Here is a 72,089-nt window from a genome sequence, read left to right as displayed (position 1 = left end):
ATCGTTATTATTGTTATTACCCTTCAGTTTCTTAGACCTAAAAAGAAGAAAGTCATTTTGGCCTTTTGAGGAAATGGGGAAATTTATGTGAAGTGCAAAGCACCCCATGCTCAGAAATTCCAGGGGGGACGCAGGGGCTTTAACACCCCCGAAGTTTGTATCTTCGATGTTCAAACCCCCACTCCTCAATGTGTTTTTTTTTTTGGAGTGGGGGGCCATTGGCCATTCTGGCACCAGGTCCCCTTGGGGCAGACTAACACCCCTGGTCTGACCTACAGTACTAGCATCTTAAAATCTACTTGACAATCTCCGCTCTTCTCTAAAAAAAATATAGTCGTTGTTGGGTGGAAACTCTGTACTGTCCGTATGTCCCAAAAAATTATCAGGAAATGGAAAAAGAACCTGTGTTCCAATTCCAATGTTATTTAGTTGTGAGCTCTTGTTAAGACTTTTTTTTTTAAGGTGAATATTTATTATAAAACACACAGACAGATTTTCAACCTGGCCTTTGTATTTCCGGTATGCCATTATAGCCAAAATGGCAAAAAAAAGAGCACATTTACAACTAACACAAGCGTGTAGATCTGCTAATTGTGTTATGTCTGCGTGACATTGTCATTCTGCACGTACGACGACAAACTATAAAACGTAAAGTATAAAAAAAAATCAAAGAACATAAAAAGTTGAAATGTGGAGGTACAAGGTTTCAGCCCGACAGTGACGATATTTGTCTGGACCTGTTTGTTGTTGTTTCTCCAGTTGTGCGTCATCCTGGAACCCATGCAGGAGCTCATGTCACGTCACAAGACCTACAACCTCAGCCCGCGGGACTGCCTCAAAACATGCCTGTTCCAAAAGTGGCAGAGGATGGTCGCCCCACCAGGTAAACAATAACACTTCTCTACTGTAAATGTCCCAACTAACTAGACTAATCAAATGAAGAGTTTTACAAGAAAATGCTATAAACATTAGGCTTTTCCTGAGTTTTATCATTCAGTGTGTCTACTATTTAATGTAACAATTATAATTGTTTTGTGAAATTGGCAATGCACAAGCTTAGGAAGGGCGACTTGCCCGAAACCATCGTGTGGCAATAAAATTGTCAATTTGGAGTGCTGTCCTTGACTTCTTTGTCATTAATTTTATGCCATCAATATTCAAGAATACAATTTTTGGTTCAAATTATGGATATGGATGTAATTAAGCTCTTCTAATGTTTTTATTGCCCCACTTCCATTTCCCTAATAACTGTCTTAATGCGTCTCAATACGTCAAAAGTGTTTCACCTGTCAGGTATATGAAATGATCCACAAGTGCCTCTGGTATCTCAACACCTAACCCCTATCAGACCTCTCTCACCCCTATGATTGATCTTTTAAGGGATGTTTCTTGTGGGGATACCAGTTTTTAAATTGGCTCTTCGGCAGTCTTAAGCCATAGAATTTATGAAACAAAAAAGAGAGGGAGAGAGAGAGAGAGAGAGAGAGAGATACAAGGCAGGATTTTGGACACTTCAGAGGGGGCTGCAAATTACAGCAATGTTCGGTGAGGTGTGACGAGACGTCTTTAAGAAGCAACAGCAGTCAGAAAGCCTTTGACTTGGACCAGGGTTACTTTAATTAAGAGCGGCTGGTGTAATCAAACCCGCCGATCCAACTCTCTCTAGCCCCGGCCAGCGGCCCCAGGGGCATCAGGCATGTTCAAAAAAGAAAAGAGAAAGGGAAAAAAAGAGGAAGCATTTCCTTTCACAGTGGACATACAGTACTGTCAAAGAGACTTGGTCTATGTACTGTAGAAAGGCTCTACTCTCAGATGGCTAATTGCGCACATGGAGAAATAGGGTTCTTCAGAGTGTAGTTACCCCCGCCAGGCCGGAACGGCCAAGGCAAGGTATTATGTTTTCACGCCAGTGAGTCTGTCCATCCGTCCATCTGTCTGTCCGTGAGCCGCTAATCTCAAGCACCACTGGACCGATCGGCGTGAAACTTAGATTTTTCAGATTCCATTCTGATTGGCTACAATTGACTTTCAAAGTTTGCAGGAGGGGCCCGTTTTGCACAATTTGCCACCAATTATGAACACAGCATCCCATCTGCTCCAAATCTGAATCACACAATTAAGGGCCTCTAAACAACACAGAGTAAAAGTGATTGCACTTAACTGGATGCACCCCATGACTGACACAGCCCTGGGTAGGCAACCCGGCCTGGCAGGGATTTGTACGTAGAGGAGCGCATAGTTTGATATTTAATGTCTTAAGTTGGGGGGTAGTTTGATTTAACATGCACCTGTATGCACTGTTTAGCTTAACAGTGGATTCTGTTTAAAAATGAATTTTGTGGTGAGTTTTGTGGGGTTAGAATTCATCAAGGCATCTTGTTTCCTTTCAGTCAGACCTGAAAACAAGTTTGAAATCCTTTTGTTTTTGTTTGTCGAGTATCTTTACTGTACAGGTAATCCTGTGTTTTCATATGGAGCTAAATTGAACTTTTTTAAGCTCAGCTGTAGATCTGCTTTTTTCCTTATTGATGGCATTTTTTTAAGCCTTTTCCTTCAATTCTTCTCCCAACCTGGAAACTGGTCTGGGTGTTTTCAGGAAGGAAGCATGCATGCATTTATGCTCCGATAAGTCCTTTTGGGTGGAAGTGGAAGTGATTTTAGTGCGTCACTGGTAGAGCATCGAAGGAAACACGCCGGGATAACAAAAGTGATTGTCTTTGACCAGTGTTTCCCAAACATTGGGTCGTGATCCATTTTGGGCCGTGGACCCATTTATGTGTGTCGCGAGTGAATATACCGTTTTCTAACCTTTCCTACAAAAGATTCTTTTTTTGTTTTTGTAAAGATCTTCAGAAGTAAAAAAATTAAAATAAAATAGTGAAAATAGCAGATCTACAAGCCTACAGTGCATCATGATGCAATGCATTGTGAGCTTGTGGCTATAATCACAATTTTTTTAATAATTGATAATGTATCCCAAATTTCAGTTTTGGGCCTCAAGGCGATAAAGTTTGACTATAGGTAGATTTTTTTTGCGTATCTTTTTTAAATACGCATGTCTGTCAGAGTCAGCAATCACAAGATATCGACAAGATTTCCCTCTCACTGTTTTGACTCTGATTTTCTATTTTCAGTGGTGTTTTCTGTGTGTGTCATGAGTCGTACATTGCTAGTTTGCTGTAATTGAATATGAAAAGCATCTCCCTGGGTGTGATTAGTTAAGAACCTCGTAAAATGCATTTCATTTTCAGACATCTGTTTGAAGATCACAGCCATGTTCTTTTCTTTTTCTTTTTCTTTTTTTTTGTCTCCTCAGAGATTATAAGGCATATCATTTTCGATGCAACACTGGTTGGAATTTGCAAGATCGTGTAGTCATAAATTATGTATTACAGAAATTATATTTTGTAGATGTAAGGAATGCTAAGATCTCTACTTAACCTGCCTCATTACTTCATAACTCTATTAATGAAGGAGCTTTCACTTAGTTGCAGTTATGATTTAATTGCATGTTTAGAAATTATGTATAGCTTATAATTGGAAATAAATAATCTTTTATCTAAGCGCAAGTTTTCCAGTCGTTTTTAAGCATATATGTATTCATCAGTGGCTTTGAATTAAGTGTATACTGTTATTCCGCCCCATCTGTGTTGTCATCACTGGCCTCATACTGTCTTATTGATTATTATTAAGAAACCAGTGAACTCCCTCAGTGAGATAAACATTTTGACTCCGGTTTCAGCTGGACATCCACAGAACTTCAAAACGGAAATATTTCCCACAAATCACAAAAAAGGTATCTTTTTCGTCTTATCCTGTCCTGCTTCTTGAGGTAGCCCTGTAGGATCCTGCAGCAGCCTCCTATGGCTCAGCAAAATGACATGAACAACCAGTGGTGGAAAAAGTACTGAATTTTTTTACTTAAGTAAAAGTACCAATACTGCAATGTAGAAACACTCTGTTACCAGTAAAAGACGGAGTAAAAGTACAAAAGTAATGGCATCAAAATTACAAAAGTAAAAATACTAATTATGTAGAATGTCCCATTTCACATAATTATGTATAAAATGTATTAAAATATTTTGAAAATAGCCGATCTACAAGCTCACAACGAGTTGTGGCGCGTTGTGAGCTTGTAGATCGGCTATTTTCAAATAGCCAAAGTTTAAATAGGGCTGAATAGGTTAATAATAATAATAATTCAAATCTTCAAAGTAACTAGTAAAGTAAAGTTTTCAAATGACTGTAGTGGAGTAAAAGTACAATATTTGCCTCTGAGATGCTGTACTTGAGTAAATGTACTTAGTTACTTTCCACCACTGTGAACAACTACATTTGAGCATGCTTAACCAACGTGCTCAAGCAAAGACCAAATAATTAGATGCATTACACATTGCATGCATTTTGAGTTTATATCATGTGCTACACATGGGCATTTGAAAGACACAAAAATAAAAACAAACCGAAAGAAAGGAGATGAAAAGGTATGCAATGCAATAACACAGTCACGCTCGTCAAATAAAGCGCTACAGTAAAAACAACAAAGAGATACAAGAGTGGATACAATATCAATGCATATTCAGTGGGACACACATGGATGTGCTTTCTGCCTCAGCAGACTAGTTTTAATCTGGCAAAGGCTATTGAGGCGCGCCGGCGCACTCTGTAGCGGCACCAAAATCATTAACAAATTCACATTACGCTGAGCAGCAGGGTCCATTGTTGAGCATTTATGCAAATGAAACAAGGGTTCCTTCTTACTAGTGCATGTCTTGGGAGATGTTAACGCTTATGTGATTTCCACCTCTGAAGAAAAAACAAAACATGGATCATTTTAGACGCGATGCACTTTGCATGTGCAGCACAACGTGTGTGTGTGTGTGTGTGTGTGTGTGTGTGTGTGTGTGTGTGTGTGTGTGTGCGTGTGCGTGCACCCTTGCATGTGTGTGTGACCTTTCATTTTCTACACACACAAGTGTGCATGTGCATGGCTTTTGTCCGTACCACGCGTAACCGCACGTCCATACTGTATTGCCACCCCCCCACCCCCGCCGCTGCCATCCATCCCTGTGTGTACAGTACTGTACAGTATGCTTTATGTTGTCGGTGTGGCTTCTTTTTCCCTTTGCTGGTCGCGCCAAAGCTGAGCCTGCCCGACAGACGACCACCAAGAGGAGGAAACGGAAGAACTCGGCCAGCAGCGCTAACAGCAGCGGAGGGACAGCGGCCAGCAAGAAACGCAGCCCTGCGACCAACTTCAGCCTCTCCAGCCAGGTACCTGTAAGCATCAGCCCCTCTCTCTCTGGTTTGACTCTTATTGTTATTTCATTTATTGACTTTAAGAAACTGTTGTTGTTGTTTTTAACTGCTTTCAACCTAGCATTCCCATTTTGGGGCAATATAGGCAAAAACTAATTAATTAAAAATGTTCCAAAATATTGAAAACCGCAGATCTACAAGCTCACAAGGTGTCGCGATGCAAGGCGATGTGAGCGTTGTAGATCTGCTCTTTTCGCTTATGACGTCTAAAATAGGGCTTAAGTGGTAAGGCATACTTTTGTACATGGCAATCAACAGAAGATGGGGTAGGGGGGTTTGGTATATGAAGGCATGCGGATCATGAGCTAGATTCGAACCTGTGGTGTCATTATTAGGTTGTGGTTCCTGTGTATGTCCAATCAATCAATCATCCACACACAAGCACATTTTAGCACTCAATGGAAATGTCAAGAGTCAAGGAAAAAACATAGAATGCTTTCAGAGCTATACGTTTTAGGTTTAGTTTGTAAAAAAAGAAATCCACAATGAGAAAAAACATTTTGGGATAAAAGACAGGTGAGCTAAAGAACCCCCTCCCCATCGCCCCCACCATCACACAAACAAAAGAAAAAGCGGAAAAAATAGCAGAAATAAGATGCCAAACCTGGACCGTTAAAATTCCGGAGTGTGACTTTAACTCAAATGACACCAAAACACAACCTGGGTTTCAGTCCGCGGTTCAAAACGATGAAACAGGAGTTAGCGGACTAACACCCTTGATGGCAGTGTTTGAGTGAGGAGAGAGAGTTACTCATTCACTGCTTGAGCAAAGCAATTAACCTCCCAGCTGTGTCAGCGGAGGTTCTCACTGGACACTGGTAGAAGAGCATGGTGCATTTAAAGCCCAGCATCCGTATTCTCGTGACAAGTTGTGAGCTTGTAGATCACCAGTTTTTTTCTGCGAATATATTTAATGTTGAGTGAAAACAGAAAAGACACTAGAGCCCTGAGGGACTCCGGTCAACCAAGTATAGGGTTTAAAGGGATAGTTCACCCCCAAAATTACTTTTTTTCTATCGATAAGTCACCCCATGGAGACGGTTCCAGTAGGTTCCAGTAGGAGACACAAAGAGTCTCCTTTGTGTCTCCTACCGGAACCGCTGCCTACCGGTCCGCTGGTCATCAAATTATTGGCTTAGGAATGCGACAAAAACAAATATCCATGAATTCAAGTGGGGTGACTAATCGATAGAAACATTTTTTTTGGGGGGGTGAACTATTCCTTTTAGCGGTTATACTATATACTCTGTGTGCGTGTGTGTGCACTTGTATTACTATGCTTGTGAGCTTGTGAAGTATAATAGAATTTGAGAAATAGAGACCAGTTTCCCGGTCCTCACAAGAGAAATGGTTGTTTTTATAGTTAAACGATATTTGGGGAGTTAGGCTTACAATTGGGAAAAGATTCAGGTTTGGGTTAAGATTAGACATTTAGAGGTTAGGTTTTAGTTAGGGTTAGGGTTGGAGTTATGCAACACCGCCGCGCAACTAAGTGTAACTCAGGGGTTAGAGTAAAACATGGCCAAACAAAATGGTGACATTTATAAAATTGCCATCGATGCCATTTTGTATAGTAATACAAACAAGGGTGTGTGTGTGTGTGTGTGTGTGTGTGTGTGTGTGTGTGTGTGTGTGTGTGTGTGTGTGTGCGTGTGCGTGTGTGTGTGTGTGCGCGTGTGTATGTGTGTGTGTGTGTGTGCGTACGCGTTGCAGAAACAGACCACGCATTCTCTGCAAACCTTCACCAGATTAAAGAGTAAAGGTTGGAAAATAAAAGCAAATCTTGACAAGAACCTAATTAGAAACCTAACAAGACGCACAAAGATCAAGAATTGATTGAAAACAATTAACCAAAGACCAAATCTAAAAAATCCTCACTCTAGGCTGGTGCCGCGCCCCAACGTATACATATCTAATGTCAGCGCTCTGGGGTCTTCGGGCCCCTTGACCCAGAAGGAGGTTAAACAGCCACTTAACCAGCTGAGCATCGCACGGCGGCGCTCAGCACACTCCCTTGAGTTTACGACGACTGTACTGTCTATGGGTAATCTATTGTCTGCAGAGGGTGTAGTTCTCTATTTTAGTGTGTGTTTTATTGACTGTACTATTGGGCGCTGGGAAGGCACTCTAACATGTTTAATACTGGTGCACTTTCAAAGTGTGGATGTTTGTCTGTAGTACGTCTCTCTGCTGGATAAAGCTGATTAGTGATGAAACCGAAGAACATAAAGCCTCATTTTTGCTGGATTGTGCGCCGAATATGCCACCGACACTTGCAGGCTTGTAGATCGGCTACTTTCGGTGTGCCACAGAGCACGCAAAAAAGTATACAGTAAATTAGGCATAAAGCCTGAGTTACACTTGGTTGCACATCGTGTCTCCTGCCAAAAATAGCAGATCTACAAGCCCATGGCGTGACGGCGCGTTGTGAGCTTGTACGTCGGCTATTTTCAGTGCGAGACGCTGACGCTGATACAAATCAGGCGTAAGCATGTTAATGCCATATCATAGACACAGTAGGCCAGGCGCCGATAGCCTACAGCTCAAGAGAGGCTGGTACTGTAATCAGAACCATAGTAAAGAGCCATACACATGCGCATAGCACTGCTGCTGCACATCCCCTCATAGCGAATTTATACGTTGTCGTAAAATGACTTGGTTTTCATCCGAGAAACATGACGCCCGCATTCCTGTCCCACGGTTAGTTCTGTCTTCCTCTTTCTACAGTAGATCTATTTTTTTCTGTCTCTCTTTCTCTCTTTTTCAAACGTGTGCCAAATATCTCTCTCTCTCTCTCTCTCTCTCTCTCTCTCTCACACACACACACAAACAGTTGTTTTCTCTCTGGAAGACGTTGGCTCCATGCCATCTCTCATTACCACCGATACTATATGTAGACAGCACCCCGCCCCACACACACACACACACACTCCTTTCCAATTGTGTGTGTTTTTTTTTGTTGCCCTATGCCCCCAAGACCCCCACCTACCCTAAAGCCTAATTTTATACTTCATTATACGACCAATGGCGCTCGCCAAAAATTATGGTGTTTTTTTGTTTGTTTGTTTGTTTGTTGTGTTTGCATTTTATTTATTTTTTTCAAGCGACGCAGTCGTACGGCGAGGTGTAAAATTGGGCTTTAACCCCTACCACCCCATCCCTGCCTGCTGTTTGCACAGCTCTTTGAGACAGGCAGCGTGCCTGGTTACATGCTGGGTACATATGTTACGCTGCCTGCTGTCTTTGTCTGAGAAGTTGTTCGTTTGTGGCTCGGCACCAAGCCTACGTGAGTCCAATGACAATAAGAAGTGGACTCTCGGCAAGGGGTGGGGAGGGCTGGGGGTGTGGGGGGGGGGGGCACGTTACAGGGAGAAGGGGGGAGGCTGTGGGGAGGAGGGAGCGAGGAGGGGATTAATGCCTCATAGAGTGTTCAACAGTGAACTCTAGTGGTGACTGACTGAATTTCTTTTTAATATGTATACTAATGGACTATTTTGGCCAGTTTTTTACGAAAAAGCATTCGTCAAATCCACACTGTTTTTTTTAAGCAGATTTTAAAAGTATAACATGGATGGCAACACGTATACGTATCTGCATCCATTAAATCAAAATGTGTAATTCCTATTGTTGGAGAAACTGTACGTGTGTGTCTTTGAGTTTAAGTCAGATTTTACTTAGTTACACACCGATGTTGTACACCAAAAATAGCCGATTTACAAGCTCACAACGCATCGCAGTACGCTGCATTGTGAGCTTGTACATTGTCTATTTTCAGAACGTACTGTAACGCAATGTACAACCAATTATACAGTAAATCAGGCATTATGTGAACATCATCTCTTTAGTTTAGTTTAGTCTATTGTCTCTGTCGGGTGGAAACCTCATATATCCAAAACTGTTACTTTTCAGGATTCAAATTCAAAAATATCAAAAGTAGCAGATCTACAAGCTTGTGGATCTGCTACTTCTGTGTGATGCTGTAGTATGATTAAAAAAAACACAAAAAGTTAAAATATGGAAATAAGAGGTTTCTGCCCGACAGCAACTACATGCTGTGTCAGGTCTCCTTTTTTCCCCCAGTACCCCCCATTTCTTTATTTAATCTGGATTAGGTCCCACTGTGTCCTCGTTAGAATCCCACAGGAGAAACACCCTCCAGAGCATCTCACGGCTAATCTCTGTAAGCTAACGATGCCGCTTCACCCCAGCGAAAACACACAGCATTCATCATCAAGTTCAGTGCTATTCCAGGCCTTACCAGTTTAGCTAACAAGATGAGTAGACGAGTAGACGCCATTAATTAGATCACAATTAGAGCCTCCCTGGTCTCAGGCTAGCCACCAGCTGTTGCCATTGGAGGGGACTTTCTTTTATTTATTTTTTTATTTTTTTGCTGCCTCAGTGTTGGCCAGAGGTAGGTTGACAGGCACCCTCACAGGAACAGATGGTGAATGCAAGGCATGTTGGCAATCAACGTGTTTTTAGCTAATGACTTAATTAGCTATGCAAATTGACAAATCAGTGTGGATATTGTCATTTAGTGGGAAAGCTCACCTAAATTAATTAGGCTGATTAAGGCATACTGGGGTGTACTGGTGGTCGCTGGAGGGGTCTGAGAGCGATTTGGATAAACCGTAGCCTCCCCTTGGTCCTGATCGTCAGTGTGTGTGTGTGTGTGCATATGTACTCTTTTTGCCTGCATGTGTGTGTATAACTTTTATAATTTTGTTTGTTTTCTATGACTCTGGCAAGGGCGGGCATTGTGCAGAGTTTGCGTGTACTTCAGTGTGTGAGTGTGTGTGTTCGTGATTGTGTGTGTGCGTGCGTGCGTGCGTGTGTGCGTGTGTGTGTATGTGAATTCCTGTGTTTTCTGGGTGCGTGTGTTGCTGCCCGTGTGGGCTGAGGAGGAGATGGATGAGCAGCGAGTGAGAGAGCTCCCAAGCCACCCAGCATTGACACACATGGTCGGTGAAGCGTGTGCTCCATTTAACCAAACAGCTCCTATCCCAGGTTACAGTGGAGCGTTACAGGGCCGCTAGGCAGAGTGATGCTGCAGGCGAGTCATGGGAAGATGACATTTACAGATTGATAAAACATGAACCCGACGTGTTATTGACAGCACGACATGCCTGCGTTTCACAGCTTATCGATCATCGTGTGAATTCACAAAAGTGACACTCCCCCCCCGTTCCCCATCAGAATCCTAATCACTTTGCACAGCGAGGACAGCCAATGAACAGGAGTTTGTCTTGGTGACAGTGGTTTTAATATTGATTATACTAATGATAACTAATGTAGCTATACATTTCCATATCGTCACAGTCGGGCAGAGAGCTTGCTTCTCCATATTTCATATTTTTAAGTTCTTTTTTTCTTACCTACATGAAAGCCCTATTTTAGCCCTTTGTCATTTGACGGTTTCGCACTAAAGTAGCAAAAATATCTACCAAAATCTTTTGAAATAAAAAATGTTTTATTTCTGTCTATAATGACATGCCCATGTGTCTAAATGATAACTTCATTGGATCGATTGGAATACAGGTTATTTCTTCCATGCCTGAAAAATAACAGTTTTGGACATACAAGGGACATCAGGGTCTCATATACTGTAGATCTACAGTAGCACGATACATACAACAGACATTAGACTCTTATTGTTTCACTCTACAAATATACATCGAAGCATAATGTTTACACGCTTAAAAAGGAGGATCCGGAGTCACGTAACAAAGAGCCAATACTAGATACGAGTCTGTGGTTTCCTTCAGTGAGATATGTCCTACATGATGGCTATTGATTGGAGTGGACAGGGAGGTTGGGTCAGGCCGGGGGAAAGCCAGAGGTTTCATTTGCACTGAGCGCTTTGAGAGGGGGTCAGCTGGTACAGATAGGTGCATTTCAAACCCCCAGGCGTTTGAAAGACATACAGCAAGGGATTGAGTTAAGCCTCTGACATTAGCTGCTGTAGCTTTGTAGTCACTTATAGATAAATAATAATCATTTTTTGGGTTGTTTGGGTTAATATGGATCTCGGTTGTAGGATGTTTTAGGATTGGAGTGAGAGGATGAAAGATAGAAATGTGAGAAAAGCGTTTAGCCCCAGGCACCGTGGAGATGTATGTTTCAGTCATATACATGAATGCATGAAAACTGTTTGAAGGTCTTTTATCTCAGGAATAATTCCTGTGTGTGTGTAAGGGGGGAAGGGGGGTAGTATTTGCTATTAAGATGCAGGTCTCTGACAGTAGGAGTAGTACTCGAGAGTAGATTGTGTAGTTGACGTTGTCAGGTAGAGCAGTGTAGTGTAGTCATTCAAATTTAAGCAATTTGATTTTACTCTTTTGTCTAAGTAAGGGCAGTTTTGGCCCAATTTCGAAATGTACATATTTACAAGATAAATCATACAAATTCCTGAGATTACTAACAGAGATAGTGAATATCTAAGGGTAAATGTAATAATGAAATAGATAAATATATAAAAGCCTTCTGCATCGAAAACAAAATGGGATAAATGGTTTTAAGAAGCAATTGAAATTGTAACATTTATTTGGTCAATGTCGCTCATTTAATTGTGTACAGCAATGAGATAAAGATAAAGTAAAATACATTTAACAGTTATTAAATATTTCAAAGATTTGTGTTTTTCTGTACATCTCTTAAAAGGATGTATCAATTTCAGCACATTCCTTTGTCCACTTTGGTTTGACACACCATTTTATACATTTTTAACACAATTTATATAAATAACTATATGAATAAACAGTGTTTATCACCCAATAGTTTGATGCAAAGCAACACAACAATTTACAATTTACAATTTAGGCCTTTAGGCATTTAGGCATTTAGGCATTTAGCAGATGCAGACGCTATGGCTCTTAATCCAGAGTGATTTACAGTAAGCAAGGACAACACAAGATAATACATCAAATGCATAGGAATAGTAATCTAATAATAAAGTAATACTTAAGTAAACCAATAATCTAATAATAACTAATACATACGTAAACCAAGAACCTATCATCAGCCTGTACATTGAAACTATACACACTATAGGATGCCAGGTCAACAATGACCTGGCATCTGTCTACATAACATGTCTACATGCTATCTAAGTTACGTTTTAGCCTTTGCATAAGCCTGCAAGGTCGTCGAGGCTAGGGCAAAGTGCTACGGGCTGAGGTGGAGTCTGAAGAGGTGAGTCTTCAGATTACACACAATTATGTGTCTTCCCAAACTAGACACGGTGACTGGGTTGATCCTTTTTTAAAGAGTGCACCAACAACCTAGACTGTTATTATCCTCGTGTTTCCTGACAGTGAATTGGCTATTGCTTTTTTTTTTTTGTTGTGTAGGACGTGATGGTGGTGGGTGAGCCAACGCTGATGGGCGGGGAGTTTGGCGACGAGGACGAGCGCCTGATCACACGATTGGAGAACACTCAGTATGACGCCACCAATGGCCTCGACGACGACGACGACTTCACCAGCTCCCCGGCGCTGGGAAACAACAGCCCCTGGGGCACCAAGCCTCCCCCGCCCCCCAACCAGGACACCAAGCCCGAGAGCACAGCACCACAGTCCTCACAGTAAACGACCACCACAAAAAAAAAACACTAAAGAAGAAAACAATAAGTTACACTTCACCACATGGACTTGAGCTTTTTTTGTTGCCCACCCCTAGGGTGGCACCGATTGATAATGTTGGACAGGATGAATGGAAACCCCATCTGCAAACTCCGCCTCATCATCGGCCAATTATGTCCCGGGCGTTTCCTCCTCTTCTTCTCCACCTTCTTCTTGCTGTACCATCTTGGGGAATAACCGGGAACTGATGGCATTGCACAGCAATATCCATAAGTCAAAGACTACTTTTTGCTTTTCAGAGACATGCATACAGCTTGTATGCAACAGTTATGTAAAAAAAAAAACAATTATGTAAAAAATAAAAAAATAAGAATGGCGTGGCCGTTTCCTTGAAAACGCAGAAGACGTGAGGTCATAGCTGTCTTCAGTGGACAGTCAAAGTGAACTTTGCCTCTAGTGGTTAACACGGCTGTGATTGGTTGACCTGCAAGGTCACAAGTCATCACTCTGTGACAGCTGGAAGTACAAAAACAGGTCTTTTGAGAACAGCAGACTCAACCCAAAGAAGGTGAGATGTTCCTAAACGGCCAACAGAGCCACCTAACCACGATGAAGGCGACCAAAACCTTGTCCGAGGCATTTGCATTTTTATTGGAAATTCAAGTTGGCTGTTTGGTTGGTTTCTGCTGTTGCTGTTTATTTCCATTTCCAATTAAAAGGAAATGAACCCCACCACCGCTGTGGACTCCTTTCAAACAAGGGAAAGCCGTGTCCGGGGATTGTTTTAGTTTTTTTTGTTAGTTTTTTTTGGTTTTGGTTTTCCAAATGACTGCAGTCGTCACAGATTGTGATTTCATGCAAACCTCTTCAATTGTGTTTGTAGTCTGTTGGTATTTTGCTTCTCTCAGAATCCCTTGCAGTCACATTGTAATTCTGCCAATCAGTATGTGAACTTTGCTGTCATGCATAGATGCATTGATTAATATTGATTTATTCCCGCTCCTCGACAATTTGACTTCTCTCCCTTTAACGACCTACTCCCAAACTGATACCGAAGCTTTTTCCTGCATGATTTTATAAGATACTTTTTAATTTGAGATATGTACTTTTGAAAACACATCAAGTCCAATCTTTGGTTGATCGGTTTGGGAACACTGTTACAAGGTTTGTAGTTCTGTACATAGAGGTGGGACCTATTTTAGCCACTGTAAATGAGCCACTGAAACCATTTGGGGTATGGCAGCTGTTGTTCTTTACTTTGTTTTTGTTTTTTGTTTTGTTTTTAATCAGGAGTTTCATATTTCTGTAGGGTGGTTTGGATGCTGGTTTCCTACAGCAAAAACAAAAGAAAAAGAAAAAAAAAAGTACTACTGTGTCTGGGTTTACCTGATCCTCTCCAGTTCAATAACTACAGCAGATGCCAAAGTCTATCGACTATTATTAGTACTGTACCCTGATGCACTTATTTCAAGATTATTCTCTGATCATAAGAGGATGTTTAACAAATAGCGAAATGAATTATAGCCTATTAATCAATCAAAAATAATTGTCTATTTTCTAAAAAAATCATGGCTAAAAGTCCAGCTCCCCTACAGTTCTACAGAAACAGTTTGAAATCCCTGGTTGTGTGTTAGCGATTGTTCTTTAACCCTTAATTGAATTGATCCCTGATCTTTGGTTGGACTTTGTTGGAAAATGGGCGAGAAGACAAAGGCGGATGTCTTTATACATTTGGATCCTCTGGGTATTTATTTGTGCATTTGTAAGGAGGCTAACACATTTCTAAATATGTTTGAGCCTGGTATTAGACACCATTTGTACATTATATAGCAGAGGTGTTTAGTGTCATATCTGATGTCTGGTATGTATGCTTTACCATTATGTGTGCCAATAAACCGTGCTTACAAATCACCCAGGTTTGTCTTCTGGCTGCATGTGCTGCAGTGTGCTATGCAGCCAGCTGCTTCTTATTGTATGTGGCTTGTGTTTGCACATACTGTTGCAATTTCATGTATCACTGAAGTTATCCAAAGCAAATATGGGAAATGATTAATGGAATATTCATCAGGGATCTAGAGAACAATTTGATAGGGGTGGTCACTGAATCTGCCTAGTAACAAAGACACAGTTCACAGACACAGTCACAGATTCGTTCTCCCTGTAACAAAGGGTGCTGGTTTGAGTCCTACAATGTCTCATGTGTCTTTCAAGCTGAGATTTAACTCCTATACCTGCTCAATCATTGGTATTCATTTTGAATAAGATAGTAATAAGGAGTCCTTCACATAGATCCAGTAGGGATTTTAGGAACCCCCACTCTCCATTTTATTCTGTTTCATTCTAAGATACAAAAGATGACTCCCTCTTGTTAACATTTTTTTACATTTCAGGTAGTGAGCGCTTTTGCCAGTCCATTGAAAGTGGACATATAAAGCTTGATCTTTTTGATGGAACCATGTCGCCACCTAGTAGGCCAGATGCAGTAACTGCAAAAGCTTTTTAATGGTGAAATGTCTTTCATTTAAATGTCTGTCACGTATGAAAACAGCCATTGAAATGCTTTTCTGTATCATTTCTGTGCCCGATAACTATCACGTATCCACGTTTGGTGTGACTGCAATCTATGACAGCTATATCCTTGCATTATAACACTATCTATACAGTTTCAATGTACAACATTTACATTGAATACATTGTTGACCTAATGTGAAGGACAGTTGGTGTAACGACAAATTTAGGAAAGTAGCTATGGCTGCTGTGATCTGGTGTGAGCCTGGAGGTACAGCATTGTCTGCAAGGATATATATAAATTCACAAAACCTTATGTACAGTAGCCTATGTATGTCTGTGTGTCCCAGGCATAACTTGGGCGCCATCCGACCAAACGGTCTCAAACTCGCCGTGTGTGTCCCATATGACCTGTGTTTGTTTATGGTTATGACTAAGTCAGAGTGAGGTGGCTGTGGTCCGCCGGCCGGCCCTCCCATTACCAAATTTGAATATATAGATATATAGATATATAGATATAGATGTTTTTATTGCCATTTTTGGGCGCCCCTATAAGTGGGGTTGGGACACCTCATTAGTACACCCTTCGCTGTACTGTGATTGGCTCATAATTAGTACACCCCTAGCATTAGTACACCCCTAGCTGTACTGTGATTGGCTGACTCTATTGGCTGACTCTATTCAGCACTGTGATTGGCTAGCGAGACACATGATGAAATGAATAACCTATAAATAGGACTATGCACTTAAAAAAAAACTACTTTTTTTTAAAGTGAGCTTCCATCACTGTGATGACCACTGATGACCACACCGCCCACTTCACACTGGGCGTGATTTTTTAATGCAAAACACTATTATACTCCACAAGACCGCACAACACAAGAAAAATAAATGCAATACAATATTCAAAAGCACAGAAACAAGACAGCTTAGACAACATAACAATTGAATAAAATAGGGTACAATCTATTTACACAATGTAGAGATCTTCAGCCCATCAGTTCACAGCCCTATGCCTCTGTGTCTTTATCAGGATATTAACCCATTAAGGCCTGAAGCCTACTTTAAAAATGTCCAAACGTATGTTTCTATGTCAGTGGTTCTAAACCTTTTCATGTCAAGGGCCCCCAAAATTATATGTATTTGGCCACGGACACCCATCGCAAAATATTTTGTTCCAGGTACCCCCAAAGGCAAAGATTTGAGTTAAAACATTTTGCTTTAAAATAATATACGATACGATACATCACCTCAGCAGGGACCACACCAAATATTGCAATTAGAGGGACAGGGCTGATCTCATTATCACACAAACATAAGAAATGCGGACCTCACATCTAGGCCCGATCCGTCCAGACAGCACTGGCCTAGTCACTCTGCACACACGTCATGCGAAGTCCGGCCCCTCTGGCCTCTCCTCTCCTCTCGGCTCCACTCCTCTCCTCTCCTCTCCTCCCTCCCCTCTTTGCTTTGCGGCCCCAACCTCCCAACCTCGGTCATGTGATAAGGTCAGACTTCCTGTATCTGGTTGCTATGGCAACCTGCCAGATCAGGGTCTGATAGGCAAATCAGAGAATCAATTAGGCCGAGAGTCTGATCACTGATCGAGGTGGGGTAAGATGCCTAAAACATGGCCATAGCTCTGATCAACAGTCTGTGGCGGGTCTTGGAGGCATGTGGAGTGATCCTGTGCTTGCGAATCCCGAAAGCAGTGTGTGCGTTGGTCTTTGAAACCTCAAAATGTAACGTTGTCTCTCGCGTCTCTGTTATTATCAATATGATAGCGACGTCACTAATGCATCCTTGGTATTTTAGCAGTGACGTCACCGACTAATCCTTGGCATATTTATCCTAGTGGCAGCGTTCGCTACACATGTGTTTTTTGTTTATGTTTTTTCACGGCTCGCGCTACTCAAACACTAGCGGGATTATTATTTCTTGTCAACATTCAAGTAGAACTATGAGAAGGTATAACCCAGCTAAAATAATGTGTCATTATAAAAAATATATAAATGATATATGATTAGCAGTCCACTTCCTCCTGTTGGTACGGATGGATTCACATTGCATCGTTCCGTACCCAAGTACACATGATCCGGATCCGAGACTACCTCCGGAGGCGGTCTCGGGTACGGTACGGTGATCCGTTTCGGGAACGATACGCAACGTTCACACTATCACAACATCAGCCAAGTGGTCCAGGGTGCGCAACCGGGACCATAGTGTGAATCCGCCCTGAGGTATATCATGCTCACTCACCAGCTGCTCAAAGGACATGAACACACCAACATCTTTAAAGAGATCTTTTACCCTCTTCAACCCCCTCTGGTCCATAACTCGAATGCTGCATCCATGAGTGAGGGAGAAAAGCGTGCATTCTAAGGAGAGAGGGCAAGGCTTGCCTGTATTTAAAATGAGTTCTGAACTGAGAGCATATTCGAACTGAGCCACTCACAATGAAGTTGTTCGTGAGGCGCTGTTTACCGGGTGATAGAGGAGCACGCACTGGCGATGAAGGTATGGGAACACAGGGTGAGTGGAGTTGCTCCATTTCGGCCCACACCATTCCTCCCCCATCACAAGATGCAGATGTCCAATATGTTCATTTATTGTTTTGTGTTCGCCGCCCAGTAGTAACGTAGGAAGCTTGGTAATGCTAAACCCCCATCCTCCTTCTGTTTCTCCAAATATGCCTTTCTGATTCGTGGGGTATAGTTGTGTTCCAAATAAAGACCGAAATGGACCTATCTAGCTCCTTAAAAAAAGATTTGGGGATAAAGACCCCTAGTGGTTGAAATCTGAATGGCCGGACTTCGCATGACGTGTGTGCAGAGGAAAAGAGGGACAGGACAGGAAAAGAGGGACAGACCAACCGACCGACCAAGCCTCATGTAGGCCGACCCCTTGGGTCTGGCAAAAAATAGGACCCTGGGCATAATCGTCATTGAATTGACCCTGCTGGATGCAATTGGCATTATTAAGCAACGTGCTCTGTTGTGTGTGACGTTGGACCAGAGCTCCAACAGCGAGAGAGGGAGATGGAGAGAGGGAGAAGGATAGAGACTATTTCATTGTGTACCGAAACCTGAACACGCTGATCAACGCGTACTGAATCGAAGAGTTCTCAGCACAATAATACCAGAAAGGGCTAATAAATGTTTCTGAAATGACACTGCAGGGCAAGGGGGAGTTCATCCTCTTGTAAATGGTTTCTTGTCTTCAGCTGAAATGTTTGGCTTCAGCAGATCCAGGTTCCAGGATACAGCATAATGTTTGGTCGTCTACTGTACATGCAGGTCCATTTCCTTCGTTGTTTTGCTTTAAGAGCTCACCAGAACATAAATCATCCTGTACATGTAGTAGAAGAACGACAAAATGTAGAACAGCAGTTTGCAGTAGCCCTCGTTTTGACAGTATGCAAGGATGTCAGCATTCATTATGGTTGTAGGGTCATACAGTCCTGGATTGCTCATCACAGGCCTGCTCATGTACCTCCAGACATGGTACGCTAGCAGTGGCATGTTGAGGACAACGGTGAGCCATTGTGAAGCGCAGAAGAACAACGCACAGATGAAGACGTGGAAGAGATACTCTGGGAGCACAAGCGGATTTAATGTTTTACATTGATGTATAGGGTTCACGTTGGCAGTCTTCAGCTCATCGAATGCTATCGTATGCCAAACCATGAGCATGACTGAGAATGCTATGAGAAATAGAGCAAACAGATAACACAAGAACACCATCTTCCCTCCAGGCAGCTCTGCTAAGCTTGTTGCTGTCTCGGTTTGGTTGCTGTTGGTGGTTTCAGTCTCTGGTGTAACAATATAGACTAGTAGGATGTATATATACTAGTCTATATAAAGTTAGAGTTTGTGTGTGACGTCATACCAGAGCAGTGTGAGAGAAACAGAGAGATGGGTAATGGGAGAGAGACCAATATAAAAACCATCATCGACTGACTCGTTAACCAGATCCAAGGCCACTTCGAGATTATCCTTTAGGCTGTGCTAACCAACTGGATTCTCTTTGATGCTTCTCGTCCTGTTAGTGGTTAATCTCTCTCAGGGTTGCTGCTGGAACTGAACTGCAGAGGGGTGTTAAGCCCCTCTTATAATGCTGGATGGCGGTCCTGACATCACTATGGTGATGTCAGATAGTGTCAGACGTCTCTATATATGGAGCTGCCTATGTTAGTTATGCCCAAATATGGGACCATGACGTCAGTCCTGGACGTGATGGTTATGTCTATACATGGAGTTTCTGGGAAGGGTTCGCTGATGTCAGACTCGTACATATGGCACGTTTAGGTCCCTATGACGACTTTGCAGGTATATCGTCTCCATCTATGGGGATCTCCATATATAGGCTATTGCTGGCAAATATGCCCTGAATGTTTTCTACACCCACGCAATAACCCAATGCTAGGTGCAAAACTTGTAGCGCAGAAATTAAACTAGTCTAATTTGATGTAGTGTGTGTGTGTGTGTGTGTGTGTGTGTGTGTGTGTGCGTGTGTGCGTGTGTGCGTGTGTGTGTGTGTGTGTGTGTGTGTGTGTGTGTGTGTGTGTGTGTGGCGTGTGTGGCGTGCACGTGTATGTATGCATAATGCATGTATGCGTACTGTATATAAATGGTCGGCAGGAGATGGTAGGTGAGGTGACCAATGAGCAATGACCATATAACTCCACCTGCAGCCTGGCTGGTCAACCATCACGCAATATGGTAAGTAAACAGGAGATGGCGCCATAAGCCCTTTTTTATAATTAGCCCATTTTAAAAACAACCGATCTGTCTGTGTTCTCCCTAATTATTCCACAATCTGTGAATGCTATATAGATAGGTTAGTATGAGTTGTATGACGAAAGCATTTGAAAATTGTGTGTCAGTCTTCTTGAGAGAAAGAGAGACGGGTAATAGGGGGGGAGCTTTCAGGGAAGGTGATTGATTGGCAAGGGCTCTGGTGCAGGTCGACGCGTCATCATGGCAATTCAGAGATTACCTACAGGCACTGGCATATGACTGGCATGCAGGTCCGGGGGAGTGGCAGGAATTAGGGGGAAAGGCAGGGTCAGAGGTAGCAGACTGTGACAGACCTACCATTACATGACAATCTAAGCCAAAGCCAAAGTGTTGCTGCAGGAACCCCTGAATTAACAAAAAGGGAGCATTAATGCTGCATTCCATAAGATTAATGTCCTCACTAATTGCAACTCTAACACCCGGATTGCGCATGGGAAACCATTATTGCATCAAACCTGGCACAAACATGGGTCTGGTCTGCCATGACAATAATAGTCACACCAGGGGCCACTCGTGGCCCCCATGGGGCCCCAAGGGGCCACAGGTGCACCAATGCTCCAAACCAATTTATCCACACCTAACTTGGCACAAACACTTGTCAGGGGTATGGCTATGGCATATAAGAACAGTCACACCAAAATTGCACGCATAATGGGGCACTACAGCAGTGTTTCAGCAGTGTTTAACACTTCAAATGGTAATAACTCGGTGACCATTGCTCTGATCAGAACAATATATGACTATTATTTGAAGGCTGCGTAGTGGCCTAAAAATATTTTTTTTCAAAAAAAAAAATCCTGCGTTTGCTCTTTGAGTTAAGTTTGAGTTCCTGCGTTTGGGTCCTTATACTTTAAGTTAAAGAGGTGAGTCCTGACAAGGTCATAGCACGTTCTGGTGCAAGTACTGTTTGCACTGTACCTGCACTGTACCTAGATTTGATTACTTGCCAGTAAGTACAGCATAGTTTTAAACTGAACTTGCATATTCACCTCACACCTTCTATGATCATCTTCTATAACTATGATTTCAGTTTGACATGCCTGTTTTGCGGAGGTGGTGGTGCCTGTTGCTGCTTGAGAACTATAGCTTGGAAGAGATTTAAAAATATATGTAATTCATTAGAGGATGTGTTTCAACGACCGTGTGTGTGTGTGTGTGTGTGTGTGTGTGTGTGTGTGTGTGTGTGTGTGTGTGTGTGTGTGTGTGTGTGTGTGTGTGTGTGTGTGTGTGTTTTCTCTCCCCTTTTCAGACTTGGTTGCAGTCGTTGGTGCAGAGCAGGCCTTGGTCCATTCCCTGATTCCTGCTCCCACATGGCGCAAGTTAGACCTTGTGTGTTCTGTGTGCTGTTTACTCTCACTTTCCTCTGTGTGTGTGTGCGTGTGCGTGTGTCTGTGCGGCTGCTTTTCTCTCAGACTCCAGTGCAGTGTTTCAGCTGCAGTAGCTCTTCTCAACTGCTGCTCCTGAATGCTGATGCCGCCTGAACTATGTCTGTTGCCCTCATTTCTTTGAGTCTTTAGCACTGACCTCAGCTCATTCTCATCACAGGCTGCCTCCCTCTCTTTCTCTCCCCCTCTGTTTTGTCATTGCTGTTCCCCATGATTATAGGTTTTTGCCTCTTTATCACACACTGAGCAATTTTTGTTTAGATCTGGCTAGGATCATTCTCTGTAAAGTTATCTGATGCTTGCTTGTGATAAAGTGCTATATAAATAAACTTGGATGTGATCATAAATGATGCACCATAATAGTATTTAAATGTTTTTTTTATTATATATTCCTGTTTTATAGTCATGGGTAAGTCTTTGCCCACTGGACCAAGGAAAGGGGATCGCTGTCCTGTCTTCAGGCTGAAGAAGAGGAAACGTATTAACTAAAAAGGTACTTAGTTGACTGGGCACCCCAGGACTCTGGGTCGGTTAGTATTTCCCTCAACACCAAGTCTCCTCACCAAAATTGGCCAATCTACAACGTGTAGGGGGGATTAAAATAAATTGCAAATTAACTTTTCAATAATTTTACTGGTAAATGTGAAGTTAATATAGGGTGAGGGTCAATGTGCACTATTTAGGACAGCACAATGAATGTTTGGATCATTTGCTAGAATACCATCAAAATGGTCACCATGGTAAGAGGGAGACTTTTTTATGATAAATAAATAAATAGATAGCATTGAGTAGTGATGTGTGTTAATTATGGTAGAGGGAAGGTGGAAGTGGTGTAGTGGTTAACCATTTAGGATTTGACTGAATTTGGGAAGTAGGCCTACAGCTATTCTTTTGGCCGGTGGGGTCTTTACAGCAGACCCTAAAGCACAGAAAATCGCAAATTAAGTCGTGAGCACTTATAAGAATGTAACACAGCAGCAGAAGGAAACAGCCCTGAAACGTCCTAATTTCTGAGATATAATTTGTGGGTATGAAGTCTGGTTTTAGACCACGGGGTGTCTATCCAATACACGTCACGCCCCCAAGAGTGCAAACTTGCTAGTTATGCCCCGTTGATAGGCTTTTTAACCACTTAAGCACTATATACTTCATCGTACTACAAATAGCTGAAATTGCCGATCTACAAGCTCACAATGTGTTGTGATGCAACAAGTTGTGGGCTTTTAGATCTATTATCTAAAAAATATATATAAAACTTTCTGCCCAAAATAGGGATTCCAGGTTGAAAGTCGGTTAATCAATGAAAATCCTTAGGCTTTATCTATTTATTATTAGGTACATTAGGGCACCTGCCTTCCCTGACCGTCTGGAAACTCCTTCCAGAGGGTAGATCTCTCTCTAGGTCGTCCTCAGACGAGCCCTCCATCGTCGCTTCCAGTCATCCCGGTTCTCCATACACCTGACTGGTGCTCCAGCGTCTTTCTTGAGTACATCCATGTATGTTAGTGTGGGACGTCCTCGTGACCGGTGCCCGTGTGTTGGTTCCCACAGCACCAATTTGCTGGTTGGCAGCGCTTAATGTCTTTGGCAGTGTCCTGCTACTAGTCTCATTCTCCTGGCTGCTATTTTCTCGCTCACCCTTGGTATTCCCTCATGCAGATTCTTGTTGGTAACATGTGCATGCCTGCTGATGTTAATTGGAGCACCCGTCTAGAGACGTCTGCAGGTTGGGCAGCATTCACTGCCATAGAGGAGAACAGACTCTATCCGTTGCATAGAAGAAGCTGAGTTTGATTTGTCGCGGGGAGGTTGGAGTTCCACACACTGGTCATGCCGTTCAGGGCGTTGAAATCGATGAAGCACAGTGCAGCAGTCAGAGGGTAGCGCCTGGAAGATAATGGGCTGGGATGGAAAATATTGCATTTCATCACAATTGTAACATTTAGAAGTGTGCCTTACTACGTACTGTTATGCTGTGAAATGTTATCTTGCACGTCCTGCACATGCCCGTAGACGTGGCTGTCACACTGTATAAAATAAGATCCTCTTTCCAGAGAGACACTATGTTGTATCAAGCTGAACTTGAACAGTTCAAGTTCAACTGTATTGTCACACGCGTATTATAATGGCTCTCTCTCTGCCTTAAAACTAAAGACACTACAGATCTACTTAGACTATGTACACATTGCACTCATATATATTACAATATACAGTACAGAACATATTGTACAATAACTTACTTGATTTTCATGAATGCATCCTCTCTCCATGTAAGAAACCTAGACTTGTATTCACAGACATTGGCATCAACACATTAATCCAGGTTACAGAAGGGATATATTTTCCCTGACATGGATTATTCATCTTTTTCACCTTTCTTCTTGACCTAGAAGTATTAGAGGTCCTGGGTGGACAGGTCACCCAAACAATACTATAAAGACTTTTGTTGTGTTTTCTTGAGTATTCAAGTTATACTATAAGTTACAACATTAATAAGACAGAGACAGACTTATTGGTATAAAGGTGGTTAGGTTAGGGTTAGGCATAGTTTTACTGAGGTTAAGATTAGGAATAAGGTTAGGTTTACTGTAGGCATAGCTGTACTGAGGTTACGTTCAGGAATACCTGGTGGAGTATAGACCCAGCTTCTGCTGCTGAGAGATCACATGATTTGTCTGGCTCTTAGCCCAAAAGTCAACCGGTTAATTAAATACAAATGGTCACACTCACACAGATAAGCAGTGGTGGAAAAAGCACTTACTTAAGTAAAAGTATCAATACTGCAATGTAGAAATACTCTGTTACAAGTAAAAGCCCGGAATTCAAAATTTACTTGGGTAAAAGTACAAAAGTATTGGTATAAAAATGTGCTTAAAGTACCAAAAGTAGAAGGTACTTATTATGCAGAATGACCCATTTCAAGTTTTCAAATTTATAAAATATATTAAAACATCTTTTGATAGCATGTATAGGGCTGAAGTGGTTAATATAGCCTATGTTTTGTTATAATAATCAAAATCTACAAAGTAGCTAGCAACTAAAGTTTTCAAATAATTGTAGTGGAGTAAAATATTTTTTTTTGTCTCTGAGATGTAGTGGGGTAGAAGTAAAAGTACAGACAATTGGAAATACTCCAGTTAAGTAAACAATACCTCAAAATTGTATTTAAGTACAGTACTTGAGTAAATGTACTATAGTTACTTTACACCACTGCAGATAAGAAGTCTATGTAGCTCACTTACTACTGCCTAACCATGACCTTTTTTGAGCGGTGTAACCGCTCCTATAATTGGCTAGCGAGACACATGATGAAATTAACTTCAAACTTCGCAGACGCGCTGTGATTGGCTAGCGAGACACATGATGAAATTAATAATTATGTAAAAAATGTAAGCACGTCACTTCGCAGGACGTGCTGTGATTGGCTACCGAGATGCATGATGAAATTAATAACTCATCAATAGCACCGCTCACTTCACACTGGGTGTGATTTTTTTGGGCGGTGTAGCCGCCCCTATAAGTGGGGTTGGGACACCTCATTAGTATTAGTTTCCTGCACTGTGATTGGCCCACTTGGCCCACTTTCCTGTACTGTGATTGGCTGACTCTATTGGCTGACTCTATTCAGCACTGTGATTGGCTAGCGAGACACATGATGACATTAATAACCTATAAATAGGATTATGCACTTCCAAAAATCCATTTTTTTGGAAGTGAGCTTCCATCACTATGATGACCACTGTGATGACCACACCGCCCACTTCGCACTGGGTGTGATTTTTGGGCGGTGTAGCCGCCCCTATAAGTGGGGTTGGGACACCTCATTAGTATTAGTTTCCTGCACTGTGATTGGCCCACTTGGCCTACTTTCCTGTACTGTGATTGGCTGACTCTATTGGCTGACTCTATTCAGCACTGTGATTGGCTAGCGAGACACATGATGACATTTTGTTTGCTTTATTGTTAAATTGGTTCTAACTGTAATTGTATTCTTGCTCTGTAAAGCACTTTGAGCTGCATTTCATGTCATGAAAGGTGCTATACAAATAAAGTTTATTATTATTATTATTATTATTATTAATAACCTATAAATAGGATTATGCACTTCCAAAAATCTTTTTTTTTTTGGAAGTGAGCTTCCATCACTATGATGACCACTGTGATGACCACAGGTAGACCACACCGCCCACTTCACACTGGGTGTGATTTTTGGGCCGCCCCTATATGTGAGGTTTGGAAATTGCACCCCCCCAACCCTGCGCTGTGATTGGCCACCAGTGTACCCCCCTAACCCTGCACCGTGATTGGCCAATCACAGTCTATTCAGGACTGTGATTGGCTAGTGAAACATGACACATGTGCATAGCCCTATAAATAGGACTATGCACTTTAAAAAAACACATTTATGGGTTTTTTTATGTGAAAAGAAAACACATTTATGTTTTTTTTAAGTTAGGGGTGTACAATGGTTAGTCGACAATATTACTTTTCTTTAAGTGAACTTCCATCACTGTGATGACCACTGTGACCACACCGCCCACTTCACACTGGGTGTGATTTTTTATTGTATAACTGAGATAAAAGATGACACTAGACCTAAAACAAACAACACTTTTACGATTAGGTATTAGGTATAGGTAATATTGTATAGCTTTTCACACTTGACAAGCTAAATGGTTCCAAGTTAATTTCCTGTTGCAGAGTTCAGTAGCTGACAGGCAATAAACTTGGACCCAAGCTGTTCCCTAGCAACGCAATTCCAAAGTAAGTCTATATTTTTATTTGTAGCAATTCAGAGTTTTCTTCTTGTTTTTCTTGCAGTGTTGTTTGACTGACTTTTCTTCCTCCAGCATTCCAGATGTAAATTCTGAGTTAAAGTGGCACTATGTAACCACTTTTAATAAATAAAATGTCATTTTGTCCAATCTATATGGTAGAGTATGTTGATACAATATAACTTGTATTGGTTGTATTTAGTCTCCCTGCGCTTATATTGAGACATTTAGATCGTGTCAAAGGTCATGTCTCACCTAGACACAGGATCTGACATGAATTTATAAAAAATATAATTATACTATATACTATATACTATACTATACTATAATACACACACACACACACACACACACACACACACACACACACACACACACACACACACACACACACACACACACACACACACACACACACACACACACACACACACACACACGCGCACACACACACACACACACACACACACACACACACATATATCATCATCATTATTATTCTTTTAATTTAGGTATTTTAATATTTGTAACATTTTGTTGATAAATGTGAAAGAAAAATATAGACTACATGGTATACTCATTTGAGTGTATAGTGTGTGTGTGTGTGTGTGTGTGTGTGTGTGTGTGTGTGTGTGTGTGTGTGTGTGTGTGTGTGTGTGCACGCGCGCGCGCGCGCGCGTGCGCGTGTTGACTTCCAGGGTTCCAGGGGTTGGTTGTTTATCTTTGGCTCTGGTGATGACGTTGCACTACAGGCTTCAGGGGCCAGGCAGCAAGCGGCGCGGTACGGAGTGAAGATGGCGGACTCATTGGGGACAGAGCTGTCAGACGAGAAAGACACCGACATGGACGACAAGAAGAGACACAACAAGCGACCGTGGGACGACGTGTCGTCCAGGTCGAGGAAAGCGGGCAGAACTCCACCACGGCTGCCCGAAACGCTGGGATTCTACGACATAAAACATGCTCGGGAGCAACTGGATCAGTCAGGTAAAACGTTCCCCCCTCTCTCATGGTCGTTGTTGTGGGTCAAATGATCTCCTTTAGCTCGCTTGTCCCGGGCTATGAGGAGTTAACGTTGTGTGTCATAATGTAACAATACATGTACTTGGATGTAGAGATACGTGTAGCTACAGGACAAACAAGATAGCGTTTAATAAACAACGTCAACAAGGCTCTGCCGTCCGCTGTCAACGTGTACTGTTGTTTATACTTCAAGTTCAGACTGGGATCAGTTCGCTTTCACAGCCACAAGGCTGCAGATCCGGTCTAGAGCGGATATGGAGAGGCTCCATGTGCGTGCGTTCTTATGTGTGTGCAAATTACCGGATACAGTAGGCGGGCTCTAGACCGGATCTTGCCACTGAGCAGTAAATAGAAACCCGGCTTTCCACAGGTACTGCGGTCTGGTCTGTGAGGAAAGCCTGGTGAAGCGAGGTTATCTCCAGTCCATAGTGCGACGACGTCGGTGCCGCTGGCCAAAAATAACAGATCTTCAACGCGTGTTGTGGGCATGTAGATCTCCAAGATCTCCAACGCCTGTTAGCTTGTAGATCTGTTTTTTCGGGGGCAAGCGACAACTTCGAGCGAAGGAAGGAGGGCGCTTCACGTCACTGTTCTGGTTTGCCGAAGCTATAATACAACCGCAAAATAGTAAAGATCCAGTACACATTGGACCGCTTGATCTGGAGACAAGTTACTCTTTGAAATCGTCTTCATATTGAGTTTTGTGAATTATTAAAATGTTCCACAGTTTTACAAGTTCATATACCAGGCCAAGCGGAAATGATTCCCAATCCCAGACGATCTGTGGGGTCATTTGAGGTGAAAGAGTGACACAATAACTCAACTACTGTAGTTCTGTAGTTATACTGTATCAATTATATCCTAAGAAATGTATTCGTATTTCCACATTTAATTCATTTGCATATATTTTGTAAGATATGCACCTATTGTAAGTCGCTTTGGATAAAAGCGTCTGCTAAATGACTGTAATGTAATGCAATGTAATGGACAAAATCGAATAGTTTGAACAAATACCTTGATATTGATAATGTATTGAGAAGGAGTGCTTTGCTCCAGTGCATTCTTTCTTACCTTGATATTGATAATGTATAGTCAATACATACAGTCATAATGTCACTCCCCCCCCCCCCCCCCCCACACACACACACACTCCCCCCCCCCCCCCCACACACACACACACACTAAAATACTGGAAATAGCTCGCTATTTTGGGGGAGAATCAAGTACAAAACCGGGCTTAAGTGGTCAAAGCCAGGAAAAGACCATTACGATGTCCAAAATCCCAGACGATATCTAGTCTCACACTATCAACATAATATTGATAGTCTATGATTCAACTATTAGTCTTCACCACTGAGAGAGAGACATTTCTTTGTCTTTCAAATTGCAATTAGACCCTTCATAGGGCCCATGCCCTACTCATTGTGTAGATAGACTGTGTGTGTGTGTGTGTGTCTGTGTGTGTGATCGGTGGAGACAAAGGGCCTTGTGGTGACAGTGTGTTGTTATAATGTTGTTGTTCCAGACCCTTCGCTGGGCCGTTTCATTGGTGCTGAGCTCACCAGAGGTTACTTCCTGGAGCACAACGAGGCAAAGTACACAGAGCGCCGTGAGAGAGTGTACACGTGCATGCGGATTCCAAAGGAGCTGGAGAAGGTACATTATATACAGAGCTGGCCTACCAGTGCGCTGTAAAATCAGGATTTTTAACGGTGTGCCTTGACCTCACCCCATGACCATGTTCTCTGTCTCTCCAGAGCACACAATAAGTCTTGCTTCTAGTTACTAGAAGCAAGGTTCATTCGCCATGCAACACTTGCTTGTACTTGAATCAAGTACAAGCAAGTGTTGCATGGCGAATGAACCTGGTTCTAGTTAGCATTTCTCCCTTTATCTCTCTCAATCTGTCTTTCTCTATCAGACTCTCACATGCACATAGTGTATGTGACGCACACATAGTATCACGGCTCTCATTATCAATTTTCCAACCTCAAAGGTCAGTTCACGGCCATTTGCTCCCAGTTAAGCTTGGCACTTCCCTATAACTGCACCAGAACACCACCAAATGTTCACTCTATCCATACAATTTTAAATTTTGCTCATCACATTTTGAATTTAAAAACGTTCAGTTTTTACGATGAACAAAAAACAAGAAAATGCTCTGTTCAATAGTCTCCTAAACCTGATTTACAGATCTTAGCCATTTAGTCCATGCAAGAAATTACTAAACATTTCACCATTTTGATGGTGATTCTTCTACTCATTATATGATTTTGTTGTGAAGTGGCACATACGTTTAATTTGCTTGCTCTTCTCCTCAATCACTAGGTGGCCACGTTGAAACATGAAGCTTAAGTTAATATGAATCAGCAACCTCTCAGTGATCTTGGCTCTGAAATAAGATAGTCTTAAGAGTCATAACCTATAACCCCTTATTGCTTTCTATGACCCCTGTGTACACTAGAAACCAACCAATTGTACATTAGTGGGGATATTATAAGTCTTCTCAGCTACAATGACCTTTTTTTGACATTTAAAGGATCTACACCATGAATTAATTTTTTTTTTTTAATATTTAATATCATATGGTGTATGTCCTAAATCATCACTCAGATATACTCATCCCAAGTCAATTGTCTCTGGCTTATACAGCACTTTCAGCTGCAATACAAAAACGTCCTTTTGGGCAGGGGGGGCTACTGAGCAATTCTGTCTGGCCATCATCAATGCAATTGCATTGCCATTCTTAAATGGCCTGTTCAGACACGCCCATTCTGAAAATCTCTGAAATGAGAATGAATGACTGAATGTTAAAAAAAACTATTTTTTGGGGTACAAGAGACACTGGGGAGCCCAAAAAATACCCCCCCCCAAAAAAAAAATGAAATTCATGGTGTGGCCCCTTTAAGATTTTGCATATTGCATATACCTTAACTGATGAAGTTTTTCATTTGTTGTCTGTTTCCAGCTAATGGCCCCCTTTTGCCAGTGAGATAATATCGTATAGCATCACAGCTGGATATCATTATACAGTATTGATTTCTCCCTGCTGGAATAATGTCTGGATGTACTTACTTACTTACTGTAAATTATTTTCCCATCATATAATCTTTGTTTGAGCTACAGGGCAATGTAATGTCTTAAGCTTAATGTATACTTCATCGCGTGTGGGTGTTGCTTGCCAAAAAAAGAACAGATCTACAAGGTCACGTCAAGACGTAACCCATTGTTAACTTGTAGATCTGTTCTTTTTTTACCGTGATTTCAACACAAGTCACAGTCAGCTCAACTGATACCACATCAAGTCAGTTGTCGTACTACTTGTATAACCCATTAAATTAATCTGTGTAATTTTCTTTTTTTGCGTCGGCTATTAAAAAATAGCAGATATACAAGCTCACAGCGCATCACGATGCTATTTTTGAACATTTTTGAAAGATCTACTGATTTAGAAGGCACCTGTAGAATGGGCCTCAGGTCTTAATGGGATAAGGCATTCCTCATATAGCTGCTTGTTAGTTTGACGTGGAGATGTGGTGTATGTTTCCAGTTGATGATCTTTGGGTTCTTCCTGTGTGTGGACGCCTTCCTCTACGTGTTCACCCTGCTGCCCCTGAGGGTGCTGCTCGCCCTGCTCCGCCTGCTCACCCTGCCCTGCTGCGGCGTCAGGTTGGACGCCACACACACACACACACACACACACACACACACACACACACACACGCGCGCACACACGCACACAGGAAACATACATGCACAGTCACAACTTATAAATACAAGCGATAGATCAGCGAACATACACCTATTGTAATTACACACAAGTCCACTACAGCAGTGGTTCTCAAACTTTTTCATGTCAAGGACCCCCAAAATGATATGTATTTGGCCGCAGACCCCCATCTAAAAATATTTTGTTCCAGGGACCCCCAGAAGCAAAGATTTTAGTTACAAACGTTCGCTTTAAAAAATATTATATTCAAAGATTTGCACACATTTTCACGATTCTTCAAAAATAGCAGATCTACAAGCTCATAGCGCGGCACTCGGTGCCGCGCTATGAGCTTGTATATCTGCTATTTTTGAATAGCCAAAGTATAAAAGGTCATAATTATTCTGATGCTATATTTACACATTTCTCTGGGTACCCCCTGGAACACCCTCAAGGACCCCTGGGGGTCCCCGGATTCTATACGTGTACTGTATTATGTATGTATATGTCTCCTATCATTTTGCTCCATTTCTCTTCAACATACTAGAACCTGTTCTACCACAATACTAGTCGGTGAAAATAAAGGTTAACGCTGCAACTTGTTTTTATTGAATAAAACGTTATGAGGACCAATCTGTATGGTAGAGTACAGTTAATATACTATAACACAGCTGCGGTGGTTGTAGTTGGTCTACTATCTATTCTATTTAATTATATTCTATTTTATTCTATATTTCCTGTGGTTGGGTGCAATCCTGTGTTACGGTGGGTCCACTACTGGTTGACAAGTGGTATTGCACGAAGCTCAAAATGCAATTTATCCTCTGCAACAGGCTTTTTGGGTTAGTTTAGCAGTAGAAAATTCGGAGCTCGTGTGGAGGACCTGGGTAGAAAAGGGTACAGATTGCAGCTTCAAAAGAAAACACAGAGGTGCAAATTATTTAAAGACATGCTGAAAGTGGGACTATTTCCTATCTCACTAATGTGTGAGTGTCCCATATCTTTAATTAAGATACATTTAGAGAGAGTGAGAGTTAAACATCTACCAGCCAGGTTTATGTCCACTCCCCTTCCCCTCTGGCTCTCTTCCTTGCAGCCCTTGTTCACTTTACTATCCCTCCTTTTCTTCCTTTGCTTTCCAACGCCGCAGGGCGCACACTTGCCCCTACTGCAGAAGAAGCAGGTACTGTATGATCTCACGACATTGCTGCACACATCCTCCATGTCACAGTCTCAGCTCCCCCCCATCTGCACTTTGTTTTGTTGACATCGGCTGTCTGGCACTCTCTTTATCCCCCGGCATTTGGTTGTTGAAGCAAGAGTGGCCATGTTGGTTTCAAATAGCGCTAACGCTCAGGGTTTCTTCTTTATTTGAATTCTATCCATATAGATAATGTTGTAGAGATATGTTTAGTTCATAAAAGGACATACCTACCCACCCTCCTGGAAGTTACAACCGCATTCTGCTGGGGAAACTTCCACACTGGAGCATTTTGCAGGCCGGGGCTTAGGTTCCTTGCTTGAGGGCATCTTGACAGTAGTTGTTTAGGTGACGGGGAGAGCGCTAACCCCCCCCCCCCCACACACTTTCCCAAACTCGATTTTCCACGCCGGTCTGGGAATTGGAACCAGCAACCTTCCCTAACAATGTTCTGTATCACGAGGCAAGTTTGAAGTTTCCCTCCTCTTTTCTCTTCTAGATCTTAAAGGCTAGAAATGCAGAGCAATCTGAATGACACACAGTGACATAGCTGACTGCACGGTATCGTGCACCACCTGTGAGGAACTGATAAGGTAGCTCATTGCGAGCTGGTGGCGCCTGCTTTGCTCAGGCTACATTTACTGAGCCAGCTGCAGCCGGCTTTGCAGCTACAGTCTACTCTGTGTGTGTGTGCGTGTGCGTGTGCGTGTGCGCGTGCGTGTGCGCGTGCGTGTGCGTGTGTGTGTGCGCGTGTGTGCGCGAGATGCAGATGCTGTGTGGGCAGATGGCTTTGCTCTCATTGCCTCCAGTTGAACTAATGTGTGCCCTTTTCACAAAAGCAGTAAGGCTAATATTAGCCAAGACATCTATTGAGAAACGTGTAATTTCTTTAAATGTTCCTCATGCCTGGTTTCATTTTAGTTCAGTGTGTTGAGTTTGTAAGTTAAACCATCCTTGCTCTTTATTAGAAAAGACAGCAGAAAGAAGGTAGAGACTGGGTTAAATATGATGCAGATTTGGAGCTGGATGCGCACATTCCCTGGTTGGGTGAGTCACTAGCAGAGGGTGTTCAGCTTATTGCAGAATTTTTTAAGACATGCTCAATGTAGTTATCAATACATCATTTAGTTCTAAAGCAATATATATTTTTAGCGGCAGGTTTTACAGGATGACTGTTGGTCAACTCAGGGCAGTGGTCCGTCTGTCCGTCTGTTCATCAGATTTCCATGAATCTTGCTTTGGTCATCCATGCTCAGTAGAAGATAAACATTAAAGCGCAAACATTATTTCCAATGTTTCCATTATTTCGTAAGGACGGTTTGCTGCTCCATTCGAGCAAAGTGGCACATGCACCACTCTGCAGTCAGCTCATAGTGATTTCAACGCAAGTCACAGTCAGCTGAACTCCTACCACATCTAGTCAGTTTAATACATAAGTCAGACTTCATTGTTTTATCCTTGATTGTTTTAACTTGAGGCTGTGTGTATGTCTGATTTGCAATCATTTGCAATTCTTTTTGATTTTGTGCAATCAAAATTGACTTAACATAATGGAGGAAAACATACCGATTTTGTGCGTCTATCATGGGTGTATTACCTTAATTATTTGTCACAAGTTTGCATTCATATGCGAAATACGAAAGCCCTGTGTTGGAAATGCGTTTCCACCCAAGCTGGCATGTGTCAGGCATGTCTTTTTTTCAACATCTTGTAGGTAGGCAGGCAATATGCATTTATGATAAACTGTTTTGTTATGTGTTGTTGCCCTCAATAGCTCAACAGACGATTAAATATCTTAAATGAAGTAATGAGGTACCGATGTGTAATTTTCAATTAGTTTTTAATGACCTAGTCGTGACATAGTCCTGCTAGAAGTTTTCATAACTGCCTAGTTTCCACGGCCCCTCTGCTACTCAGACACACATCGTGCTCCGTGTGAAGAGGCCATGAGGACTGCTAGTTGGGCTTTTAGTCTCATATTCTTGTGCCTAAATTATGTTTCTATGCTGAATGAAAGTATATGTCGTTAGACGTCATTCGATTATAGTAAATAATGTTCTCATGCTCTTCATGCTGTTATAGATTAGAAATGTTAGACAGAAAATTCATTGAAATGGCTATACATAATATTGAATGCTTTTTCAATGCTTTGTGACGTCTCAAAATGTATTTGGTGGAAAAAGAAAACACTTTGTGGTTGGTTGGTATAGTAGGTGTCTGGTGTACCCCAGCCTGAGCTTTGTGGCTGTGTTGAAATTCTGGTGTGGTTTTGCTGCGTATATATACAGTACAAGGTTTTGCTCTCCGGGCCTCAGTGCTGAATGGCTGCAGTCTTCTGTGGGACGTGCTGCATGTCCTGCCTGCATGGAACACAAGCCTGACAAGAGTCACTGTCTCACCTTTTAACTGTCTGTTGTTTCATTCATTGTCTCACTCCCTTTCTCACTGTCCCCCACTCTTGCTGCCTGTCTGTCTCTCTTTTGTTCTTTCTCTCTGTCTCTCTCTCTCTGTCTCTCTCTCGTATTATTAAAATTAGAGAAAGTGTAGGAACCTGAATCGATCCTCTGTAGAGAAAGCTCCTCTAAATGGAGCGTGTCTCCCGACTTAGCCACTAGATGGAGCCCTAGCATCAGGAACATAAAGCAGAGAGGGTCTGCAGCAGAGAGAGAGAGGGAGTAAGAGAAATTGAGAGAAACTAAGCCATGGGAAGACAGACAGGTACAGATGGATGCGACTGTGGACTTACACAGCTAAAGCTTAAAAAAAAATACTTTTGGCCCAGGTTGAGTGTTCCCATTGCACCATACAGTACTGTTCACTTGTACTGACCACTACTGTGGTGCAGTATTAACACATTCTGAATTATCATTGACATCATAACACTGAACATGTGTGGCTGTTGTAACTCTTAACGGCAATCATCTCCCCAATCTTATGCCTTGTGAACGCACAGATGTTGGTTGTGTTTCACTCGTCTCCGCACAGCTCGTTGCTTGACTGCACACTGATTCGAGAGCCAGTGAGACACTTTATTAGGCCAATTTACACATCTTGCTGAGCTCCAGTCCCTCTCTTTTCCTTCCTCAGCCCAGAGCTGTGAATGTGTTGCTACTAAAAATATCCCAGATAATATCTACACCTTCCAGCTCTCCTTCCCCAACAGCAGATTGTTCAGTCATTTAAAGCATGACTTCTTTTCCTCCCCTCTTGTGTTTTTAGCCAGATTATATATGTAAGGGATATGAACATTTTGCCGGGAAGCCAAGACTTAACCAACGGCTACCGTAAGTTCAATTACAGAGGCAGCCACTGTAAAAGTCACCCTTCATGCATTTATCTCGTATTCTAGTACTGCAGGCAACTGGTTTTTCTAAAATGCTAAGCAGTAGAACCAAATCTCCAGTGTCTCTCCACCAATTATTCAGCATTCCTTTTCATTTCTGATGGCTTGAAAGGGAGCAAAAATAATTCCTCTTGGAGATGGTGCATAAAGGCAGCATTTGTTCAGCAAGCTTCTTGTAAAAGAATGTGACTTTTTCAAAGGCTGCGTCTGTAGGAGAGAGGTAGCTTTTCGAGTAGTTGGTTGTGGTGGTTTTTCAATGTCTTGTACTTTAGTCCAGTAAGTAGGTCAAAGCCTAGTCTACCGAATGTTAGGGCTGGCTGATATGGCCAAAATCTAATATCTCAAATCGCGATATACTGTATTTGACCGAATACATTTATCGATGTTGTGGCAATGACAATTGGTGCTTTCACAAAATATTTGCACAATGACATTTTTGATAATCATCAATAACGCCTATGTAATACTTATGTGAATAAAGGCAAATAAGAATAACAAATAAGAATAGCTAGAACATTCAGGTCAGTTTACCATAATGCTTAAAACCAGGAAAAGTCTACATTTAGTCACTTAGCACCATAGCACAATATTACAATTTCCAAAATCCCAGACGATAACTAGTCTCACAATATCGATATATTACCAGCATATTGGCCAGCCCTACCATATTTGTATAGTATGTGATTTATCTGTGAGCGGTAAGGCCTTGTTTCAGTACTATGAGCAGAACAGTGCTGCTACAGGAACTGTGGATGAGAATAATCAAAGTGACGGCTAGCTGAAGATTCTGTATTGCCATTTATCAACAATAACAATAATTTGGCTGTTTTTAGAAGAGGCTGCAGCCTGCTGGATTTTGGGATCCATCTCAAAATCCCCTGCTAGTCTACATTCCCAGACACATTAGGGCTGTCAAGATCATGACATTTTACTTGATAATTAATTGTCACTCAAGTAATTGCGATTAACTATTTAATTGTTTTTGGCATCGAGCATTGGAACAATAATTACATTTCTGTTTTTAGGTTTTGTAAACAAAAGTCGCAAAGGGCAGATATGACAAATAACTTAAATATGACTGACATAATACACTTTATTTTTTTAAGTAGTGGAAATAGCCAATCTACAAGCTCACAACGTGTCACATCGCATTGAACATGGAAACGATAATGACGATTATGCAATATAATTGCAGCCAGTTATCTCATATAAATGTGATTAGGCGATTATGTATTAATATGTATTAATCCATTTTGGGCGGGAAAGCCTATTTGTAACTATACCTTTCAGGACGGGAACCCCTTTTGGGGTTCTTGTTGCTATGTACAGTATATAGCAACATACATTTGTTGTCATTTTTCAGAAAACTTAGGTCAGGATTTAGAAGGCGTTTTTAGAATCGGCCTCAGGTCTAAATGGGTTAATATGATTATGTATTAGTAGTGCCTACACCTAATGCGACTGTACTGTGATGCCCGATTACCATGCCACATTAAAATGCGCTGCCATGTGGCTGATCGTAACGTCCCACCCTGTTAGTGGTTCATACATAAATATTAGTCATCTAGTTCAGTGTTTCCACTCTGACCCACATTTCTGCAGCGAACCGACCGCGACGTCGGGACTTAAAATACTAAATATTCCTGTATCAAAGTGGTTCCTGTCAGATTAACTTGTGGCCCACTTTTCGAGCTCTTTCTTCCAACCCGGGCTCTAAGGATTTGGCCTCCGTTCCTTTGCTGTGCACCCTCTAAATCCGTCAGTGTCATTTATTTCCATTGGTTATGAACATGGCATGTTTTCCTTCCATTTCATTCCCCCAACATGAGAAGACTTTCATTCCAAATGACATGAGTGCGGTGGTTTAATTAAACCACAGTGGGGGAAGGGTTAATATATCAGTGTGTGTGTGTGTGTGTGTGTGCGCCTGAGTGAGTGAGCGTGTGCGCGTGTATGCAAGGATGTCTGTTTTTATGCATGTTTCTGCATGTGCGCCCGCTCCAATAACTCTATGCACTCAACCATTTGTGAATGCAATGAAGTGACTGTATAATTATGTATGCATTTACATACACACGGTTAGCTAATTATCCTGTATGTGTGTGGTTTATGCGTATGCATGTTGTCCCCCAGTGGGTCACGGATCCTGCAGCCGGCCCAGGTGTGCGACATGCTGAAGGGGCTGATCATGGTGCTGTGTTATTCCATGATGCACTACGTGGATTACTCCATGATGTACCACATTATCAGAGGACAGTCTGTCATCAAACTTTACATAATTTACAACATGCTGGAGGTATACACACACACACACACACACACACACACACACACACACACACACACACACACACACACACACACACACACACACACACACACACACACACACACACACACACGTAGCAGAGTAGCCCTGACTTTAGCCCAGAGGCCTAATATCTTCAATGGCCTGAGGGGATTATCCTTTGCCTGAGTGGTAGATGTTTGGTTTTACATTCAGAATCAGTTTTATTTGTCACTTCCACAATACACACTAGGCATACAGAGGAGCAAAATACCGTTCTCCACAACTCATGGTGCTTCACATTCAAAAACAATAGACACATTAAAAAGAGGCAAGGCTGTTAAAAAACATTAAAAAGTAGAGGGAGCAGACAACATTGATAAAAAAAAGAAGTGAACAAGGACTGTCTATCATACACATATCTACCGCCGTTGTCTCTGTAGAGACGATTCACGGACATAGACATACTGACACAAGAGTTACAAACATAAACAACATGAGCCGGAGTAGCCGCTGCAACTCGTGTGCGCCGCCGCCCGACAATGTAGGAGACCCAGGTTTGAATCCAGGTGGTTATACATACATACATTATGATTTCTTCCCCCTCCACTAAACTTTAACTTAAAGCGTTGGCCTCTCTGCCAGGTGGCGGACCGCCTCTTCTCCTCGTTCGGCCAGGACATCTTGGACGCCCTCTACTGGACGGCCACCGAACCCAAAGAGAGGAAGAGAGACAGCATCGGAGTCATCCCTCACTTCTTAATGGCCGTCTCCTACGTCTGTATCCTTTTCTGTGTGTAGCAAAGTGGCTCAGAGCCTCTGCCTGAAGACCAAAAGCCAAAAAATTGATTATATTTTTTTGGCTTTAGTGTCCCTTCCCGCACATGGGACCCGGGTTTGAATCCCGGGCGTTACAGGTGCACCCCTAGAAAACTGATTTTAAACAGAGGTTCGAGTCCAGTGTTGAGTTAAATTTTTTGAGTCTATTGCAGGAGGGTGTTGCTAGCGCAGAAGAACAGGCGCGACGCATTGTTCATTTGTAGATCTGTTCTTTTTGGCAAGTAACACCATTGTATTACTGTGTAAAATTTAGCTTTTAGCTTGTCTGTGTCTATTGGTTTCCTGAGTATCTGTTTCTCAGTCCTCCATGCCATCCTCATCATGGTCCAAGCATCAACGCTCAATGTGGCGTTCAACTCCCACAACAAGTCCCTGCTCACCATCATGATGTCCAACAATGTAAGCACATAACGTACTGTAGCGTGCACACTAGGGGTGGAAAATAAAATTGATTCATAGATCAATCGCGATGCTAACATGGACGATTTAAGAATCGATTCACAAATGTCAAAAATCGATTATAAAAAAAAATTATAATATTTATTTTTATAAAAAAATAGAAAATAAAAAGCAGATTGGTTATCAGAATATTGAGAAGCCTTTGTTATAAGTCAGTATTATTTTACAAAAAAGGCTTGTTTATTTATTTTCTTGTTGGATTTCTGTAATTGTTGATGTTGGCAGATATAACCTTCCAGTTGACAGTGACACATCTCTTCCATTTATTTTTATTATCAATAAAAGATGGAAGCAAATTAATCGCAATGCATTGTGAATTGGAATATATAATAGAATCGCAGCCCTCTGAATCGGAATCAAATCGTCAGGTACCCGCCCCTAGTCCTCACGCACAAGGACATGCGCACAGATTGAGCTAAACAATTATATCTACACACACACCTGTACTTACTAGTCTCGCATTGCCAGACGATGGGAGATCTCTACCTACCACCAGATATGTCTGGTGACATCTAAATTCAATGTGGAAGCTAGGACAGTGGAGAAAGCCTTCTGCTTTGATCACAAATCCTATCACTGTCCTAATGTGAAGGACCACCCGAAACTCTTTGCATTGGCTCCGCAATGAAGTCAGTTGTTAAATCTATGAATTGTTTCCACCCAGTTTTAGCCCCTACATTGAATTTTAGATGTCACCAGATGTATCGGTAGGAGGAGATCTTCAATCGACAGTGGACACACAGAAACGTAGAAACGTGTTGATGCATACATTTTCTTTGAACAATAACTACTTTATTATGCAAAGGCAGTCACAGCCATAGCACAGTACATTTGAAATAAATTGTTTGTATGCAAATGCAGAACAACGTCGGCGCACGCTGATGAGATGTTTCTATAGCAGCTGCAGTGTGGTGTTTCTTTTGTCTTTTTTTTTTAAATCAGATTTTCTGCCTAATAAACATTGCCTCTGTTTTTCCCTCTTTGTCTGTTTCCCCCATGCAGTTTGTGGAAATCAAAGGAAGTGTGTTTAAGAAGTTTGAGAAAAACAATCTCTTCCAGATGTCCAACAGTGGTAAGACAATCGATGTTGAATGCTCTACTGAAAATGGATATTATCCGATAAATAAGTTTGATATGTCACCTTATATATCAAGCTGTTGCACTGACAACACGTCGCTTTGTGATGTGTCGATCAGCGCGTTCAAGTTTTTGTACTCGTTCGCATGGGTGAAATAGACTCCCCCCCTTTCTCTCACTGTTTGAGCGCTCCCTCTCTCCCTCTTATAGGACAATGGCTCATTCTTCCCAGAATGATATTTGATTGATTGTTGATATGTTTGTCACAATCAAGGTCTAGGATAGGGTTTGGACCACCAGGTGTGTTTCATGTAAATGTGCAATGGCTTTGGCAGGCATTCATGATTGAACCTCTCATCTCACCATAATTGCAAACCTCCCCAGTTCCTTTTTTTTAAATGAGGCTGGTAGACAGATGTAGGGAAATGGCTAATGATGGTTAGAACACATCTCTGCTGTTACTGGTAAATAATAACTGCGACAGAGAAACATCCTTGAGGCACAGAAGACAGGATTTAAGCATCCATTAAATTCACAGACCAGCGCAATGTAGAACCAAGCTAAAAGCTTCAGAAACGGTTTGATGTGAAAAATGATGAGAAACTCATGTTGCTGTTTGATTTCCTAAGTTTTATATCAGGTTTTATGTGGCTAATCGTGTTTTATGTAAAGCGCTTTGTAACGTTCTTTTCTGAAGTGCTTTATAAATAAATGGTATTATTATTATAATAATCCATCCTCCACATGTCATCCTACATTTACAAGCTGAAAATCTATGCCCCCTCTTTGTAACCAAGAGTGACAATTAGAATGGTTCCGCTGGCAGCTTAAAAAAATGCTTTCTGTGGACATGCCCCTCATGCCAAGACATTTCTGAAGACGATTATTCAGGAATTTCAAATCCGCCATCTTTCTATATCGCGTCATATCCTGCGCAGTGCAACCAGACCAATATTGGTTGGGTAGCTTGTCAATCAAGAGCAGGGGCGGGGAATGAATGCTATTGGTTGTGGAGCTTGTCAATCAAATCATCCCGCCCCTCCTAGAACATAGCCATAATTTACCAAAACGCATATCATGATGATCGAAAGAAGACTTTAAACTAGCGACTGGAAGCATATAGTATTTATGACTTATTAAGGTAAGAAAATCAAGTCTAAAGTTCGTCAAAAACCCACCCTCTTGCATTGAGAGAAATTCTTTCTGACACCAGCAGGGGTAAAACAGCGAAACTACAGGCCATTCATATGAACTGTCACTTGAACTCACTTCCTATATGGACTCAATTTCAGACCAGGAAGCTGCACCCTTGGTACCGACACGTCTTGGTGTGATTGTTCCCTAACCTTTTCAGTATTAAAGGAGTAGTTCCCCCCCCCAAAAAAAGACTTATTGTCTATCAATTACACACCCCATGGACCGGGTCATCAGTCAATAAGAGACTCTTTGAGTCTAACTGAAGAATCAAATTATTGTCTTAGGAATGCGACAAAAACTAAAAAGTCTCCATTAATTCAAGGTGTGTAACTGATAGGAAATAAGTAATTATTTGGGTGAACTTTTAACTTCTTAAAAAGCCAAAGTGGTAAAAAAAGAAGATCGGCCATCCAGTTGGGGTATCTTACACTGGGCAGTAAATGCCACTTTGTAGTCTGGGCTTGATTTCCATGTTTTAATATCCTCCCAGACATTTCTAATTTCCTGATCACATCACTGATGTGTTTTGACAGACATCAAGGAGCGGTTCACAAACTACGTCCTGCTGCTCATTGTTTGCCTGCGGAACATGGAGCAGTTCTCATGGAACCCAGGTAACTCTTCAAATTCATTTCACTCTCCCAAAAAATCTCTAATGGGTACATATTGTGTGACAATGAACTGTAATGTGCTGTACTATATAGATGCACTGTAGCCGTTGCTTGGCCCCATGTCCTTCTGAAAGCTTGCAGAATCTTCACAGTATCGCTCTGCCACAAGAGGAATTGCAAATGGACAAATCGAGTTTTACTCTCTTTTCAGCTAGCAGAGGGTTACCTAGAAGTGAAGGGGTAGCTATTTGGCAGAGAGACTAGAGCTTCGTACTAAATTGAGTCGTACTAAATTGATTCCGCTGTACAACATTCAAGACAGAATGGTCTGCAGTGTGTGAGGAGCCTCGGGAGATTATCGGGACAGATTTTTACGGCGCTTCACCACTAGACCACAAAGAGGAGATTTCTGCAATGGTTGTTAAGGGTACTGCAGGGTTTTTTCATACCATTTTCATTCAAGGCCTCAACAGTTGGCACGACGACGTGAAAATTTAAACAGATGTGCTGAGTGGGCTCTTTATGCTGCTGTCTGGATTGAGGCTGCCGCGACCCTCCCAAAGCCCTTCCTATAACAAGGCTTAGTGAATGAAAGAGGATGATGCAAGGAGATCCGGGTGTCAGCGTGTGACAGCTCTGTGAAACACAGTCAGCTCCACCTGCCAGTCTCCCAGACAGAAAAAAAAACACTAGCAGACAGACCTGGCCCGTCTAAAGCAATCACAACACTGGGAACGTTAATAATACTGACAGTGGCAGCTATTGTGGAGGTGAGGACCTCTACGATGGATTTATTCAGAGATGTACCGATACCATTTCTTTCCTTCCCGATACCGATTCCGATAACTTGCGTATCGGTCGATGTTGTGTACCGATCCGATACCAGTGACACAGACAGTGGCTCTCAAAGTGGGGTCCAGGGACCCTCAGGGTTCCTTGGGGGGTTCCAAATGGACGCTTACAGGTCTGTAACTCTCAGAGTAATGTAGGTCCTTGAAATTAAAACGTTTGAGAACCGCTGATCTAGGACAAAAATAAAATAATTGTTAAAGTGCAGCTACAAGTAAAATAATAATTTAAATAGTACAGTAAGTGTATAAAACAGTAGAGCAACATCAACTGAAGCATTCAAAATACAAAATAATTGATTGATTGAGTGATAAAATACATGGTATCGGAATGGCATAGCCAGTCTATACGCGCCGATACCGATACCAGCATTTTAGGCGGTATCGGCAGCTTTTCCAAAACTGGTATCGGTACAACTCTAGATTTATTCTTCTTCATGGTATAGAATTGTATAGGTAAAGGATGGTTTGCTTTTTAGGTAGGCTCTATCTAGTGTTTGGTTTCGTGTTGGTAATTGTAATTTTGACAAATGTCAGGGCATAATTTCACTGATCATCATCACTGAGCATTTCAGATTGAGAATTTACCAGCACAGAGCACAGTGAATCTCAATATCATTCGGGCAATTGTTTAAGTAAACTAACATAAGTCATGTCCTTTTTGAAAGCAGGAAAGTGACAGTATAATCTTGTACTATACAGTATGTTCTGCTGAGGTAAAATGGTGCAAAACCATACCTTCTTATTGACTTTGATTAGCACTTCCACAAATGTGTTCTCTTTGCTATTTCGGTGCTGAGTTTTGTGTCCCTGCCTGAGTAACACCAGCCAGGTTACAAATGTTCCTTCTCTCTGGAAAATGTAGTGGGGAAGTTTAGAAATGGTTGAGATTGTACTGTGGCAATTGCAAAATGTAGTTCCAGAACAAGACACAAGGCTATACTGTTTGGAGAAAAAAAAGAGATTCTTCACAGGGTGTCTTCCAAATGTTTTGCCATAGTAGTGGACTATCTTTAATCCCAGTAAGAACATGCAGCATTACCCTAATTCCTTAACTTAGCTGTCTGTAAGGTTATGCTATGCACAGTTAGACAGTAGATGATGGGAATCAACATTTCAATCTGGATTCTGGATTGAAAAACAGTGACCCTATCCAATAAAATAATAAATGTATGTATAGTGTTTTTTCCCCCTGTTTTTTAATGGACCCCTGAGTCTACACGAATAAAGTTGATTCATTGAATAATTTGGTCCCCACTTCTTTGGGGTATTTCTATCACTGTATATTTGCATATACAGTAAGTGAACATTTTCCTTTGCATTTACCCATCCTAACTAATTATTAGGACCAGTGGGCGTTCACTGTATACTTCTTGCAAACTATTTAGTGATTCTTGATTAGTATATTGTAACACAAAAAGCCCTAGTGTTCTCATTAGAGATAAGTTATATGATGACTTCTTGTAGTGGCACATGTTAAAAAAAGAGAATTTCTAGAATGTTCCCCTCGGCGATGAAGTCAAAAGTGCAGCAGGAGTTGAGCAATGCAGCAGAAAAAGGGAGCCATGAATAATGGTTTTACAATAATCTTCATGTCTGCCTCAGCACAGAAAGCTGCCAACACACAGACAGACAGTGTTCAGACCCTCGCCTGATCTCACACCACCTCTCTGCCCTCAGCATTGCCAACACTGGATATATGACCACCCATAAGCCCCCTGTATCACCTCCTTGCTCAATGCACCTTCTGCAAATTCATAGACTTATTCACTCCCTTGCCACCATTCCCCATCAAATACTGTGTTCCCAGAGTTGCAGACGACTCTGCATAATTAAGTTTCTGACTATAAATCACACAAGCTCAATCATAATCCAACCTGTCTTCCTCGGAACCTTGCGGGACATTTTAACAGTTTATCACTCCTACAACCTGACAGTTGACCTTTTATAAACAGCCCTGTCCTTCCATTCCCTCTGTTAAGAAGTGATGATCTACCTCTGCTCAAAGAGCTGCCACTCGGTTCAGGGTGGATAGCACTAACCGTGATAAATTAACATTTCCTCCATTGCTGCTGATAAAAGAGAATGCCTGTTCCTGTACCCCCTTTCATAAATTGCTTCTTAAAACAAATAAATACTGTCAATGTACCTTTTTTTTCCCCCAGACCACCTATGGGTTTTGGTCCCCGACTTCTGCATGGTCGTCATCTCTGAAATCATCGTCGACATCATCAAACACGCCTTCATCACCAAGTTCAACGACATCACTGCCGACGTAAGGATGCCGACATGTTAATTACGTCTAAAAGGGTCTGATTTTATAATAAGATGTGCTAAAACTGCTGAGCCCTGCCCCCCTGAGGAGGAAATCGTGTTGCTATTGCAGCCAGTTAGATGGTACAAAACTAGAGCACAATTGAGAGATTTATATTAAACTATTAGGGCACACATCCCAGCGTAGCTAAAATATGTAAACTTGGAAGCTAAACCAGCAGGATTTTAATTAACACACTCTGACAAGCTTTGAATTCTATCTATTACTGTGTTAGCCTGGCTGGGGATCACTTGAATGATCAATTGACATGCACTTGTGGATAAAGAAATATATTTGTGCTTACAATTTTTTTTATACTACCACTGTTTTTTTAAATCTTCGCCAGGCTGTCTGTCTGTGAGCTAATCTCTGGCACCACTGGACCGATTGGTGTGAAATTTTGCAGGCACACTAAAGCTGCTTTTCCATCACAGCATAAGCACGACACTGTCCAGTACAGTCCAGAACCGCACCGCACCGCTTCAAAATGTCTTGCGTTTCCATTGCACAAAAGTCCCCAATCGCAAAATCCCCACCCTCCCCTCCCCTCCCGAAGGAAATCAACGCCCCTTTCTTTAACACACCAACTTAGCCTCAGGCTACAGGGTTAGCCTAAATGCTAGCGTGCTTCCTCAGAGCTAGTTTGGCTCTTAAGTTATTATTTGGCCATGTTCACCCTGACTTTAATCTTCGCTATTGTTGGGAAGACCTGTGTGGTGTTTAAACACGTTGCCATCACTTATATAAAAAACATTATTAGCGTGTATCGTCGCACATTCATTGTTGCCAGGTTTAGCAGAAAAAAATAAGCAATCAGGTCTATGAAAACAATCCCAAAAGAAGCGACTATCTACGGCTATTTGAAAATAGCAGATCTACAAACTCACAACGCGTAGCGATGCGACGCATTGTGAGTGTGTGCATCTGCTATTTAAAAAAAATATATACATATATAATGTTGACAAATACATATTAATTTGGGGGTCCTTGACATGAAAATGTTTAAGAACCACTGGTTTCAACAACATATGAAACAAGCCCCAAATAATCAACTACATTTTAGAAACAAGCAGTGGTGGAAAAAGTACTCAAATGTTTTACTTAAGTAAAAGTATCAATACTGCAATGTAGAAGCACTCTACAAGTGAAAGTCTGGAATTACTTGAGTAAAAGTACAAAAACTATTGGTATCAAAATGTACTTAAGGTACCAAAAGTAAGTACTAAAATGTTTGAAAATAGCAGATCTACAATGATGCGATGCGTTGTGAGCTTGTAGATCGGCTATTTTCAAATAGCCTAGGTATAAAATAGGGCTTAATGTATGTTTTATAATGTAATCATTTATATCTGAAAAGTAACTAGTAACTAGTAACTAATACGTTTTCAGATAATTGTAGTGGAGTAAAAGTACTACCAATATTTACATGCAACTTTACAGAAAAATAAGCCCAATGTTGCTTATAATAAGTGGACATGGCAACACTGCTACCGTAGTGTTTACATTTTACAGACACCTGAGTGGACAGACACAGCTGTGAGCCGACCAATCAGCTTTATCACAGCTTTAGCCCCGCTTAGCCCAGCTCAGACCTACCCAAGACTGGGTACTTTTTAGGCACCAGTTTAGTACCACTTACACACCACTCTACCCACTTCATTGTAGTGGAAACCGTCGCTGTGGTGGGCGGTGTGGGGTGGGGCTAGGTAAGTCCATGTATATGGAAAGCCGCCTTAAAGGCCAAGGAAGAACCTCCCAAATTTAGCAAATCGGCCTCATGGTGGCACTATGACAGGCCGCTGGCCTATAACTCTTGAACTGTAGGTCTTACAGTCAACATTTTTTTCCCCTGTATTCCTTCGATCATGAAACAAAGATTGCGCTCATTTCCACCTGTCAAGATTTTCCGCTGTCAGTCGTGGCTGCACCCCACGACTGACACAACTCTGGGTAGGCAACCTGGCCTGTCGGAGATCTGCACTCTGAGGAGCACACTGTTCAAGTTTTAAATAATTTCCCCCACAGTTGTTTGTTTAGTAGTGCGTTCAAATGTTCACACTTCATGGAATGTAAGGGAAAATTGCCACCAGCTGCCTGCCAAATGTGGTTGGTACAATAAAATAGGCGATTAGCCACTTTGTCAGTAACTGACAATCATTTTACAATCTCTGTAAAAGGAAGAATCTATTTAGATCTTTGCACACCAACAATAATCCAGTTGTAACTGAATGATTGCGTTAGGAATAGACAGCAAAGGAGTATCAACAAGAGACATTATATGTATTTATTTCCCCTAAGGCAAGGGCATGTTGGAGTAAATCCTGATTCATACTTAGTTGTGTGCCTGTGTCGCGCACGGCACCTAAAGCTCGCAACCTATACAGTAGTATAAATCTAGCGTAAGTGCAGGGGAGGCCATGGGAGACGGGATGTGATTTATACAATGGAGTGGGATACATGGGATACTTCTTGAGATTGAAGTTTACACAAGAAACGCATGTAGCGATTGAAGTGTGTGGGTTCAACGCTCTTCGCGTCCGAGGGATTATTCTGCTGTTGGCTGTCACTTGATTTCATGGCGGCTTAAGCAGTAAAGAGTGTTTTGGTGTTTAGCCTGTCATCCACACAGGTCCATGCTTCTATTTAGTGTGCCATAACACGTTTTGCACTATTGTCTTTTTAGCTAAATGTGATGGTGTAGGAACTAAAGCCTCACAGTCCACATGTTCCATAACCTCTTAAACCCTCTTGACTTAGTAAATTGAACCTGGTTGAGTTGGCTCTGTACCTGGACCGCTTTTTCCCTCTACACCAAATCTCTTTGCCTGAAATAGCAGATCTACAAGCTCACAATGCGTGCACATATGCATTGTGGCTCGGTTAATGAGTGTCCGTGATCTCTCTCTCTCTCTCTCTCTAGGTTTACAGTGAGTACAGAGCTAGCTTGGCCTTCGAACTCGTCAGCAGTCGACAGAAGAACGTAGGCACCTGTTCCATTTTTGTTAATATCAGTCATGTATATAACCGCATTTATACTTTCAGGGTTAGTACGGTAGTTTGAGGAATAGTGTGTTCTTCTGTGCCTGTGTTTTGCATATAGGCCTGTACAGACTACAGTGACTCTGTGGCAAGAAGAATGGGCTTCATCCCTCTGCCTTTGGCTGTTCTGGTAAGAGAGACTGATCTATCAACTGCAATTTGTTAACTGAAATAAGATTTTTTTTTTTAACAAGGCTTTACAATTTTTTTTAAACTGTACTGAAACTGTCTGTTTACAAAACTCTCAAGGTCTAAAGTCACAGAGAAAATGTCCATAGTTTTAATCTTTGTCAATTTATTTCATATGTAAGCCTAGTATTTTGAGTTTGTTTTAGAAATCTACCCTTTTTTTTGCTTTGCCATTTGCAACTGTGAATATGTTTTGTAATGGTATCCACTACTATCCACCTTTGTATCCATATCCACGTTATATCCTTTTGCATGTGCACAGTTCTCTATTGCTATTGGAGAAGAGTTTCAACAAAAAAGTCAAATGTTTTCTGTAGAAGAAGACAGTGTGTGAGGCTAAAGCGTGCAAGTATGGGACTACCACCATTCTCTCAAACTCCTCAAGTTTAGGCAGACGTGGGAGGAGGTAGCAGCAAGCGTGTCCTCATTTTCTGGCATCGGTAGAATAACGGGTCATCATTATTACCTTAACCCATTAAGACTGGGAAAAGCATCTGTCTTTTTTTTAAACCACTTTAACCATTATTTTATACTTTGGCTATTAAAAAATAGCAGGTATACAAGCTCATAGCACAGAGTGCTCCTGAAATTGTTAAATGTTAATTCATCAGCGGATCTTATAGAAATGTAAATCATGCAAGCTCAATCCCTGGAACCGTGTTTGTAAAGTATTTCTTACTGCATTGAGATGATGCAACCGTACCAAAATAAACCATTCTGTCTGCATACCGCGCTACAGAGGGAGCAGCTCCCTTGCCACCTGATCCCTCCTCACCTGTGCTGCTGCTGCTGGTGCATCTGCATTCATTGGCACAAGGCAGCATCACGCCCTCGAATGTCCTGTAATGTGTCCTCAATGTCCCTGACACATCCACGATGCATGGCAACGGCGGCTTTTCGTGAGCTTTCGATTGAAAAACCACTCACATGAATTATAGTAATTATAGCCATGTCTGAAGTTTTTCATGTCAAGGACCCCGAAAATTATATGTATTTGGTCGCGGACCCCATCTCAAAATATTTTGTTCGAGGGACCCCCCCAGAAGCAAAGATTTGAGTGAAAAATGTTCGCTTTAAAAATGTATATATTCAAAGATTTGCACAAAATTATTTTTCAAAAATCGCAGATCTACAAGCTCATATCGCGGCACTGGGTACCCCGGTATGAGCTTGTATATCTGCAAATTTTGAATAGCCAAAGTATAAAATAATGCTTATAGCTCAAATCTAAAATGACACAGATGTGTTCCCGAATTTAATGTGTTAATGAATAGCCACCCTGACCCCTCCGGGGCGCGATGCCCCCGGAAGACTGCAGGAATGACAGATACGAGTTGGCTAATGTGAAGGAGTCATGGTGGATTGACTCAGGGTAATTTGCGAATACATGTGCAATTTTGTTGAGAGTGGGTCTCCTTACAGTTAAAATACACAGGTGCGCGCATTCTCTATGTGCGTGTGTATATTTGATGGCACCCAGAACCCCAGGGAAGCCAAATTTTGCCATTAACTCCCGTTTTAACTTGCTCTTGATTGGCTTGTTATATTCAAGGGAATGTATTCATTGGTATGGCAGACAAGCCTTGATGTAATTGCATGTATTGCCGAAGGAAAGGCATATTTAGTTATGCCTTCAAATTAACTCAGGGGATTATGTAGTTATGTGTTTCACTCTGTGTGTGTTTTAACAGCTGATCCGTGTGGTGATGAGTTCAGTCAAGGTTCAGGGAGCTCTCTCGTCAACGTGTGTGTTCCTCTTTTATCTCGGGTAAGACTAGTCTGATTATTATAGCTTCATTGTACTGTTACCAACCCTATGTAACATGTTGTAAATAATGGTTATTTTTATAGGACGGGATGGGCAAACAACAGTTACACCAGCATGTTGCTATTTTTCTCTATGTGATACTGCGCTTGTAATGAGCATAAGTATCAGTAGTTATATCCACAGTTTTAAGAGATTAATTGTTCATATGCTTAATTCAATGTTTAATAGTTTATATACATTGCAGTAGTGTGTCATTGGGTTCAGGTATCATCTGCTCTGGCACACAACAAATGCACCACTCTGAGTCATAGACATGCCTTGCTCATAGCATAGGTCCGCTGCTGTCGGTTTCCGCACTGCTCACACAACGAATGATTTAATTGCAGTCACCGAGCAGCATCGACACAGATTGTTGGGAACTGATTTTTCTTTTTTTATGGGAACAACACAGGCATAATACCAGAGGGAGTTCATCTGATCACCTTGTTCTCCCCTAAATTCGGCACAAACAAAGTATATAGGGTTTAAGTAGTTAACTGCAAGAGAGGGCAGCTGAATCCGGCTAGCGAATGGCAGCGTCCATTTGAACCTGTAACTAACGCATGGCCCTGGTCTCTCCTCTGTAGGCTGGTTGCTCTGAAGGTGCTGAACAGCATTGTGCTGCTGGGGAAGTCATGCGTTTATGTCAAGAGAGCCCACATGGAGGACAAGCTGTTTGAAAGGCCCTCCAACTCTTCTTCTTCGTCTTCCTCAGGGAAGAGTCCCAGTAGAACAGAAAAGACCAAAGTCCCTCCTCCCTCTGGTAAGCCATGGCATCTCTACTTTATTAATTTTATTCAATGACGCTTTGCTGTTAACACATGCGCAATATTAGAGATTTGACACACACACACACACACACACACACACACACACACACACACACACACACACACACACACACACACACACACACACACACACACACACACACACACACAGTCGAGCGGGTAATTTACGTAGTAGATACGTAAAAATTAACATTCATTCATCCCGATAGGCTCTCTGTCTAACATATTCCTAGAATTAATACAAATCCACACCTAGAAATGCACTTAAGCCTATGTCATAAGATACTCGCTGACAGACACTTTCATCATAAGGCCACACCTTTTTACATCTACTGTATATGTATTAAATATGAACAACCCCATAATACTCAATACATATAATCACCTTATTTTACGTCCGTTATCTTATTTACCTCGTGCAAGGTGATGTGGTACTGGTTTTATTATTTTGAATCGATTAGATTGTCTAAATCCAAGGTGTTGCTTTTTGAATATCAACCAGACCCTTTTAATCAATACCCAAACAAGGTTAGGGAACCCCTTAGATCTATAGATGCATGATGTTAACGTTTTTATAAATTACAGTATAAATACCCAATAGAGGACCTCATTCCATCTTGGTCATATAGGTTAAATAATTACCATGTTTTTTCTGCAGGTTAATTTATTATACGAAATGAAAACAGCAGTAATAAGCATAATTAACAATCAGTACAAATTCAATATAACAGCCAAATTATAAATGATCAAATGAATCAGATTCTTCAGAGTACCTATGTCCTATACTGACGTATAATGCATATAACTGATTCAACTTCAAATAGTCATGTTTGATCAGAATCATGAAAACCAAGTAAACTCTCATTACCCTTTGTAGTTTAGGAGACCAAATCTACGGTGATCAGCCGCTGTTCTGCCTCTTAACGATAAATCAAAAAGTGATAAATCGGGGACTCTCTTCAATTTGGTTCACGACAGGGTGCAAAACATAGTCTCGCCACGCCTTCGGCCTGGCGGAGACAATAACAATCTGTATTGCTAGTCCACCCCCTGACAAGTGTCTTTTATAATAAGGGGGTTTGAGAAAACACAGGACAACAGATCTTCAGACGAGATCTAATCTGTATACAGCTGTTCTGGTCACAACAAGCAGAAAATACCGTTAACATAAATACCTTCATCAAGACGAGATGTAAATCTCATCCAACTTTTCCACAATTGTTTATGGAGAGAGGATTATTTTTGTATATTTGAGTTAATCTAAATGTTCATCTCAGAATTCTTCGACAGTATCATGTCAGTATCATGTCCAGCAGGCTATCATGTCAGTATCATGTTCAGTAGCAGGAACGGTAACGCACACCAAGGGTTTGGTGAGGTACTGACCTTCGGGAACAATCTTAAAAGGGAGGAAAAAAGTTGCACACTCTGGCTCCATATTTACAGTATTTGATTGACATTTCGGCCTATTGGCCTTCCTCAGAATCAACTAAATGTATCATGGTCAGTATCATGTCAGTATCATGTCAGTATCATTTCAGTATCATGTCAGTATAATTGGTCAGTATCATGACAAATAAGCTCAAAATGGGTTGCGATGTGATGCATTGTTAGCTTGTAGATCTGTTCTTTCAGCAGTGTAGAAAGACATCTACTTTTTCCATCTTTTCTAAATATAACAATCGTTTCTGACCACAATTTGGTCCGTCAGAAAAGATGGGACACGATGTTCAAGAGGTTTTATTTTGTTTACACAAGACTAGGCCACATAAACCGGCCACAAGGATTGGACGGTGACATCACACACGCTCCCTTAATCTATCCTTAGCACTGAACAAAACATTTTTACTTTAGTTTTAGCTATTAATGACAATATCACAAAAGGCTGCCAAATATAGCCTACTGTAATATTAATACTTGAATATAGAAAATAAATGTATGCCCACACAGATAAATGAACACATACAGTATGCTTTCAGTCAGTCAGTCTCACACTCACTCACTCTCTTTCTTTCTGTCTCTCTCTCTCACGCACACGTGTGCACACACACACACACACGCACACACACACACACACACACACACACACACACACACACACACACACACACACACACACACACACACACACACACACACACACACACACACACACACACACACACACACACACACAGTACTACAAGGAAGTCGCATGCTTGTCCTTATTTGTACTACTTGTGCAACCTTCCTTCGTGTCTGGTAGGGTTGTAGTTATAGTTATGAATGGGCTCCTTGCAATGGGAGGGACACAGTAAAATGATTGCATTGCACTTGGACTTGAGTGGTCTCGCTGGGGGAAGAGTACCGAGTCCCTTCGTCCGAGACCGAGTCAAGACCGAGTAAAATCATGGGTGAGACCGAGACGAGACAGAGTAAATTAAAATGTGGACTCGAGTCCAGTCTCGAGACCAAGACTGGACTCGAGTACCAAAATCCTAGGGTCTGGACTGGTGTCAGCTTCCCTCTTTCCCTTCCAGAGACAGATGAGTGGACAGATACAGCTGTTGAACACAGACAACACTGTGCAGACAGGTAAACCATACGAAAAGACAACGCTGCCTCTCATCACTGCGACTTGAAGAACCGAGAGCAACAATACAGGAGCCCAGCAAATGAAGTGGCTGAAGGTCACAGGCCATAAAACTAGTGACTCTCTCTCTGGAGTCTCTAGAGTAACATTCTGTCTCCTAGGTTTAATTAAGTGGCTCATCACAATAACAAATATGGGAAACGCAAGTCCAAAAAGGAAGCGGGAAACCATCACAGCTTTCATTCTCTTCACAGCCAGTGGAGATGGGCTTTTCTGTTTGATGAAATCGTAATTCTCGATGCAAACGGTTCCATCCGTCCCGTCGTTTTTCTGCAGCTCCATGGACAGTAAGGAAGGCGCGGCTAAAACGGCTCCCAGGAACCAGCTGACGAGGACCGCTCTGCCGGTCACACCGGGGAGGCATCTCTTAGGGACACACCAGCGCACGTTCCAGAAGGTTATGATGAGCGTGGTGGAGAACATGTTGACAAACGTGACGTAGGAGCCCAGCTTGCACATGGCGTTTCCAAACTCCCAGGAGAAATAATTGAAAGCACTGATCAGAGACGGAGGAAGGAAGAGGCAGCGGATGAGATGTGTGATCGCCAAGCCGAGGATCTGTGTCCATCGGGGATGTTGCTGCTTGTATTTGAAAAGGGCCACGATCACAGCCAGGTTGAGCAGCAGCCCGAGTAGAGCGAAAGAATAAGCCGACACGTATAGGAGTCTGAGCGACTTGACCAGTTGATCGTTCGATTTGATCAGTTGATCGTCAGTTGGTTTCATCAATTGATTTGGATTGATGGTCCCCCAAAAATGATCAGGAGGAAGGCTATAGTCATAATCTGGAGAAGGGGAGGTGTCCGTGATGTTAGCCATGACCTTGAGAAAGGAAGAACATATATATTTTACATTGGTGCTACAAATGTATGGACTCATCTCATACAAAGCAGAGCCACAATTCACTGTCACATGTCAATTTGTCCACATGTCAAGTTCAGAGGCACTATATCAGAAAAAAACAAGTGGGTATAGATCTGCTATTTGGGAATTAGAACAACCTAAAATCAACACAAGATTTCATGATGCCATGACACCATAATCAATGAAACTGACCTTTTTTTAATATGATCTGGTCGGGCAGTCAAGTTGTTAAGGATCTTCAGGTTCCGTCCTGAAACCAGCAAGTACTTTGTTGAAAACCGCAAATCTTCTTGCGAGTGGGTAGAGACAGTGGTGGGGAGTTGTGATCCACAAGTGGTAAGTCTCTCTCTCTTCCCTCGACTTAAAAGCACCGCTTCCTGGTGGGATGGGGTTTCCGAGGGGTGCTAGCCTTCAAGAGACAAACTGTTCCTGCAGCTTTGAGTTGAAACACAGCTACAGGAAGGTTCCTGACTTTCTGTAAATCGTTAAGGCCTGAATGCAGCAAACTAAAAGTCCAGTTTATTTGATCTTAGCATTTGATGTAGAACGGCCTGTTGATGGTTGATTAGTTACCAAAGGTTACTAAACCTTTTAGTCAAGTTAACCTCAAATAAATAAAATTACACAAAACACTCAGACGTGTGACAGAGGGGTAGGAGGGGGGGATAGACGAAACAACTGCAAGAGCAGTTGTCAGGAGCCTGGAGTATATCTGAGCTCATTTGATTACCCTGCAATTATTTATTTACTGTCTTATGTTAAAACATTCAGCATAATAAACCATTAAAGAATAAGTGAAACTTCATAAATTGAAAGTATGGTTTATTTGATCACACCTAAATGTGCTACACTGCTAAAAACAAATCCACATGATATAACAGATTCAAACCACCTGCTAGATAAATCACTGTTTCTTTGGAGCAGATGAAGAACTACTAGTCTAGATGGATAGGGGGGTCCACGCGCATAGGGTGGATTTTTTTACGCCACCTGTTTTTTCTTAATCCTTGAAGGGTATATTTTAAGATTCTGCCAGGTACCAAGCTGAAAAAATGGCCCATTTTTAACCCTTTGTTACACACATCCTACCCAAATTCGAAAATGGAAAACAAAAGAAAACAGCATAATTATTGAAATAAACAACCTACAGGGACAAATGAACACATGTTTCCATACAATTAGGACCCAGTGAATTCATTAAAAGTGTTATTATTAAGATTCAAGCACATCTTGACTCTATTTAGGGGCAAAAACTGCACAAAAATAGCTGAAATTGTTCGGATCACATCTATACTTCTCTTTTTACTAAATCCTTAGGTGGATTTTTCCTTGCCAACTGTTCTTTTCTTGATCCTTGAAGGGTGTACTTTAAGATTCTGCCAGGTACCAGGCTGAAAAAATGTCCCATGGGGTTCATTTTGAACCCTTTCTTACACACATCCTACCCAAACCCGAAAATTGAAAAAAAGAGAAAACAGCATAACTATTGAAATAAACAACCTACAGGGACAAATTAATACATTTTTCCAGACAATTGGGAGCCAAGGAATTCATTAAAATGGTTATTCTAACACATGTTGACTCTATTTCAGGACAATAATGCAAATTAACTATAGCTAATAGTACACTGGACAAGATAAATTAGGTTATTATTGGAAATAGGATATAATAATATGAACAAGATTCTCTACAAGCTGTTATGCATTATATTGTTTGTATAATCAAGGCCCAAACCTATTTAAAAATATATTTCTCATTAAAAACAAATGTAATTGCAGTTGTTGAGTAAGAAGATACAGAGAGAAATGCATTTTTTCACAGTAAAATGTTTATTAGACGTCAGGACAAAAACTGCACAAAATAATTGAGTAATACTATTATATTACATCATTCAAGTTCTGACCTTTTAATTTTACGAACTTAAGCAGTATGTGCCCTACTACAACTAATCATCATCATCATCATCACTAAAGAGGTCATCAAAGTCTATCTCCCCAATCTCCATCTCTTCATCCTGATACTCTCCATCCTCCTCATCCACATTATTGTTGGAGGAATCTGCTTCTTGTTCTTCCTCTGCTTTCTGGGCCAGTACCTCCACAAGAGAAGGAGGGAGGATGGGTCCAATTGTCCAGACAGGCTCTAACACCCCCTCATCCATCGTCTTCTCCCAGCCCATACACTCATCATAGGGGTTGGCCCTCTCAAAGATTGGTTGGTCTGCTCTTTTGTAGCAGGCCACTCTGAAGTTGGCACGCTGTACATGTGGGATCAGACAAACCTTGGGGGGAGGCAGGCGTTCAAGGTCTACTTTGGACCTGGAGTCCAGAACTTGATCAGCACCCACCATTTTCTTCAGCATTTTAGCCCGCACAGCATCGACTGACTTCATACGAGCTTGGCCATACATAATGCATGTGAAGGACTCCATCTCTTGTTGGACCTCATCCGTCACCAGCCACAATTCTCCAAGCTGACTGAAAGCCCTCTGGTACTTGGGGTTCTTCTGCAGCTTCTTGAGGGGATTCACCTTTCCCTTGCCTTTGAAGGCGCTGGTACAGTCCTCCCCAGAAAAGACATAGAATCCCAGCAAGGTACTGCAGTACTCAGGGCCCAGAGACTCAGCCAGTTGGGACACATTAATTAGCCTGCGATGCATACCAGTACCGTGGTCGAGGTATATGGTGAGGTTGATCCTGCTGGCATGGTAGAGGAGGATCATCAGTATGTCTGTGTCAGGTGTCCTTACCACGCTGGACTTGTAGCCCCACTTGACAGCCTGATGGAGGTACAGGACAACACGACTGTCTGTCTCCTCCTGGTTTGACCGCAGGGCATGAATCTCAGAAGCCTGCACCTGTAACGAGTAAAGAAGAGCCCAAATAAATAATAATAATAATAATAATAATTAATAATAATTTCAAGCACTGCTAAATACAATATATTATCCTCATTCTTGGTCAACTTACTTCTCCATTTGTTGAAGTTAGGTCATAGGCTCTCCCATCAACACACACCACTGCTTTCTTGCATTTCTCTAGCCGAGATGCTGCCTCATTGCTCCCCCAGACCTTGAGAAGCAGCTCACAGAGCTGCTTCTTGTTAAGCTCATTCCCAAGGAAGGCCTTGAAGTCGTAGGGCTTGCGGGTATGTGGACCGTTGATGATGTACTTTTCAGTGAAGCCTCTTCTAAGCCTCTCCTGGGCTTTGATAGAGTCCGGCTGGTAGCAATCTGTGGAGAAGATGAAGTCATGCTTGGGAATCATTTGGTCCAATAGCTGCATGCAGATCTCTCCACAGGTTGGTGCAAGGTTTGCCATCATATGGAACAGGGCATTGCCATCCTGTATGAAGAGTGCATTTTTAGGATATGCCACCTCCACATCTCTGTCCTTGAGCAGATACTTAAGGATGGAGGCCTTGTTTGTCTTGGCAAAAAAGCCATCAGGAGTGCCAAGTGCATGAGGAACCGGCGAGAGGGGGTAATGCATCAGTTCTTCCATGCTGATGGGCATATCCAGCATCTGGGACTTAACAAGCAGCTGGAAGGCAAGGTTGCTCTGCTCCTTGTACATAAAGAGCTGCAAGGAATTTAGAAGACATTAGTGAAGCCTTAGACTAATAGTATGATATAGAAATTTGTGAATAAGGTTGAGTTAATATCCACCTTTCCCTGTGCAGAAGTGAGCTTGACCTTCTTGCTGCAATGTTCCATCGTCTTCAGCTTTTGCTTCTTGAGGCGATCAAAGAAGTCCTTCTTCTTCGCGACAAACCGCTCATCTATAAACTGCTGTTTGGCAGCCCTGCCTGCAGCCTCGGCCTGCAGCACATCCTTTTCGACCTCTGGAACCATAGGAGCCCCAGATGCCAGTGAGTAGAGACGTTGTTTATCAGGGATTGTCCAGGGGTTGGTGAAGCCATTGATCGCATTGATGACCCTCTGCACTGCCTCTTCCTGTTTCTTGATCTGAGCAGGTTCCAGCTCACGGTGCTTACCTGCCTTTGGGCAGTCAGGGTCATCAATCATGCCGCACATCTCCAGAGTCAGCTCATAGAGCTGAGCACGTGCAGAGGTTGTGCGGCACCACTTCTGGTATGCACCGAACATGTTGAAAAGGCCAAGTAGACCACCTGCAATGTAAAGACAAACATAAAAGTTTATTTTACATTTTGGTCACACTATTGGTTTGAACAAACGTTTAAACATTGTTTATGTAAACACAACCAACATATTATGAACCTATTATTAAATGGAGGTGCTTATGATTGTGTCCACACAATGAGGCACCTGAAGTCTTGGCAAATTTCATGAAAGTCTCCTCCATGGTCTTGTCTACCGCTGAGAGAGTCCCTGGGATTAAAGATCTTGCGACAGCAATGGCTCCTATCTTGATGTAATCAAGAGCACCAGGATGGGTGAGGTCAATATTGGTGAGATACGCCTCGAACCAGGTCAGGTATCTGTAGACAATGAAATATGATTGAAATTCATGCTACACAAATATATACTGCATGTAAATTCTATTAAATTAATTGTAATTTAATATTAGGAGAATAGTGTGTATACATTACCTTGCATAGTTGTGGCCATCGAATGCAAAGCAGAGATCTGCCATGGCACCGTTACAGTGATGGTAGAGCTCGAAGTTGTTTGTTTTCACGGCAAAATCCATCATGAAGACCAGCCTTGCATGATCCATCACAGAAAGCCAGAACATGCCTGTCTTGCCCAGGTGGCCCTTGCGAACCTTCTGTTGAAATTCTATATATTGATGAATCACCTTGAGTATTGAGGCGTCCTTCAGAGCTGCATCAAGGTTCTCACGACTGCAGCAGTGGATAAGGCCGACTAGGGTCTCCTGTGGTATATCTATGTTCTCCTCATCCAGGAAAACATTAATCAGCAACCGTTCAAGTGCCTCTGTGACCACCTTAAGATTGAACAGAGCTTTTGCATATGATTTCCCACTAAGTATACCTTTTAGGCAACCACTGGGTGCAAGACCAGCTTCAATTAGGATTTCTGCGTAACCAGCACCTCGACACTTGTGCCATGTGACCTTGCCTATGTAATTCATGGCTGTGTGGAACTTTCCAGGGAGGATGACATGGTTCTTAAATTCCTCCTCGTACTTCCAAACTATAGGACAGGCCTTCATGACCACCCCCAGGTCAAACGTGTTGATCGTGTAGGGCTGCCCAACCTCCTCTGTTGCTGCCTCAGACCTCTTGAGTAGCTCATACACCACTGCGTTGTCTGTAATGGGCTGGTTGATGGGGGTGTAAAAGTCAATTGTGGACTTTCTAGGAGGCACTTTTCCTGTGCTTGAAATAAAGCCACCAAATCCAGGCACTTGCTGCTTTCCCTTGCTGCTTAGATGTCTGCAGAGGAAATGGATGTAGTACTCCAACATCGAGTCATCATATGATCTTTGGTTTTTAGCAGGAGGGGTGAAGCTGGCATCTTTGGGGAAGTTGGGACCAACTCTCTTGAAAGCCAGCTCTGGTAGCATCTCCGGAGGTGTGAGCTTAAGGCTTCTCATCTTGGATGATCTCTCATAGAGAGGAAGTGTCCTCTCATTGGTACTCTGATGGCCCTCCTTCACCTCTTGAATCATGATACCCCCAGCACTGTTTACAACATTTGAGCCATGAACATTGGTTGTGATTCTGTTGAGGTTGTCCCACTCGCTGTGAAAAACAACATTTCCCTCGCCTGTTATAATTTGAGGGGTCAGGTAGGTGGACATCTCATCGAAAGCCATGGTCATTGCAGTTTCAAGCTCCATACCAAAGTCATATGACTCTGAGTGTCCGCGTCGCGCAAGGATGGTAGTGAGCTGCAAAAAGAGCAATTTGCTTTATTAAAGAAATCAAATTACAGTATCAAAGAGTAATAGACAGGACATGTTAAGTGATTACTCACCTGTTTACTTCGATAGAGGTGTCGAACTGTGGCACAGAGAAGGATGTGCTTTGGCAGTTTCCACTTGCTGTTTGTTGCTGCACGACACACATCCTGTGCTATTGAATAGATCAATCTCTGAGTCTTTTCAGACTTTTCTCCATCAAGCTCTGCTTTTCCTGTCAGAACCAAATTTAGAAATCTTACAAGATCGTATGGGAGCAGCTCTTCCATTTTCACAGCATCTAGCTCCTGTGTTGTTGGGGGCCATGGCAGATCCTTTGACTCTTTGAATGCCTTTAGAATAAGAGCATGGAGGGTGAGGGCTGCATCATGGAGCTGGTCTGCTGTTCCGAGCTTGTAAGCACATGAAACTGCTTCAGCTACGGTAATGCTTGACCTGTACACAAGGTAGAGTTCAACACAACCACAGAGTGGTACCTTGGAGAAGGCAAGTGCATGAGAGATGTCCTTGTATCCTTGCAAATGTCTTAATAAATTTTCACTGCGGTAATCTGGATTTGGAAAACCTTGACTCTCCAGCTCCTTGATGTACAAACTGCACAAGAATCTCAGCTGGATTATCTCTTTATGATCTATTACATTTCTAAGAATGTAGTCCTTCACCACCACATACGATTTCTGATGTGCTTCCATCTTCTGGGCCTGCAGGTTGCCTGTTACCTTCTCTGCCCTCTCCATCCCACGCATGTGATTTTGGTAATCAGTGTTGAAGGTGTTCCTGCATGTTGGATGGTACATGGCTTCCATTGCAAAGAGGTCCTTGCCCTGCACCTTGCGGTAAAGAGCCTCTCTCTTCAATTCCCATGCCCTAGGCTCAATGACTTTCCATGCTGGCTCTTTGTGTTTCCAACTCTGAAACTTTGTAAGACGTTCAGTCTTGCATTTTACTTTTAAATCGGTCTTGTCACAGAAAATGCACTGATTTGGAAACGGGAAGGAACACCTTCGACCTTCAGATCGATCCTGATCTGATTGATATTTGGAATGGCGTAGGGAGTCCTTTATCGATGATGCTGTTTCACCAGAGTTAGAGGCCTTTGAAGCCTGCAAACGATCCAATTTCCCTGTGAAAGATTTGTAACAGTTTTGATGATAGCCAGTTATATCCAAAGGCAAGCCTTCCAATGTAACTGGTATCAGGTCACAAATTTCCTTCATGCGGTAGGGTGAAGTGGCTTCTTCAGAGAGTCTCATATCACGAACGCTGTGTAGATATGTTAGCTTTTCCTTTGGTTCCCCTTTGCAGGTGGCAAAGGCTGTAAAATTACCATACTCAGAGAGAGTTTGAACATGTAGAATGCATGACTGGAGTGGAACCTTCTTTCTAGGGCCTTCAGCAGTGCTGCAAAGTTTTCCTTTTCTCATGGTCTTGTCTGTATGGCTTTTATAGACATGAAACGGACAGGCTCTCTCTTGAGTGTGTGTGGGAATGACTGATCTATCCTGTGTGCATCAATTAGATCAATACACAACAGGTGTGCAGTCACAGCCAGCTCAGTCAAGCCAGGTGTGACTGCTTAAATCAGCCATCTCCCACACTACACCATGATAAGAGCTTGCATTGGATGTTAGTAGGAAACAGCACTGATTTCAGCCCTGACAGTTTCAGCTTTTTGGGGGGACAGTTTCTGTCCTGTGATAGAGTCAAGATGTGCTAGAATCTTAATAACCATTTTAATGAATTCCTTGGCTCCCAATTGTCTGGAAAAATGTATTAATTTGTCCCTGTAGGTTGTTTATTTCAATAGTTATGCTGTTTTCTCTTTTTTTCAATTTTCGGGTTTGGGTAGGATGTGTGTAAGAAAGGGTTCAAAATGAACCCCATGGGACATTTTTTCAGCCTGGTACCTGGCAGAATCTTAAAGTACACCCTTCAAGGATCAAGAAAAGAACAGTTGGCAAGGAAAAATCCACCTAAGGATTTAGTAAAAAGAGAAGTATAGATGTGATCCGAACAATTTCAGCTATTTTTGTGCAGTTTTTGCCCCTAAATAGAGTCAAGATGTGCTTGAATCTTAATAATAACACTTTTAATGAATTCACTGGGTCCTAATTGTATGGAAACATGTGTTCATTTGTCCCTGTAGGTTGTTTATTTCAATAATTATGCTGTTTTCTTTTGTTTTCCATTTTCGAATTTGGGTAGGATGTGTGTAACAAAGGGTTAAAAATGAACCCCACGGGCCATTTTTTCAGCTTGGTACCTGGCAGAATCTTAAAATATACCCTTCAAGGATTAAGAAAAAACAGGTGGCGTAAAAAAATCCACCCTATGCGCGTGGACCCCCCTATCCATCTAGACTATACTGTATGTCCTTGAATTAGGCAGGAGGTAAGATAAAAGAGAAGGGAGGGGAAGCTTCTCTCCCTTCTTCGTTCTTGTACTGTAGGTATGAAGGAATTTGCTGTAAAAAAGTTCATATAGCAGTTGTTGTTACCCACGTGATGTTGTTATGAGTTCCATGTCCACCAGTGGAGGGCCTTGTTTGCTCTCCACTGGTGTTGACACCTTCTAGCGCCAAGCAAAATTGAACTCCCTTCACCTGAAGCATGCCTGCCTTTTTAAACGGGTGGGGCAAATCATACCAGTAATTATCAATTGGTAACTCATTAACTCAACTATGGCTAACTAAGGCCCATGAGCTATCTTACCCAATTACTCTTAATCATAAGAATTTCCAAACTGATTCAACTATATTGTACAGGCCCAATACATTCACAAATTGTTAAACAAAACATAATACAAACATGAACAAACACCCCTCCCTCCTCTACAGTGCTTGGCACCTTCCAATCAACAGGATTGCCAGCACTGCCGAGGATAGACAGGTGACCCACAAATAACTTAGCTTCACCACAGTGACAATAAATAAACATATAATATAAACATATTTAAAACTTTCAAAAAAAATTTTTTATTTGATTTATTTGAAAAGCAAAAACCACATGGTTACAGTAGTTTGAGGATTACACAAGAAGGTCCTGAGACTTATTTCCGTTGAGGTAACATTTAACAGTCAATAAGTTAAAAATACATTACAATATAAAACGCATGACAGTAACATACACAATACATATACATACAAACAAGTGCTTCCTTATCTTTCCCTAGTCTAATGATCCTCTATAGGGGAACCTTTGCTAATAGACACACTTTTGTCTTAGGCTTAAAAGACCTCAGATTGGTTGTCAGTTTGACACTGGTTTCGAGGTCGCAAGTTCCTTGATTGTGTGTGTATAGGGCACGGGCTGCCCCGTGACAGTACTCTCAGACTATTTATACTTTTACTATAGCTGTTTCTGAGTCATTGTTCACATGTCTGATTTTTGCGTTTTTTGGCAATTTGGTTCTGCAATTGTTGTTTGTATCCTGTCCAGAATTAGATCATTACCGTCAAGTTCCTCTTTCTTGACCCCTCCTGTGATCTTGGAATTGCCCAGTGTGCCTCACACCCAATCTATGTGTGTGTGCCTGTGTGTGGTAATCTGCTTTCACTAGCCCAAAGTACAAGTGCTATGTACTTTCCTGCTGAATTTTGTCATTTAACCAACTTCTGTTTTCCTCCTGGCTCCACTGTCACTGCTGCACAAACAGCCCCATACATTACATCTCTCAAGCTGAGTACAATTCAAACACAATGATTAGACATAATACAGTATGGTCATAAAACAATAAAATAAACCAAAATAATATAATCACATTCTTGATTATTTCTTCAGGTTCAAAAAAGTTATATTAAGGAAGGAAGGAATATTGCAGTAACATCCTGTCCCCAAGCAATACAAGCTTTACACACACAACATTATGCAGTAAAGTGATTTGATTCAGTCTTCTCTTCATTATTGTAAGCAGGGTTGAAAGGCCGATCTGAAAGCCATGTCTTTCGACAATACACATTCACATACATAGAGATGCTCCGATCGCGATCGGCCGATAATGCCTCTATCGGCTTTGATCGGGACATTCCAATCACGGGTAAATTCACCGATCCGATTGCCATTGTATAGAGGAGTATTCTCTCGTGGTAAAACACCGTCGTATGGAGAAGTATTATTTTCTCTCTGTAACGCACTCTATCTCTCAGGCTGCTGGTGCTGCTGAACTGGGTTGGCAATAATTCAACTGTAAGCCAGTGTTTTGAGACATATTGTCTTTTATTGCTACAAAATAAATGTAAAAAAGAAATTCTACATGCATAAATAATAATAATAATAAAAAAATAGAAATGCCCTCCCACATGATCGGATCCGTGATCGGTATTGGCTGATCAGACAGGTGATCAGTGATCGGTGATCGGCCCCAAAAAACCTGATCGGAGCATCTCTACACATACACATACACACACTTTGAAGTGGCAGTGGCATCACTTACTCGTCCTTAGCCAAAGCTGAGTAGATCTGTTTTGCTGTCAATGTGTGCGGTGGACTGGCCAGCTAGTCTGCTAGAAAGACTGATGACACAACAAAGATCCCACTGTATCACTGTGCATTTGTATTGAGTCTCTGTATCCAGGAGAGCAGCAGCTACCACCCTTAAGGCCCCTACATCAAACCGACTTGTCGGAAAACCGAGACATTGCAGGCCAACCAAGCACCACAACACAGCTTTGGGTTGCATAAAAAGCAATATTAGTAGAGAATATTTTCCTTCAGTTCAGTCTGAATAATTCAGCGGAGAATTGACTAGAGATTCCTATTAGAATGCATTAAACCCAGAATCTAGTCGGTAAGAGCTTACTGGGATGTTGCTGGAGGGCTTTGTGGAGAACAAAAGCAACTTCAAACGCAGAAACACACAAACATGCACTCTGGTTGTTTGTTGCTTGTGAGGACTATCTACTCATTTTTTGTTGACTGCAGTGCATTTATTTCCCTAAACCCCTAGCACTAACCTTATACCTCACTGCTGAAATGCTAACTTTGACCTGTATGCTAAATGCAATAGATTGCAGTTATCCTGTATACAGCACAGTATTCTCAATGAAGCTATGCCTGCTATCGGAGGTGTAAAGTTAGCGTCATGCTGCACTGTGCTATCCGGAGGCTTCATAGTTGTCTCTGTAGAACCAGGATATTTTATATTCATTGCAGCTTCACTCAAGTCTCTGTGATATAGGACATAATGAATTATTCTCTTTGGTCAACTCCCCTAATGACACCCTCCACCCCCTATGTGGATGAAAGTGTTCTTCGCATATGAGGGAGGAAACTGAATAAGAGAAGGAACACCAGAGAAAACTCTGGGGGATTGAGTCCAGAGTAGCAGGACTATGCTGTATGTATGTATGTGGTCCAGAAACGAGGGTCTTAAACACTACAGTAGATCTCCAAGAGGATTATATTTAAGAGTTTTCTCTTGATATAATCCATTATTAGACCATCTGCCATACCTTCCCTAGCTTCTCTATTGACACGTCAATTCCATGCAGGTCAATTCCAGGTGCAGGATACTGAGTAGGCTGTTTCAAGCTAGTCGATTAGGTTCACCTGTGACATTTTTTGTATTTGTTGTGATTTGAACCACTTGAACCCTAGCGTCCCTATTCTGGGCATTCTGAACATTGCCAAAAATAGCAGACTGTTGAACAAGGCATGAACACCGTCTGCCTGAGGCGGTTTTTAACCATGGAAAATATGTTTTCTTTAAGGTATAGAGCCCTGAGGGACTCTGGTCAACTAAGTATAGGGTTTAATTAAGTGATGACTGATGCACACAAATTATTGAGTTTGTACCACAGAACTCCAATATGAAGCCTGTCTATGGACAAACACTTAATTGCAATCTTTCTCTGCAGATGAACCCAAGGCGGAACGGACACCCACTGCACCCTGCCAGACAGCCTCATCTTCCTCATCGTCGTCCTCGTCCTCTGTGACCACCCAGCCTGCGCCCAGGACTGACACTTTACCAGGCCCCCCCACCAACGCCTCACCCATCACCCCCACCACCACCGCAGGCACCTGTGCCCCTAATCCACCGACCAGCCGGCCCTCTAGCCCACAGCCCGAGCCAGAACCAGAGCCTCCCACGCCCTCCACCTCCGAAAAGGAGGACAAGGAGGAAGGGGCGGCGCAGGGCTCGGCGGGCTCCGAACTGAAACACAGAACTCCCAAAAAGGACCTGCTGGAAATCGACCGCTTCACAATCTGCGGGAATCGCATCGACTGACACCTCGGTGAGCGTTGGCCCTCTGCCGCGCGCCCTTTTGACTTTTTGTTTCTTTGACAGTGCAGCGATAACCACTCAGGAGAGGCAGCGAGTTGACGGCCTACCTCAGGCCCAGCTCTGGCAGCCAGAGCACGCGGAAAGCAGAGTATTTATTGACAATAATAGTTAAGTTATTGTGGACTCAGAACAGCGCACCAGGCGATCCTGCTGTTTTATTTTTCTCCCAAGGTCGGGGTTGGCAGGGTGATGACAACCTCAACTATGGTTTGAGAGAGAGGGAGTGTGTTTCTATGGCAACCCAGTCCTGGGCATAGCCTCATGCGGCTATTGTGTGAGTATCTATGTATCTGAATGACTGTTCTTGTGAGCACATGAGGCAGCTGCTGCGAGCGTGTGTGTGTGTGTGTGTGTGTGTGTGTGTGTGTGTGTGTGTGTGTGTGTGTGTGTGTGTGTGTGTGTGTGTGTGTGTGTGTGTGTGTGTGTGTGTGTGTGTGTGTGTGTGTGTGTGTGTGTGTGTGTGTGTGTGTGCGCGTGTGTGTGTCTGTGAGAGACGGAGAGAGAGAGAGAGCACACAAGCACTTCCTGTATGAGCAGTACTTGGACCATGAGTGAATAGGTTCACAACCAGCTCAACTGCTATCAAAATGACAAATCTAGTAAAGTATGGCGGAAATAATAATAATAATTTTCAGTGTCAATAGATAGACGATACAACGTGCTTTATGCAGTTGTGGGCCATTGTCTTATTTGTTGTGAAGAATAATCGACTGCTGCAGACTGATGTTGTCTTGCACAGCTGCTGTCAGCATGCACCATACTGATGGAGAATACAGTACCTGTAATGCGGAACTACGGCTCTCAACTTCAGCCCAACAGTCCCTGACTACTTCGATGTATTCTCTTGATTTCCTGGTTATTTTCCAACTCTTAACAGCAATTGAGAAAATGTGTCTGCAAACAGACTTTGTACTTGTGCAGGGGCACAAAGAAATTTGCACAGGTCTTTGTTTTTAATGAGCAGCATTTGAAATAGAGCCTTAAGTATAGAGCCTTCATTTCCACAGCAAACGGGTATCGCCACTGCAGAACTTTGCAGCTTATTTTTCTCTTTTGGAGTTCATTTCAGTGTGAGATCCAGTTGGAGTGGAAAAACTATCATCAGGGGAAATTATCATCAGCCAACGACCAGATGCAGGTGAACTGGTGAGTCATCCTGCTGCTCTGCCAGCTACTGTACACTGGCAGGTGTTTAACCACTTAAACCATCTATTCTTAGTCTAACGCAGTGGTTCTCAAACTTTTTCATGTCAAGGACCCCCAAAATGAAATGTATTTGGCCGTGGACCCCCATCTCAGCACTCGCTATGAGCTTGTATATCTGCTATTTTTGAATAGCCAAAGTATAAAATGTTAAAATTATTGTGATGCTATATTAACACATTTTGCTGGGGACCCCCTGGAACCCCCCCAAGGACCCCTGCGGGTCCCCGGACCCCACTTTGAGAACCAATGGTCTTAATGGACCTGAGTTGCAACTGTACTTGTACTGCTTTTTTTCCATCTACACCAAATCGCTTTGTCAAAAATAGCTACAATCTACAAGCTTGGCTTGAGCTTGTAGATCAAATTATTTTGGCTAATGTCCCAACCCCCCCCCCCCTCCAGAATATGTATGCTGGGGTTTAAGTGATTAACCACATCCCTATTCTGGGGGCGAACATTTGGTGAAAATAGCAGATCATTGTGAGCTTGTAGATTTTCTGTAAGGATATGTACTAGTGTAGAGCGAAAACAGGAGGGGGCCTAGTATAGAGCCCTGGGGAACTCCAGTCAACTAAGGGTTGCTTTAAGTGGTTAAACATCATCAAGATTTATTTCAAGTACTGTACATAGTAGAGGTGGCTGGTTATTTTTTTAATTGCATCAGTGGCCACTGCTTTTCACTCTATATGATGCATTAAAAAAGTACATTTTAATAACTATTTAGTTTATTCAATAATATGTCAAAAATCTAGAGGATTCGGTCTGTAAAAGTGTTGTTTTATCAATGAATGGTGTACAGAATTTCTCATCCTTGTGAACATAATTTGTATTGTGTTTTCTGTTGTTTTGTAAGAGCCCCCCCCGCCCCCCCCCCCAAAAAAAAGACAAGAAAAAAGAAAAAGGGAGTATAGCTCCTTTACTTATACCAAACTAATTACACTCATTACATTTTAGAGTGGGATGTCACCAGGACAAAACCCCTTCATTGTTTAACATACCTGCTGGGATTTTTCTTGAATGTTTGCACTGATGGACCATGTTGTCTTAAATATGCTACACAGTAGCATAGCATTGCTACAGAGTAGCCATGTACCTTCGTTTTATGCTCAAGTAACGTTTTAATGTTTACATCGTATGAATACAGAAGCAATATTGCCAAAATAACATGCCCTTTGCCCTTCTGCCTTTTTCTTTCTTTTTCATTTTCTTTTTTTCCTAGACATTTCATTTACTGGTGTTGTGAAATTGTTTGCTATGATCTCTATTATGACCATGTTTAAGAAAGTAATGTACAAAATATGACAATTCAACAAATTGCATCATATTGGATGTAAATGCTGGATCATAAGTTTGGAGCTACCATGTATGTACATTTCCGTAGTGTTATAATTCAGTCTATGTTAATTTAGCTCATCTAATCAATAATGGCATGTGATACCATAATATTATTGCAAAACCTTTATTTATTTTGAAGACAACATTCATTACATTGTAATAAAGAAGATAATTATATTTGTTGAGCTGCAGTTATAATAATAGTATAATAATATATAAAATAATATATCATAATATAATAATATCTTTGCGCATGAACTCCAGTCTGCCTACATGTAGTTTTTGTCAGATATCTCGTCTCCAGTGGCAAGTGTTTACCATGCTGTGATCTGGCTGTATTTAAAATCTGGGGACAAAAAACTAACTGGGCCAACCACTGGCAATGAAAACCTACACTAATCATGAAAAGATCAAATATTGTATCATACCAGTGGCTCTCAATTGGTTTCTCATTGAGGTACGACTTCATTATAAAATGAAGTCGGGGTCTGATAAATAACAGTAAATAACTTTATGTCCCTTAATATTCCCTTGTTCTGATTCTGCCAGAAATGCCACACCCATTTATTTGGGATTCCAGCCCACTGGTTGAGAAACTCTGACATGCCTTACCAGACTATAGATGGGTTTCCGCGCGACGTCATCACAGAGCAGAGTGCGTCATCTGCGCATGCGGGAGGTAGAACGAACCGGAAGCGCCATTGACTCTGTTGTTATTTTCGGGATTTAGATAGGCATAATGCTGCTATTTTAGGCATAATAGGCATAATGCTGCTATTATATACAAACAGATCCAACTTCCAACAAATCATTTTTATTGAGTAAAGAAGATATTACAAACTGCATCATTTAATCTACTTTCATTAAACCCGGTGAAGACCATTCATTTTATGAATGTACAATGACCAGAGCTGCTGCGGGTAATAGCGCCCTCTACAGGCTCTTCCCTCCACTGCGCGCGCATCATCCTCTCATGTTTACTAACAGGAAACCCATCTATGCTCCATACCATAGAAAAGGCATTGATGATACTGTACAATATAGCTGGTACCAGTCTATTTCACCATAGCAATCTATATGGCATTGATGGTACTGTACAATATAGCTGGTACAGTCTGTTTCATACCATAGCAATCTATTTGACATTGACGGTACAATATACAGTAGCTGGTACCATACTATGTTCCTTACTATAGCAGACTAAATGTTATTGATGGAACTGTACAATAATAGCTAGGCTAAACACAGCCAATGGAGTCAAGGTTGATGTGTTCTTGATGAATGTATAAGGCAATGATGGATCACTGCACTACTTGTTTTATTTAATCACTTTGGTTCACACTTTTATCCTCCTATTTATATTGTATGAAATGGCCCCAGTTTGAATTAATTAAAGTTGTTTTTTTAAGCTTGTCTGAGATTGTATTTTAACCATATGGGTTGGAAAAGTAACTCTGGAAGAGATTTCTCATGAAGGCAAATCGCAGGATGAACCCTACTAATTTTTATGATTCAATGGCCTTTCTTGCTAGTGCCTTCAGTGAATATAAAATGACCCTGAGGCCCATAAGGGTACATTTTACCCTCTCATTGTTAAAACTCAGGATTTTATTGTGCCGAAGATTGTTATTGTTCTTCTTGTCGCCTATAGGCGCTATATGCAGATGTATGTTGGTTACTTCTTCATATATGTTATTTAGATAGAAAAACTTGCTGGACCGCAAATGCTACGAATGTTTAAACTAGATCCTGTAGCATGTTTACACAGATACTAGGTTTGATGTTTACCAGGTATTATAGTTACTTTGCAGCGCTTAGGCCTAATTGTTTTCTTTGCACTCTAATTACGTGACCATTTTAACCTGTTTATTGACTAGGATTCATGCCATTTGCTCTGATCGTGCACTTTGTAAGTCACTTTGGTTAAGAGTGTCAGCCAAATGCTTAAATTATAAAATTGTAGATACCAGGATGAATGTGTATCTGTATGAATATAAAGGGTGATTTTTTTTGTTGTTGCTGTGCTTCACGCCAGGTAACCTGAGAGGTGAGGGATAACTCTGTTAGAGGTGAGGTAAGGTGGAGTAAATCTGTCTATGACTGTCCCTCCCACAGGACTATAAGCTCCTTATCACTGAGATCTGTTGCACCTTTCTCTCAGGGAGTCTCCAGTAAACTGCCTTAACATACATACACGTATAATAATAGCCCTTCTGTAGTATAGACTTGAGTATAGTAAGCCTGTAGTAGTCTGAACGTGGTCAATAACCTACAGGCTTTGAGAATGATATGAATGATTCTACTCCGTGTGTATACTGTAGTTAATGTACATATAAATGAAGAGACAAATACAGGGAGAAAAATACAAATATTATATATATTAACATCTCTATAAAAAAATATAGAAATGACTAGAGATATGACTACTATGCTAAATTCCCATTACAATTAACAAGGAGGAAATTGGCCTGACAAAATTCATAAATGATCGATAGTCCTATGCATGGGAACACAATTAATTAGCTTTGATTGAGAAAACGTTAAACCCATTAAATCTTATCTTTGCAATCCTTTCAAGTAGCTGTGAAAGGATTGTTTTAGTTTAGGTTTAGGACATTCCCTCCCTAAATTATTTTAACACATCTACCCACATTTCTTCTGCCACCTCTGGTAAAACAGGTGGCAATGTCTCACCCACTGTGAAGCTTTCATGTTTAGTCTACAACAACAGTCTCAACATTTCCAGCTATAGAGAACTGACTGTACACAGCCTTGCTGATGTAAGGGTCGAGC

At 41.8% G+C, this 72,089-nt stretch overlaps 2 protein-coding genes across 7 annotated transcripts in view; both read left to right on the top strand.

Moving 5' to 3' along the window:
* Positions 1-14,793, top strand: part of ldb2a (LIM domain binding 2a) — a 109,543-nt gene extending 94,750 nt beyond the window's left edge. The window contains exons 6-9 of one of the 3 annotated variants that reach the window (XM_080416998.1): positions 760-883; positions 3,743-3,796; positions 5,144-5,274; positions 12,672-14,793. In XM_080416998.1, the coding sequence (XP_080273124.1) occupies positions 760-883; positions 3,743-3,796; positions 5,144-5,274; positions 12,672-12,908 (546 nt within the window). In that variant the 3' untranslated portion in view covers positions 12,909-14,793. Of the gene's footprint in view, positions 1-759; positions 884-3,742; positions 3,797-5,143; positions 5,281-12,671 lie in introns of all 3 variants that reach the window. The other 2 variants (XM_080416997.1, XM_080416996.1) reach the window with 2 other exon arrangements.
* Positions 14,794-27,153: 12,360 nt separating this feature from the next.
* On the top strand, positions 27,154-70,702 carry tapt1a (transmembrane anterior posterior transformation 1a). 4 transcript variants are annotated; one of them, XR_013932299.1, is made up of 16 exons: positions 27,154-27,356; positions 28,918-29,048; positions 30,943-31,061; positions 32,252-32,284; positions 37,779-37,941; positions 38,578-38,713; positions 39,074-39,171; positions 40,234-40,303; positions 42,039-42,119; positions 45,130-45,239; positions 48,199-48,258; positions 48,379-48,447; positions 50,198-50,274; positions 50,901-51,076; positions 66,325-67,901; positions 69,181-70,702. XR_013932299.1 is itself a non-coding variant. In XM_080416983.1 (15 exons), exons 1-15 carry the CDS (start codon positions 27,164-27,166, stop codon positions 66,696-66,698), a joined length of 1,890 nt encoding a protein of 629 aa, XP_080273109.1. In that variant the 5' UTR covers positions 27,154-27,163; the 3' UTR covers positions 66,699-70,702. The 4 variants fall into 4 exon arrangements, 2 of the variants coding, with proteins under 2 accessions (XP_080273109.1, XP_080273110.1); XR_013932300.1 differs by having other exon boundaries at positions 68,846-70,702; XM_080416983.1 differs by having other exon boundaries at positions 66,325-70,702.
* Positions 70,703-72,089: the final 1,387 nt, after the last annotated feature.

This window comes from Gymnoscopelus braueri (assembly GCF_963280865.1).
Source record: "Gymnoscopelus braueri genome assembly, chromosome: 20".
NCBI classification, from domain to species: domain Eukaryota; kingdom Metazoa; phylum Chordata; class Actinopteri; order Myctophiformes; family Myctophidae; genus Gymnoscopelus; species Gymnoscopelus braueri.
Note: the sequence above shows the minus strand (reverse complement) of the source record. Positions and strands in the feature narration are given on the sequence as shown.

What these genes read in the sequence shown, in the direction of transcription:
- tapt1a (XM_080416983.1), top strand. Translation starts at nt 27,164, where the DNA reads ATGGCGGACTCATTGGGGACAGAGCTGTCAGACGAGAAAGACACCGAC. An exon ending in CCCTACTGCAGAAGAAGCAG is followed by an intron (nt 32,285 to 37,778) that starts GTACTGTATGAT and finishes GTTGTCCCCCAG; the next exon opens with TGGGTCACGGATCCTGCAGC. An exon ending in TCAGCAGTCGACAGAAGAAC is followed by an intron (nt 48,259 to 48,378) that starts GTAGGCACCTGT and finishes TTTTGCATATAG; the next exon opens with GCCTGTACAGACTACAGTGA.